General features: G+C 37.8%; 1 protein-coding gene across 4 annotated transcripts; it reads right to left on the bottom strand.

The window, feature by feature from the left end:
• Positions 1-2,473: 2,473 nt before the first annotated feature.
• On the bottom strand, positions 2,474-50,850 carry LOC145678489 (uncharacterized). 4 transcript variants are annotated; one of them, XR_014130400.1, is made up of 4 exons: positions 44,675-45,008; positions 25,527-26,869; positions 15,863-15,944; positions 4,833-4,964 (listed from the first exon to the last, which is right to left on the bottom strand). XR_014130400.1 is itself a non-coding variant. In XM_081748677.1 (3 exons), the coding sequence occupies exons 2-3, from the start codon at positions 26,645-26,647 to the stop codon at positions 4,118-4,120; spliced, it is 1,968 nt and encodes a 655-aa protein (XP_081604803.1). In that variant the 5' UTR covers positions 26,648-26,869; positions 50,790-50,850; the 3' UTR covers positions 2,474-4,117. The 4 variants fall into 4 exon arrangements, 3 of the variants coding, with proteins under 3 accessions (XP_081604803.1, XP_081604801.1, XP_081604802.1); XM_081748677.1 differs by lacking the exons at positions 15,863-15,944; positions 44,675-45,008 and adding an exon at positions 50,790-50,850 and having other exon boundaries at positions 2,474-4,964; XM_081748675.1 differs by lacking the exon at positions 15,863-15,944 and having other exon boundaries at positions 2,474-4,964; positions 44,675-44,994.
• Positions 50,851-72,089: the final 21,239 nt, after the last annotated feature.

Raw genomic sequence — 72,089 nt, forward strand, 5'->3', positions numbered from 1 at the left:
AGATTGGGCAGGTGCGGTCGGTAGGTCGGACTGTCGATTCAGGAACCAGAAAAGCCGTTTGTCGCATGCTTAGTTAAGTAGCCCTCACGATGAGTGAGAAGAGTGTGCTAGTGTCTGTTGCGCAACGCATAATTATCAAACTCCTCACCCAAAAGAACGTCAAACCGGCCGAAATTTACCGCAGACTGCAGGCCCAGTTCGATATGATACCCTTTCGTGGGCAAGAGTGAAGTTGCGGTGCAACGAATTCAAGCAAGGCTGTGAACGTGTTGCAAATGAAGTTCACACCCGTCATCTTCGCACCAATGTGGCTAATGACAACATGGCACGTGTTCGTGAGCTTATCGAACGGAATCGACGCGTCACTGTAGGTCACAAATTGCGGCAGAATTTAATGTGAGCTATGGAAGTGTCCAATCAAACATCACAAAGCAGTTGGGCTTTCGCAAAATCACAACTCGATGGGTTCCCAAGCTGAACGAGTTCCTATTACTCGAATGCTTCACACTCGTTTTGACGTAGAATGGGAAGCGTTTTTGCATCGCATCGTTTCATATCTCAAATTTCGTTAAAGTTGAAGGCACGAAACTTGGTATTTAGACTTTTTATTTAAAGTAATTAAGGATGTTTTACGGATATGAAAAGTGCAAGCTGTAGACCTAGCAAATGCGTGGGTCTGTGGGCGGAGTCTTCAGCTAGCAGGAGGCTAATATTATTTAAACATTTAAAGCTAGTTGCTGGATTTAATACATTAATGATAATGACAATAAGCTCCATCTCTGTACTAGAAAAAATTACCTATTTTGCAGCATCAACAACAGAATCGACGTATTACTCAATTGGCTTACTGATTCCCCTTTTCCTGTAAATGCACTTTGCAATTAATGAGCCTCCTAGCAAGAGTGATACAAATATCTACAGTAAATTATTTTTCAAAATACTCCATCTTACATTATTGATTACTGCCATTTGCATTTCTTTCAAGAATTCATCTGAGCATTTTGCTGACAGACATTAACACGATTCCTATAGAGAAGTAAAAATCATTCAAGATCTCGTGTGTTATTCAGAAAAAGTCAAAATCTGGAAAGTTATTTTGCCCATTAACATGTGTGAACGACAGAAACCTGTCATCTAACGTTGGAAATTTTCTAGAAATTACCTTCTCATCCACTCTAAAGCAAGGTTAACTGACTTTCTGTTCCCTACCTCGAATATGAATCAATTTCTAGACCACTTTGATGTTTACCAATATTTGTTCTATCCCGATACGGATACACATTTAAGGAACTTGTCCGGTACACAAGCGTCTAGTTAGACAACAACTTTTGATCTAATAAAGGATCTCGATGTTGATTTACTAACGGAGAATTCATTCCCTCATAAACATCTTTTCTCACTGGAACATTAGTACTAACTGGTTGAGTCGGAAGATACGGGAAATTTGATGGAACAGACGACCGTTTGAGGGTTAATCATATCATTTTCATAGCATCTGAGAACTTGCGTAGGTTGCTTATATTACTAGGTTAAAAAAAAAAAAAAAAAAAGGACTACTAATTCCCTGTTCAATGCATTGAAATCTATACTACAGATTATCTGTATTTTTACCATATCACTAGATACCATAGCAGCTAGGCGCGAAGGAAATTTCTACAACCTACTTGTATTTTTAGAACTACTTTCATCACTATGCTAAGGAGGACGCGAGTATACAAAACTATTTCCTTTGATCAACTGTAAGCATATACTTTTTCAGAATATTAATACGAATGGATTTATTACTCGCTTCCATTTAAAATTTTTTATAAATATAGGAATATAAACAAAACACAAGGTTTTAATAATTGTATATCTATACTACTAATACTGGTACCAATATTAAACATATACATATTGACACAAATTAAAGTAATATAATCGACAGTAACTCAATTCTTGGCTCAAAAATATGAACAATGTTTACGAAAACAATATTTTTCGAATTTTCTTTAGGGGGGAAATTTGAAATGGTCAAGATTAAATACTGAAGACCAATTCCTCCTTACTAACAGCGCGCAATGTTAGTAGACTTTATAACATGAAATATACATAACTCTCTTCTCATACATAACTCCATTACCATACTTTCATTTCTACTGCACAATTACAGGTTTTGCCCAGAAGGGGTATTCAGAATTTTATTACCGAGGGAAAAATGAAAACAAACTATTTTTTACTACTGGATCATCGCTTTAATATAATTTTAACTCCTTATATTTATTCACAATTTCCTGACTGTCTCGGACTTTCCACCTTTAAGTATCTTCATATTTAACGTATTATTTTTAATTCCAAATTTAAAAAAAAAAAAAAAATTAAAAAAGATTCGCTGTTTGCTACCATGCTACATCATTCCCAATACCTTTAAACAACTAGGATCGTTGCGGGATATTTTATTGAGACATCTAGCTGAAATTTCTGAAAGCTAGCCTTTTTTTTTAAGTACTAACAGCTTTATTCACGGGAGTTTTGCTACTGGAGGTATTCAGAAATTTATATTTGGGTTACTTGTTGAATCACTGTGTTGTACATATGTACAATTTTATGAATGTAATGGTTTTCCTGGCCTTGAAATCAAATGTTTATTATGTATACATGAAAATTCGTGTTTTAGATTTTGTGTAGCGAACTGCTATACAAATTTAAATACTAACTCTATGTCCTATGGAACCCAGAGGTTTAACACTGCGTCCACAAAAGCTCTGCATTGACTTCTATCAGTAGCCAATTGGAAACAGCTTCTAATTTGCATTCCTATTTCTGCGAGACCCTTCTTAATATTGTCTTCCCATCTGCGCCTAGGTCCTCCTAATACAAATTTAAATACACATACGAATTTCATAAGTTTTTATAACATTTTCGGCAGCGAATGAAAATATTTTGTACTTTACTCTTTACGGTGAACGCGACATACAATCAATAAACATTTTTTGTATAGTCTTCACCACTACTCTAGTCAATGTTTGTTAGTTCATTGAAAATAGGCTCATTGGGAATGAAAAGGTCAATTATGGTTTTACCTGTAATTTGTTTCCACATTGATCGACCAGCTTATAATTCTTGTTCGTTTCAGATCGAGACCCAAACTCAAGGGTTTTTGTATAGAAGAGGATGCGTTATATCCAAGTTTTCCACAATGAACTGAACTGTAGAATGAGGAATAAGTGACATTGCATGCAGTAATGATACAAAGTTGTTGTAGTATTTTCTTTGGCTATATCATGACAAAATCTTCCCGTGGGTTTAGAAAGCGTATGACTAATTTTTATTTGGTGTGCAAATCAACGACGTGGGTGGGGACAAAGTACCTGCTGAATAGATCCTAAGTAAGTATCTTTTCATAGTAACTGTCATTGAAAAGACGAAAGCACTCTCTTTTGCCACAATGGAAATCCCCCGTACCAGTAGATAATCATGGAGTAAAATCTCATGTGGTTTATTAAGTTAGATACTGTAGTGAATCTCTTGCTACCCGTGACACGTATATATTCCATGGAATAGTTAAGAAGCAAAGCTCAGCTTCTTGGTTCATGCGATCGAATTGTATTTCTATGTTGTAAAATCCTCTCTGCATAACTAGCAAAACACTAGCTACTGCTTCTGAGTACTGAGCACCAACACCTTGAAACATTTTAAAAGGCCCCTACGGCTTGTGCAGGAAATGTCTGATCCACAACATATACTCCTTTGACTTTCACCAACTAATACTACATGTGGCTGGAAAGACCGCCCAAGATGCTGGGAGTATTTCTTCTGCTCTCAGTGCACATCTGCACGTCATACCCTCATATCACTTGTTATGGAACCATTTCTTATTTCTGAGTGTGATGGTTTCCATTTGTGTACTCTCTCTTCTGTCTGCAGGGTAGAATTCCATTTATATGACAGAGCAAAACTGAGAGGTTAAGTGTAAAACTGATCATCGTCACAGGAACAGATGTAGGTCGGTACTGTAAATGATATTTACTTTGGTGTTGACTGCTTATGTCATAGTATATCCGGCGACTACGCCCGTGTATGTATCCTTAGATGCCGAACCAGCATGAGCCGTTCACAATAAGATTTCTCGCAATAATCACAGGGGAAAGGAACATTGGTTATGTATTCGCGAATGCCGAACAAAATAATTTCTTTGCGCAAATGATTTACCACATTGATCACAAGAATAACTTTCACTTTCGTTCGTGTGAATTCTCTCATGGCGTACCAGGTGACTTCTGTCTGAGAAAGATTTCGGGCAGTAACTACAATGAAATGGAGTTTCTCCTGTATGAATTCGGACATGCCTTTGGAGATGACTTTTTCCTGAAAAAACTTTCCCACAAAGTTCACAACTGTAATTTCCCGTGTGGATTTTCTCATGTTTTTTAAGAGTGTCTTCATTAGAATATGTTTTCCCACACTGTTCACAAGTGAATACGCAATCTATCATTGTGTGATCAAGAAGATGCCTCTTCAAACTGTATTTCTTGACAAATGTCTTATTACAAATTTTACATGCGAACAGGACTTCAGATTGCTCTGTCTCCGAGCGCATGTGACTTTTCCAGTGTTGACTAAAGTTTTTGCGCCACACAAATCTCTTGTCACACAGTGTGCAGCCAAATGGTTTGTCTTCCCCATGAAATTTCTTGTGATCACTGAGATAAAATTTATTTGAGAAAGTTTTCTCGCACAGGTCACACGGATATTGGCCAGTGCTTCCGTGCACAGCTTTATGGCCGTTCAACTGGAAAATTGTCTGGAAAGATTTACCACATTTTGAACACGTCAATGAATCACCTGTTTCGTGGTTCTTAATATGAGCTTTCAGGTAACAGTTCTTCGAAAATGTCCGATTGCATAGACAACAGGAATATCGTCTACGTTTTCCATTTCCAGATGAACTTCTACTATCACTACTTTGGTTCAACTCCTTCCAGCTGAAATGGAAAAAAAAAAAAAGAGTTTATTTTTTTTTAAGCCTTAGAAAATGGGTGACATTCAAATATCTAATATTATTTACTGATAACATTTCAAGCATCATTTAATGTGACAATCAAATGATACAACGAGGTGAGTGAGTGTCCAACCATGAACCACTGATTTTACTCCTACATTCACTCAAGGCTCTTTACCACACACCTTATCCCATTTTTCTGAATTTATCCCCTTATCCCAATACAAAACTAGATTATTTCCTTTACATGTATTATTAATCATCCGTATTCAAATTTTCTTTCATAAATTTGGTTACAATAATTTAACGTGAAGCTACCCTAAACATTAAGTGCTACATATATGTCTTTTTTCTACTACTAGCTGATATTACATATGATGTACATATTCGTGAATTCCGTTTTGCTTCATTTCATTCTAAAATTCCAATATCATTCTAACCCTTTGCCAACTAAGCATTATCAGAAATCGCTATATTTTATTTTTTAAAATTTTCTTTCTTTTTACCGTTCTAAATTTTCTTGAAAGATGTAAATAATAATAATAATAATAATAATAATAATAATAATAATAATAATAATAATAATAATAATAATCTCCAACTCCCTGTACAAAATTATCCAAAAATGTTTTCAGTTCATCATACTGAATCAACATCCAGCTCCTATTAACAACAGCATTATGGTCCCCAGTTTGTTGTAAATATATATCTATTTGTTGTAATAACATTATCAGCGTTTATGCTATTACTATACAACCAGACTTCTTGGGTTGTCTTGCTTCCTTGGTTGATGCTTCGCCTTACAAGTTAGTTTCCTTTTATTCTCACTCTTGTTATTAGAATCCGTAAATTTTTTCCCATCTCCTGCCATCAACTGAACTTTCAGTTTATCAGTAACACCTGAAAATATCATGTATTACAAAAGGATTTATCATCCGGTTATGTCGTCAACTTTCAAACATTTTTTGATTACAGCTTGCGTTACCTCTTATAATTTTTCATCTACTCATTGGACATATTTGTTATCTTCCCAGTTTGGAATCCCTTTTTTGTTTTAATACGTACATAAAGACGGGGCCATGGATAAACGTCCATTTTTCCTGAAAGAGGAAACACTTTCCTCAACCCCCTCTGGTTTAGCAACCGCAAACTTCACTGGAGGTCGTGAAAGAGTCAATGGTGCCAGATTTCTAACCAGAATGTAATTTTTTCTCTCTGTTTCAAGGTTTTCATTCCAGATCGTCATATGAGGACAGCAAAAGTAAAAACTAATTCTTTAGTTCAACCAAGATGCCAACTTGTATTATGTTGGTATTCGAAACTTTTCGATAAAGTGACATGTTTATTTGTTGCCCATAAAAGATCTTTACGGAAAAATAAGCTAACAAAGAATATCATTTTTTAAACTGTTAATATTTTCTTTCGGATGTCATATAAAAAAAAAATGAGAAAAAGTATGGAAAGGGATAACATTGCATCTAAAAGAGTAAATATTTATTCCGAATTCCTGCAAGAGACATTCTTTTGGTGCTATACTTTACAATTTAAGGCAGGTAGTATGGTTATTTTCCTTTTTTTCTTGAGGTTTACAGTTTTCCGGTTTTCGCGAGCCATAATAAGTGAATAATTTTTTTTTTTTTTGAAGTTTATATACAAAGAAAGAAAAGAAAAGAAAGACAAAATGGCATATATCTTTATCCACGAATGAGCAGCAACACACATAAAGAGGTTAACAATTAAACTTTTTTTTGCATTGGTTTGAAAATTAAAAGAAAAAAAACGTAAAGAAAGAAGTGAAAATGCTTAGAATGCTTTCCCAAAAAACTTCGTTCCTTATACAACGCTTCGATTTATTGTTTATGACCACCATTTTTGTCAACAGTTGTCAGTTGGTAAGTTTCAGCTCTCTACTTTTCTTCAATATTTTGTTTAATTCGAAGTGATTGTAGGTTGCTGATGTCTACGTATTTTCTTGCTGATTGAAAATTCTATTTTTTTTTTTCGGCCGTGTATAAGTATTTCGGCGGTATCAGATGACGTGGTCCTTCTCCCAGAGAAGTCCAAATAACAAAAAGAAGGATCGTGTACTCGGAAGAGAAGAAAGCTAGTTTCAGGGGAGGTGAAGGTGGTCGAAGGCGGCTCAATCCCTGGCTACCTGGTTAGTTTAGTGAAAGGAGACCACATGTCGGAATAATATAAAATAATTCTAAACAACATTTATTTAATATCATCAGTTTATTGGCTTCAATGATGAGAACCATAGACTCAGCCCACATAACTAACCTTATGATACGTTTTCATGTAAGACACTTGCACTTAATTGAACTACATTGAGTTCAATACAAATGTGTACTATTCACAGATAACATTCTCATAATTTTAAGTTTCGGTACTGACGGCTTTATCAACCGAGTGCTAATCAAATTAATTTTGCTGACATTTTGCAATAATGTATGTTCCTAATTGCCTGAGGATCTTTTTTTAATAAAATTAAAATTACAATATTATAGAAATTGACCTCAATTCCCCTTCTCAGGAAATGAACTTTTAAAAATCTGAAACTCGCGGTCTGTAATTTTTAATGAAATGTGTATGTACAGAATTTCAAACCTTAAGCGAATCCTCATATTTGGCATCTTCTGAACAAATAATGGGAAATTTGAGTATTAGTACAGACCTCTCTCTTCTTCTATAGGAGTGAAATTTTCGAATTCGTTGAAACATGTTTTCAGTTAATTTTAATGAAGAATTTATTCCCCTAGTTTTATTTTCCTAACTTCAAAGATTTGTGATATATTCTATTCTTAGTAAAAAAAAACTATTTGCACCCCTCATTCACTCACTTATAGAATATATCTTTTTAAAAAATCTTTTGTTAACCCTTGCTTTTTGACAAAGGAATATTCTGTACAAATCCGTGTTTCTATCTATAATAATTTGAGTTAGGTATTGATGAATAAGTCACTTTAATCTTTTTTCTTATAATTGTGTAGGTAAGTATGTATTTAAAAAAAAATATAAATAATTCGTGTTTAGTTTTCATATTTTCGTCCTATTTGAATTATGTTGTCATTTAACATTTTACTTAGATCATTTTTATTACACAATTCACATGTATAATATTTTTTACAATATGTTTCTACTACAATTTTCCCAATGGCTTTCTCTAGAAAAAAAAGAACATATGGTGTCCACACATTTTGAAGAAAAAATGTGACAACCTTGTCCCTCAGCACGTCCAGAAAAGACTTGGAAAAGACTTGTGGTCACTTGCGGTTATGCTTGGGGAAGGGGTTGTTTCTTACGAAGAGTATGGGTAAGGGACGTTTATCGGTGGCCACGACTGTATGTTTCGATTGCATCTTCCCTTCGTTCCATGGTAATTCTAGTGAGACCTAAATCCTCTAACGCATACTACACTTTCGTACAAGGCAATACTTTTCTTATCTTGCACTCTCACATTACTTGAAAAATCTATTGAATGGAAAACACATGCAGAATGTCTTTTTTTCTTTCTTTCTTTTAGCGAAGACATGCTATTTGGTTAGCCTTTTAATTTGCTGCGTGATATAATAGACAGTGTGAACAATGATTAGATCTCATATATGATTTTCTATTACATCTGTAGCACTCATACGCATCAACGCCATCATTTTATGAAAGATCTTCGAGATCGCTTCCTCCTGTACTAACTTCTCGATAAATACGTTTCTTTTCATGAATCCTTTTATAATCCAGTTCGTGCTTTCTACCTGCTGTGGCCTTTAAATCCTTTAGTAATCATGCCTGGCTGCTGTTTTGTCTTAGAAACTGCAGATCATTTTCGGCTGTAGATCCTCATTACCAAATTGATAGTGTTGAAATACCATAATATTATTCAAATAGTTTAGCACACTGTTCTACGATAAAACATCACTTTGATTCTTATTTCTCAACTTTATTATGGGCTCCCAATTTCCAATACGCAACTAGATTATTCCCTTCACAAATTATAATACACTATTATCTTCCATAATCACATATAGTTCTCTTCCGTAAGTTTTGTTACATTCAACAGAACATGAGGTAAACTTCATTTCAATCTCTTAAGAAATGCCTTCTTCACGTACGAATCGAATTCTGTTATCTTTATTCTGTGTTGGTTTCAATACTTTTAATATCTTTTATTTGTTTTCTAATCGGAGAAAAGTTGTACATCTTAGGAATCAAGTCCCTTTTTCTTTCTTATCATACCTAATCGTCCAGAATACTATCACAAAATTTGAGTACTATATATATATATACATGCTATAATTGTTCGACTTTTTCACTGATACAATTAAATATGTTACAAATAAATAATTACGAATGACTAATATTCTTGCATGGAACTTATAAGGTCACCATAAACAAATATTAAATATACTTCTTCTACTTTTCTACCTGGCATCACGTATGAAATATATATTAACCAATCTCCTTTTGCTTGAGTTAATTCTAGGTTTTTAATGTTTACTGTTGCTGAACATATGAAAAGAATAAAAAAAAAATGTTGTAACGTCCCACGTTTATGTCTTTTAGGCTAAAGCAGACAGTTGATTAATGAAACTGAATGACCTATCAATAGTACATTATGAATCGTAAAATTAGAAATGATATACAAACAATACGTTTTTTCCAAAATTTTTCAATTTAAAAAAAAAAAAAAAAGCTTCGACGGTTTAAAATTTCTAGAAATTTTATAACACTACAAAGATCTTTGAGCAATTAGAATAATATGTTTTCAACCAATTATTCTTTATTTATATATGTACAGACAAGAAAAATCTTCGTTTAAGAACTGCACTTCCATGGAGCATTGTAAGAGTAACACGAAATCTTTATTCTTCCATCACAAAACTCATTTCAGAAACCAAGTCTCATTTCACTGATCTTACGGAATTCATGCTGAAAAATTCTTGAATATAAATCTTATTTTTGGACCCTTCTTTGATTGGTGGAATGTCTCGTGAAATTCCAGTTTTAAATATACTTATTTCAAAATGGGTAAGCCACAATACAGCACACAACGGTTATTAAAATCAAACAATTTGAATGGAAGTTATCATGGAAAGCTGTCCTTATACCATGTATGAGAGCAATCTTTGAAGCTTATACATTTTAACCCGAAATGATCTTAAATTAAAATAAAACCATATATCAAGTTTAACCAAACCTGGGAACACCGGATGTATGAATTGTCTGGTCCACAGGCCAACTCCGTTACTCAATAGAAATAGGGGGGGGGGGGAATGAAAAAAAAGGAATTCGTTAGAAATTAGTGGTTTTTAATCTAAAATGGTGAATTGTCTTCCATCGCACCAAACGTTTGGCTTCCAGACTGGTAAAGCGTCATATGTTAAATGAAAACGCAACGTTTCCGGTTTAGGAGAGTGTTTGAATGCAACGCAGGAACACGCAAAAATGACACATTGTGTTAGGGAACCTAGAACATCTCGAATCCGTTTCCCAACAATGCTGTATTGTTTACATGTTGAAGGTTCAAGAGAACGATCTCGTGAATTGGCAAAGATGCTTGTTTTTTTTTTTTATTTGATGTGAAACACATTACCTGAGTGGAGTGCAAACAGTAGTGGTATAATTGCAAAAATTCCACTACCTTAGACTGAAAATCATATATTTCCAACAACTTTTCTCTCTTTCCATGTTTTCACATCTTTATTTTTAAAGGAGTTAGCCTATGGCCCCAGACTTTTGATACGCTCGTGTTTAGAAAAAAAAATGTAATGGAACACAAAGGCAGGCAAACAAATGCATGTTGGGTCGAATAGTAAATGGAAGAATAATAATATACTTTACACAAAAGGCATCTGCTAACCACTCTATTATTCACGAACTCACCCCTGGATCAAATACTGCGTTTTCCTAATAGTGTGCCAATTTACTTCCTCGTCATACTGCACCCATATTTATTTAACATGAAATTAATGTTAGTCAAGATTGGTTTCATACCGATGTTTCCCTTAATACAGCAATAGTAATAACAGTGTTGTATTGTTATTACGATCGACGGTAGTATAGCTAACTAAATCATGTCGCTATGTACTTTACGTGCTTTATTTTATGTTGATATCATGATAATGAATGTTTGAAAGTAAATTTCCAGGCTTTATACATTTTTACTGTTATTTATCAAAATAGTAAATGAGTCAAAAATATAACTATATATTTAAATTAAATGTGTAACTGGACATTGTAAAGAGAAATGGTGAATAGTATGTAAAATCTGAAAGTCAACTTTTCACTTTAGGTAAGGCTCATGTGCCCAAGCCTACCTCAGTAGCCAAGATTGTACTGTAAACGCTACAACATGGACAATTACATACTAGAATGATTGTAAGATCGTGAAACAAGTGAGACGTGCATTTCACGTTACATTGTGGCTGTTGGTTGTAAGAAAGTGAGGAAAACGACTGCTTACAAAGGGAAACATCCAGAAAAGGAAACCACCTGCAGGCCTATCAGCAGAATCGACATCAGACCAGATCCGAATCGACAACGACCAGATACATCAACAAGGATTGTGAACGCGTTCGCCAGTAACACACACAAATCGATCCACCATGGTGTAGGTGAGTTTGGCATTAGTCGGTCCAGTTCAGTTTTCTGTTTTGTAACGTGAGAGCCATTGTCACTTCAAACACATTCGTATCCACGAATGAACGAGAATAACTCAGGCGGTTGGAACCCTGCGCATTCTTCGCAACGCACACTTTGATTTCGCAACTTGTACTATTTTGATGAGGTTTTGCTCAATATGAACGGAAATATTAATCGACAGAACTGTCATTATTATGATACTGAGAACCCTCGGGTTATTGGAGAGACCGTTCAAAGTGTGTTTCTATCACCATTAGCTCAACAATTGGATGAGAATGATTGTTAGGAAGGAAATGCGAATCTTCGAGGAGACTCTTAGTGCTGATAGGTACTGTGAAATCTTTCATAAACTTGTGACAGTGATGTAAAGTGATTAACGCGAACATTATTTATTCCAATAGGATGATACATTTACTCACTGTCACTGTGGAGAAAGAAATTTTGAGTTGTAAACTGCCCAACATGTGATTAGGAACGAGAGGACCGACAGAGTGGCCTGACCCCTCATTGAACCTCAGTCTGTCAATATTTGCTACAAGATTGTTTGTTATAGCCTTTTAACATCATGCTCAGGATTAAGTGGTGCCAAAATTAAAGTAATATATTATTCACATTATCCATTTTCTTTCTCAAACTAGCTAGTTTTTCAGTGGTTGGCCAGTTAATCCTTTTACCATCCACACTCACATGATGAGACTAAGGGTCGTAAAGAGAATTTTTAAATTTCTCCAGTATTACACAATGATTTTCATGTACATTTTCAGTATTGCCAGTATTGATACTAATTTCTAGTATTTCAAGTATTGGTAGACGCCCTATCTAACCTTGTGTCCCGAAAAAATATATATATATATATATTTTTTTATATATATATATATCACTTCAACCCTCTCTGGGGTGTTCCTAAATAACTCCTCTATTGTTACTGTTATTTGCTTGAACATTCTTGAGGCAAATATTCTTGAAACATCAAAATTATGAATCTGATAAAACACTAATAACTTTTTTTGTAGTGTTAGATGGTCATGTAACAAACTATATATATATATATATATATATATCACAAATATATAACTCACTTTACAATGTAACAGCGAGTCCATGACATTACATAACATTATGTTATAACTTGTTTGTTTGTTTCTATGACAACCTTCAGTTCGTCGTTCTTAGTTACGTATCTACCTTCCAATTATATCTCTTAAAACATATATTAATCTTATATTATTTTCTTCTTTTTCTTCCTCTATAAAATGAACTGGCTTGTACCTATTTATAAACTAACTATTGCTCGAATACAAGTATACAAGTATACAACATACCGTTGTAGTCATACATCTTCACTCCTGAGCTTCTTTCCTTGACAAATGAATTGTACGCATTTAATTGTATAAATAATTATATGCAAATGTGTACCACTAATAACGGTAAGAAACTATGTACAAACATTCGAACACGTACGCTCTTCCAACTCTACTGCGCAAATCCAATTCAATTTACATAACATTTTCTTACTTATCCACATTTGCGTGTTCAAATAACTTCTCTATGAAACTTTGTGTTACTATCTTTAATTAAATGTTTGGAAATTAAAAACTATAATACTCTTTTGCAATATCACTTAGTGTTTATCATTTTGCTTTTTCAGTAGTCTGTGCTTCGGAGAGAAAACTGCACGTGCTCAGAGAAAAGCACCGTTTTGAGCAGAATGAAGAACCAGAACCAAATTCAATTTATGCACAGTGGAAAACTTTTTGAAATGTTTTATACTATTATTAATGAGAAATAAAAATTATTTGTATTTTAGAATTTCTGGTTAGTTATTTCAACAAGCAGATGTACGTAAGAGAGTGATGTTTTTATGCAAATAGGACTCAATTTGCACAGTAAAGTTCGAAGAACATGTGTTCGAACATTTATACATAGTTTCTTACCGTTGTTAGTGGTTCTTTTCTAGATAATTATTTACACTATTTAGACGCTTACAATTCACTTTTCAAGGACAGAATCCCAAAAGTGGTTGTGTGTGAGGTTCTACAAACTACACAAAAAAAGTAACTTGCGTTTTAATAGATTTTTAATTTTGCTGTTCTCATCTTATGTAGATAAATATTCAAGGAAAGGAACAGCAGCAAGAAAGTAGTTGCTTTCAGGAAGGTCGAAGTAATATAAAAGAAGACCTTCCTGGATACAGGGTTAGCTTATTTCACTTATGCCAAATCACTAAGCGACCAGATGTTATTTCTAAATTTAAAGTTCGGTTAAAGAGTAAAGTACAATCCAGTTACTCGGTAATGGTACACACTAGAGAAATGAAATTTTATGGGCAGAAGATTTGGTTCTTCACTACCTAACCTATACCTATATCTCACAACTGGTGAAAATGAACCAGTCACTAAGCAACTCATCCAAAAAGACAGAAGCATTACTACAAGATAGGTCATGGAGCATCCAGGTATGGTAATACAGGGTGTCCGAGAAGTCCTTCCCTGATTACAGAAATTGATAACTCAGGCTAGAAATAAGATAGAAATATGAAACTGGTGTTGAATTGTTTACAAACTATAAAAGTTTTGGTCACATCACTACACTTCCACATGAGCACCCTTGGTAGCACGTAGCACATCTAGGCGATATTCAATTTCCATCCACACATTAGCCAACATCACTGGAGGGATCGATGCAACGACTGTGGTTATTCGTTGCTGCAGAGTTTCAAGATCTGGTACACGTGTTCGGTAGATCTCATCCTTGACATAACCCCATAAAAAGAAGTCTAATGGGGTTATGTCAGGAGAGCGTGGAGGCCAAGCTGTTGGTCCATCACGACCAATCCATCGCCCAGGAAATGTCCTATCGAGATAGGCACGGACGTCCAAACCCCAATGAGGTGGTGCACCGTCTTGCTGAAAAACGACATCGGGGCGATACTGAAGCAGCTGAGGAACAGCATACAGCTGCAACATATCCAGGTACACTGCAGATGTGATGGTATCCTCAGCGAAGAAGAATGGCCCGATAATTCGATCGTGCAATAACGCGCACCAAACATTCACCTTTGGACTGCCTCTGGTGAACTCCCTGGCCTCCCTGGGGGGTTCTGAACCCCAAATGCGTACATTATGGCGATTCACTACTCCACTGACAAAGAATGTCGCTTCGTCGGAAAAGGCAATTCGTCTGAGATAACCATTATCGTCCTGAATACGTGATAGCATTTCGACCACAAAGTCATATCGACGTGTACCGTCATCGGGCAACAAGGCCTGAACGAGTTGCACTTTGTAAGCACGAAACAATAAACGTTTGTGTAAAATGTCATGGATAGAGCTTTTTGGCATCTGTAATTCACGTGAGGCCCTGCGCACCGATTCCTTAGGACTTCTCAGAAAAGACTACCGCACAGCCTCCACCGTGTCTGCTGAGGTTCTTGGTCGACCAGACCTCGGAAGGTCAGCAACCGACCCTGTGTTCTTGAACTTCTCATACCAGGCTTTAATGCTCTTGACATCAGGTGGAGTCCTCCCAAATGTTGTCTGGAACTGTCTCTGCACCGTGGTTGGTGATCGTGTCTCATGGTACCACAGGACACACTGTGCCTTCTCCTGGTTGGTTGGCATGGCTTCTTGGGCTTCTTACTTACGTACTACAAACCTAAAACAAAAAAAAATTGAGACTTGGTAAAACAGAACAAACCTAACACAGACAAAAACTTTTATAGTTTGTAAACAATTCAACACCAGTTTCATATTTCTATCTTATTTCTAGCCTGAGTTATCAATTTCTGTAATCAGGGAAGGACTTCTCGGCCACCCTGTATAATATGTGTTAACGCTAATTCAACGATTGAGATACAGAAAAATGTGTGCTTCTATGTCTCCAAACAAGGGATAAAATGCACATCAGAAAGAACATTGTACTGAGCTTCTGCCAAGTTTTTCTGAAGATTATCCAGAATGCTTTCATGAAGTCACTTATATGATGAAAATGACTAAAGACTCACCCGTGTGGGAAACAGTTTCGAGATAGCAACGAACTCTATTGCATGTGTGAGATCAACTTCAAGGGTTCCACGAGTGTGCATTCATGTCACAGGAAAGAAAGATGGCTGCAGTGCAGTAAAGCAAATGGGTCATATATAGTCACATTTTCCAAGGACCAGTGCTTCTATCTACACAATTTCAATTTTCTGATGCTTACCATTACCGAGCTATAGTAGATTGTGCGTTACTTTTGACTAACCTTTGTACTTGAAGGTCCTTCCTGTCCTTTTCCTCTGCATTTTTGTATAAGCTTTCAACTCCGAAAAGTAGATCATTTCGCACTAATAAAATGCAACCAAATATTTTTATATTATTATTCAAGATCTTCCATATAATGAATAAATTTCAGAATCCTAAAAATTGACATCATATTCTGAATCTACACATATGAGTGACGTGGAACTACTTTTCAGTTTGTTTAACGGTATCTATCAATACAGTAAAATCGATCTAATTTCGCCATCCTTGGTTCTGATGTTCTGCAAATATCTCAATATTGCTAAAGTAGCCTACCAAGGTACTCTCCGATAAACCACCACTTCGATAACCACTTTTCGATTTTATGGTAGATTCGAATTCCACAACTAAATTATTCCCTTCACATATAACACATTATTAATCTTTTGTAATCACACACAATTTTCCTTCCATAAACTTCGTTACAGAAAAATATAATAATAAGAGGTTACCATATACAACTACTAGATACACGTATTTCTTTTCTTCTATCTAGCATCACGTTCTGAACTCTCCGATCCGTCCGATCTTTTCCAGGACCCGAACTCTCTTAACAGTCTTGTTTCTCGAATTAAAATACACATGTTTCTTCTCCAACTTTTTGCACAAAACTGCTCAAATATGTTTCCAATTTATCATACTAAATATAACAGTTGCCCTCAAAAAATATTTCCATTTTGTTGCAAGTATCACTATTTATCTACTTCTCACAATAACATTATCAGCGTAAATTCTATTACCAACACTATCAAACTTTGCCCTTGTAATGTCTCTTTATTTAACGCGTCGCCTTATGAGTGATTTTGCTTTTGTCATCACTTTTCTTTTCTTTCTTTCTTTTTTTTTTTTTTCTTTCATCTCCTGAATCTCGGTTTATCAGGTGACACCTCAATACAGAGGCTGATCCATTTCCATCGGAACAATTTGAAATTGTTGCTTACCTAAGACATTCTACCTCTCCACCTTCGATCATGCTCGATGTGATGGCCACAGATGTTGGTCATTCACTGTAGTGCAGCTTCTACTACAGCACACATCGTTGCAGTTGCACTAGGGTATATTTTACCACAGAGGGTATGGTGTTCTCAGGCTTTCCAGAGACCATTTAGCGTGAGAAACCGATTTGAGGAAAGGCACTGATTGAGAAGTTCAAAAGCGCAATGATACATAGAACTCTGGACTCTTAGCGGGAATTTCCTTGAACTATTTAACATGGATACCATGCTTCAGTAGAAAGCCAATGACGTTTTGGTCGTGTAATTTGAACCTTTATTTTGATACATTTCCACACGGTGTCATCTGCATACAATATTAGTAACTTGTCTGTGAAATCTGGGGATAGGACATGTTCTTGGTAATAAGCCGCAATGATTTTCACATTTTTGTCTTTTCACCTTATGAATTTTGAGCTTCCCTCTATACTAACAATCACAAAGCCTTTTGGAACACTTTCTTTACATTGACGCACGCAAGTTATGTCGGTTTTATTCACGAATACCTCTGTAGGTGTTGACCTGAGTTTTTTCACCGTCACTTTCATGTAGATTCATGCTTCGTCCATTGTCCCATCAATTTCCAGTGGTCACAAATTAGGTGACACTAGTACAGCCTTCTGCTCTTGCTCGTTCACTTCGTGATAAGCTGTGGTGTTAACGCATTCACGCTGGCCTTACGGACATTTTCGGCCTCAATTTGTTATGTATTGCACGATTCACTGCCGATTTGGCTACATGTAATCGTCTGGCCATAATACACTGTGGTAATGGATTCTGACAGCCCGTCATATGCCGAAGCGTCAATGTGGTGAAATTCACCGAAGCTCTACTCAGATGCGATTTAGTTCGTAGTGTGGGTTGACGAGGGCGCTAATGTACATAGCGTTTAATGATAACAACAACAGTGGCTCGACCCATCACAAAGCCATTCCGACACTATCTAACTATGCACGAAATACTAAAATTTGCACCGGAAAGAGCCATGATGTACTCTTCCCAAAAGCGATTGTTTTCGGCGGCGTTCTGCTCATCATAACATCTTTAATCTGTTACTCAAAATCTGATAGACTGATATATGTATGCGTACAGTAGTGTTATCTACGGAAACCAGTTTTATAGGTGTACCTGTTTACAAGTTGTGTCAATGGAATCAGATTAATTAGCCTCTGGATGTCCTGTACTACAAGAGGACCTATTATCCGGTAGGCGTCACACATTTCATTGTAATCTGAGTTACCTCTTCTATTTTCTTCATCTACTTATTTTTTGTATTTGTCATCTTGCCAGGTTTGGAATTCATTCTTAATATACATCTGTTCCGACTGGACTTTCCTTTTACCTTCACGGCAATTCTGCTTATATGATGTAATTTACTACTTCTCTTTGTAACGCATACTTTCATCCTTGGGGGATAGTGTTCTTGTCTTGCACCCGTACATTAATTGAAAAAGATACTGAAGAGCAAATATATGCAAACTGTCCTTGCTTTCTGCACAGAAAATATGCTTTTTGGACGTTTCCCTATCTGCTGCGTAACTTAATACAATGTGGATACCGATCAGAACTTAACTGTACATATGATATCTTATTAATCTGAATCACTCATATGCATGAGTTCCCATTTCAAGCAAGACATTAGAGATGACTTGCTTCATATACTAACTTGTAAGAGTTATTCCATTATTCAATTCGTGCTTTCTACTTGTTATGGTCTTTGCATCCTTCGATAATCCTAACCAGTTGCTGACTATGTCTGGGAATTGTAGTTCATTTCAAGTTGTAGATCCTTGTTACCGAATTGAGTCTGCAAATATCATAATATTGCTTAAACAGCCTCCTGAGTTACTCTCTGATAATATATCGCTTCGCTAATTAATTCTCGACTATATTATTGACTCCAATTCCACCAGTAACGTTTTTCTCCTTACATATTATGTATTATTAATCTTCCGAAATCATATACAATTCTCTTCCATACTGTAAATGTAACATATAATCAGGATTTATACGTAATTGGAGAGCACAAATTCCCTGACTTTACTAGACTTTCCACGTCACATTTTACAAGGCCAGGACTTCCAGGTCTCCAAGTAACTATATTTTTCCCCGACCTGGGAATTCCTCACTTACTATGCACGTGCTTGTATATACTGTGTGTGTAGGTAGAGAAATTTTGGAAAATAAAATAATTATTTTATAAACCATCCCCTATCAAATAGCTGGGTAAGGCAAAAAGACAAATGGGATCAGAAAACTGAAAATCCGTACTTAAAATTCCCTGACATCTCCATGTTTTCCAGATCAGTGGGGAAACCTGACAATTCTCTTCCATAGAATTGGCTGTAGTAACCATAACATAACATACCTGGGGATAAGGCTTTGTCCGATCTCCCAAATGCGCGACTAATACGTACAATTAGGTCCAGGAGTGAAAGTAGTACCTTAGCATCTAAAACTGAGGTATGCAATGCTCGGATTGTAGTCCTGCTGGGATTCACGGGTTCTCAGAACTAGGTTGGACTATGCCAGGTTGTGATCACACTATGAATTCCGTACCTAGCGATGTCTCGGCACAAGCAGGGAGATGTGAGCTTGCACTAACGCTTCGGTGCCGACACTGGAGATGCTGATAAACTCCTAGTCGCTAGAGGAGTTCTCTTCACTAATAGATATTACTGGGAGATCAGCTTCGGTCATTCGTGCTAATGGGCATGTCCCATTACACTTCTTCCAAAGAACTTTCTGTGTTTACAAAGAGTTTTGAACCGTCAATCACCGCAAGATTCTGCAAACAAAAGTCAGCCTAAAGGTATGAAGTACTGCCCTTTCAACGAGCTCGTTCGCTCATCCCATCGTAAAAAGGAACATTTTCTCATTTGTCTCTGATGACAATCCTCTACACTCAAAGCATGTCAGTGAGGCTTCTCTTCCGTGTATTATCACTCTTCACCGATATTGTTTTGTCATGAGTTCTGTAGGTCATCTTCAACTTGGACACTATTCCTTGCGTTATACTGAATATCTTAGATCACTTGCGCCAATTAATCATGCACCCATAATTTGGCCATTTTCAGAGAAGTCTTCCACCTCGCATGTGCTCTCTTCAACATATGACCCGGTACTACTCTCCTGACGAACTACAGACCGTCTCCAACTCACCACTAGCAAGACTAGGAACTTCACATATACGCTCAGCGGTACCACCTCACACGTCCTACGTGTTTCAAGCTTCAGGTGTATCTATCATTTTGATAATTATTTGAATCAGGGTTGTTTTGTTTAGAACGAATTTTATATACATTTTAAACATTTTGTTTTAAACATGTGCATTTTTAAAGCTTGTTTTAAATATATGTTTATTTTTATTCCGTATTATTTTTGTAAAACGAATCTGCCAGAAAGAAAATAGTAAAAAAGTGCTCCCCATTGAGAAGGTTATTTCCTTCCTGTGTGAATGTTTTGATTTTTTGTGGCTAGAGCAGGTCAATGTGGTGATCTACAATTTATTTTGTCTCTTTTTTCCCCCTTGCTTTTAGCGTTTATTATATTGTTTAAATTGAACCCATTACTTTTTTCCATTTTTATTAATGACTTACCAACAGTCTTAAATCATTCCAATGTTTTACTTTATGCTGATGACGTTAAGCTTTTTAGAGTAGTAAATAATATTGAAGACAACGTTTGGCTACAAGATTACTTAAAAGAATCATTATGTGGAGCAAAGATAACAGTATGAGTATCAATTGCCTGAAAACTAAATGCATGACCTACAGTAACAAATCGCAATACTACGTAAGTCAATACGAAATACAAGGTACTATAATACAGAAAGTTGACACAATAAAGGATTTAGGTGTAACATTTGACAGGTCACTACGCTTTGGTGATCATATACAAAATGTATGTAATGATGCAAGAAAAATAATTGGTTACTTGTTTAATCAATGGCCTGCTTTCTGTCAATCGAATACAAATGTACTCTTACATAAATTACTGGTAAGGTCGAAACTAGAATATGCATTAGTGACTTAACAGCCTAACAAATACACTCGTAAACAAACTTGAGATGGTGCAAAAGTGTTTTATTAGAATACTTTGTTTTAAGTTAGGACTTGACTATTATTCTAGCACGTATGGATATTGGTTAACACATTTTAATTTGGAACGACTGGCTGACAGGAGGAAATCGACTGAATCTGTATTTGTAGAAAAGTTACTTGACAACCAATGTACCTCACACTACATTTAAAAAAAATTTAATTTAAAGTTCCAACATACGATACAAGGGTAAAAATTTTATTGCAATTGCATAATAGAAAACATATTTTAATCTGTAGGATTTTAAAAAGCTATAATGAATGCATATCTTAAAATATGACTTTATTTTAGAATTTTTAATATAACTTAGTAGTTTTTATTTTATTTTTTTTACTTTTAATTTTTGACACTTCTTTGTTTTAATAATTGACGTACACTACACTGTCAGTTTTTAATATTAATAATTTACGTTAAAGATGTAATCAAAATTTTATCACTTGCACTATATTATATTGCTAAAATAATGTAAAATAAGACAGAGTGCTGTATTTAGCTGTTCTCAGCACGTAAAAATAGTTTATTATTATTATTATTATTATTATTATTAAGTATTCTACCTTTCGGTAGTCCTGGGACTAATGAGAGTTCTTTTTTTCAATTTTAGATTTGGACCTGGAAGTGTTTCTTCCACGTTTCTCGATCTTCAGCTGCTTGACCTTCAGCTTCCTTACTTTTCAAAAATTTATTATTTTAAAATAATTTTATTAGTATCTATATTCCGAAACAGCAATCAAATTTTGCAACTAAAATTTCGCTCGCCTCCAGGAGATCAATTAAGTGAAAATTAGGCACACGTGTCAGGGTGGCCACTCATTTGGAATTTCAAAATTCCCTGACTTTTCCAGAAATTTTCCCGGTTTTCCAGAAAATTTCTAGAGAGATCTAAAATTGGTATATATAGGAACCTTGGGCAACTCAGGGACACGAACCTATAAATTCCAGTAAAATTATTGCTTTTAATTATTCTTTTGTGATTCCAGGCCCCCGGGCATTTGTCCCCTATTCCCCCTCCCCTGTCGCCGGCCCTGCAAACCCGTAAACCATTATTAAACACAAATCATGTGAGTTATACGGCAAAGAAGTCCATGTGTTAAGAAAAAGAATTACTCGAAAACATGGTATTTTGATCCAGGCTCATACCTAGGAAATGGCCAATGGAGGTGGAGCCCGCACCCTGCGACAATCCTCAACTTCCTTGACTGAAATTTTCATTTCTTTTTTAAACAAATATATGTTTAAAAAATAAGTAGTCAATAATTCTTAAATTTATTTTTTTGGAAAAACACCATTACAGAATTTACATAAAATCGGTTTAAAATTGCAAAATTCAAATCAAGAAACTGTTCTACTCATTATCTACTTATTATTCGTTAATTTGCAATCAAATATTTCTCCGGATTTAACAACAAATATACAATACCTTCACCAGGTGTGCTTATTAGCAACCTCTGTCATATTGCAGTACAAGGTTATGCTATCGTTTTTTGACATCACAAATGAATGGAGAGGACAATTATGGAGCTACCTGTATTAAGAAGTAGCGGACTTCGGTCTAGAAAGCCGGCATTAACAACTTTAGGTAGGCCCGGGTCCCAAAGGTTTTGTCGTGCCAGCAGTGGCGTGCGGTGGTTATGCAACCGGGGAACAAGTCGACATAGATGGGAAATATTGTGTAACAAAACAAGGGAACTGAAGTAAATGAGCACTATTAAAATGTGCTTTTAAGAAATCAGAAAAATTTGTTTGAAGCTGATTTTTTGTTTTTAGAACAATAGTACATGCAGTAGCGGAATTGGGTGTAAAAACTAGGGGGAGGGGAATGCCATTACTTCAAATTGGTGGTCAAAAGGTTAAATATCTGTAAAAAAGCATGGCCAATTAATCGTGTGGCGCAAAAAGTACTGCCGCCACTGAGTACAAATGCATGTGGAATCCACACAGTTTTTGATTCCACATAGAAATACACGCATTAACCAAAATTCCACCCATTTTGTGGAATTCGACACACATTTGGAACTCTGCCGGCAGAAATACTCAACTATCGTTCAACCTTTATATTAATCACGTGACCACCAAAACGGGATGCAGGGGCGCAGCCCCGAGTGAATTCTGGAAATCAAGCAGCCATCGAACTAAACAAGTGTGTTAATTACAAAATGGTCCCGATTTCGCTCCAGCTCAATTCATGGGCAGCACTAAATGACAAAAGAATATGAAGAAAGTATGCGCAGCCCAAACCAGCAGAGCTAGATAAACAAAACCTGGAAGGAAGGAGAAATCTGGGGGCGAAGCCCCAGCGACCAAAGCTATTTTGTATATAAATAAACCGGCTAAATGGCTAGGAATACAGCAGAACGTAAATTTTCTCCCGAGTAAAAATTCCGTTTTTCATCAAAATTCCCTGACTTTTCCCGGTTTTCCAGGTTTTCCAGGTGAGTGGCCACCCTGCGTGTATACAATTCCAATAACAATACAATTATTTGGGTCAAATGCAGCAAAGAACGCCATGTTTAATTCAATGGTCATTCGAAAGCCATTTTGCAAACCACTAGTGCTACACAAATGAAATTAGGTAAAAAAAAGTGCGTTATCAGTAATAGCTTACGAAAACAGAAGTCAGCATTTTGAATCCGATATGGACATTCAATAGTAATTTCCAAAACCGCTGGTGCTACAAAAACGAAATTTGATATTATTAAGGTGCATTATCACTAGAGGACTACGAAAATATTAAATAATCTTTTTTAGAAAATCAGTTTGAATCCAATATCGCCAACAAAAATTCATTTAATATATATATATATATATATATATATATATATATATATATATAAGCCATCTTTTAGTCAAATGATTTTATTTCTGTTATCAATATTGCACTAAACGGTATAAACAGGATGAATCTGTAATATCAATTGCAAGTAAAGAGCAAATAGTCTTAACAAGTTAGTTGTTACACGATTTTAAAATACATATTTAAAATACTGTTTTAAACTGTTCAAAATGTTCAAAACAAGTTTTTTCGTGTGTTTTAAAACATGTTTAAAACATTATGAACATCTTTTTCATGTTTTAATCACATTTTTGTTCTTTTTTTTTTTTTAAAAAAAACTGCTGTTTTTTAAAATCCTGATCTGTGTGCATAAAAGAAATAGTTATTCAGTTCTTGTGTACGTGGTATTTTTAATTCAAACCATTAATTTATTCCGTACCCAAAAGCCTCTTGATCTCCTAAATTGATAGTAAATAGGTGGAGACCTGATAGTAAAAAAGTGACTGGTCGGGGACTACTTATTTTAATTTGACAACCATCATAATTTAAATTTTCTGATGCTTTACAAATTCACAGCTTAGCTCGCATCTAGTATGATTATGATATCGACAGTGGTCTTCAATGTCGTGTTGCATGCTCTATCTGTATTCTGTGTGTTGTCACTTACACAGGAAGGGACGCAATAAATAGGTTCACCACCTCCAAGTCTTAATAGTAGGTAATTTTACGACATGTTTTCGTTATAAAACTAAGACCCCATAGACAGCTGTAGAGAATTTTGTCCTTTCTTCATTTCCATCCTACAAACATTGTATGTACTTCTTGTACAATGACTAGAGATATAATTACATTGGATCTGCAAAACATGTGATCCCACCAGAAATAGAATACAAATTACGCACACTACAACATATATGCTACCAACTCTACTATTAAAAAGCAAGTGATCCATGAGCTACTTAATAATACCAAAGATTAATAATGCAAGCATTTCTCGACTAATGCTAATGATTACGAAACATGCAATAAGCTGTGAAGTATTTAGTTAGCAATAAACTTGCGATTCATAGTAAATTTTTATATTAACCACGTTAATACACGCTTATATTTTGGTACACAAAGTACACACTGGGATCTGGCAATCCACGGAGCATTTGAATGATTTTACATACAATTTTCAAAATAATTGATGAAACTGTGAGACTGGAATACGTCTTAATATAGCAAATAATCAATAGGCAGCTTCTACCTAGAATAGTCATGTGAATTTCAAGCATTGAAAATGGCAAAGTATGCCTATCATTGGTGCTGAAATCCAAATAAAAACAAATGCATTGCAGAAGGCACATGTAAGTAGAAACGCCTCGCAACATTACATTATAGATTTGGAAGATTTACCACATACATGAATTATGTATAAGGTTTTCGGAAGCTGAGACTGGGAAGTGAATTTACACATATTTCGTCCATCAGTCTCGTAAAATTAATTCACATATAAAGGTAAAACATAGTAGGGGTTCTACAGATTCCAGTGTGTACCTGAAGGTTTAACCCTAAACAGAAATGATCCATGGAAATGTTTTTCGATTTGTTGCTATTTTTTTATCAAAATGATGAGAAATAAATACCATGAAATGAAGTGAGAAAACAATTAAAATAAAATAAGCATATTCAATCTACTGTTATTTAAATCGTGAATCTACGTATGAATGCAAGAGTTTACTTTCCACATATGTAGTTTTTAAACAAAGGCAACTAACCTTGAGGCCGAAACAACGATCTTAGGTTCTAAGCTACATTCTTCATTCTGAAGTTCTTTCTCATTCTGAAATTCTTCCTCATTTTGAAATTCTTCCTCATTCTGAAATTCTTCCGTTTCCAGTTTCACCTCAACTTTCAATTCCTCATCTTTCAGTGGTAAGCTATTAGTACTTACAAAACAAATTCTTTCTAATCGGTCTGTCTCCTTTAAATTGCTTTCAACCTTTGCAGTCATCGAATATGAAGTACTATTTGCATCTGACACAACTGATGTTTTGTTGCTCTGCCTTATTATTAAGTCACTGTCCGTTACGGAACTAACTACTGCTGAAACATTCAAGGAATTTTCACTATTTTGAGCTGTCTTATTTCCTCGATCTGTCACAATGTTCACTAACAAGGCAGGATCACATTCAACAATCATCTCACAGGATCCACTGTCTGTAGTTTTATCATTGATACTGTTTCTTGAATCATTGCTTTCACTCACATTTATCTGACTACTAGCGTGAGGAAATTTTCTTGATTTATTGTTCATGCTTGGAGAATGTGATGACTCTCTTTCTTCATCCTCTGCTTCATCCATGCTCTCAATCACGTTTATTTTATTATCGATATTGTTCTTTGAATCATTGCTCTCGATCACGTTTATTTTATTATCGATATTGTTCTTTGAATCATTGCTCTCAATCACGTTTATTTTATTATAGATATTGTTCTTTGAATCATTGCTCTCAATCACGTTTATTTTATTATCGATATTGTTCTTTGAATCATTGCTCTCAATCACGTTTATTTTATTATCGATATTGTTCTTTGAATCATTGCTCTCAATCACGTTTATTTTATTATCGATATTGTTCTTTGAATCATTGCTCTCAATCACGTTTGTTTTATTATCGATATTGTTCTTTGAATCATTGCTCTCAATCACGTTTATTTGACTGCTACTATCAGGAAATTCTCTTAATTTATTGTTCATGCTTGGAAGATGTATTGTCTCTTTTTCTTCATCCTCTGGAGAATCCATTCTTTCTACGTTTAAAGTAAGTGTGAAAAATTGCAGGTACCATGTACGAACATACTGTAATGTCCTTATCATCAAAGGAAATGTTATCATCAGAAAGTTAAGATATATTTTGATAAGACATAGCACAAGTCCTCAATTTCATGAGTTGGATCGGAATTTCTAAAAATATTCCATATAACAAGATCCATGAAAGATGTTCCGATATTCTTATTACTGCCATTGTAGTTATCTACTATAAAACACAGGACCTGGCCAGAACAAAGTTCTCTAGAAGCACTTGAATTACACTCTTGTTTCCACTGCCAGAACAACCTACAATAAGAGAAACAGTGAATAAATTTACAGTAAACGGCTACAAGAAAACAAAAATTATATATTGTTTATTTATTCCCACATTTCTATAATGCCTTATTACCTTAAGATATTAAAAAGAGAGAAAGGCAGAGTCAAAAGAATTCAAATTTGGTATTTAACAAAATGATAATTTCTTAACTTTCTTTTTTAAAAGCTTGTAGAATGCAAACTGTAATAATAATAATAATAATAATAATAATAATAATAATAATAATAATAATAATAATAATCATCATCTATGAATAAGATTTGTTTAAAGTTCCACGATTATTCTCCTACAGGGTGTCTTACTAAAATTCCAAAGTGAAATTTCGTGACAGGGAGATTTCTTTATCAAATCATAAAATTTCTTAACATTCTCATGAGCAAATCTGGGTGCGAATTAAGCCGAATTTTCATGCATGCGATAGAAGCATGCGTTGCTTGCGATTTGGTACTAAAGCCAACCATAGACATCTTTGGTGGTGAACTCTGACGTTTTATAGAACAAAATTTTTCAGTCTGTACTTATATTTGTACAGATAAAAAACCGTGACCCAAAATCCAACTTTCGTGACTTGATTTTCATGACTGTTTTCTAATTTTGTAACTTTTTCGTGAGTTCCGTGACCGATAGACACCCTGTCCTAGGCTAAAGGATGAACAGAAAAGCCCTGGGAAAGGAAGAACCCCCAGAAAAGTACAGAAAAAACCCCAGATTTCTGTCCATAACAAACTCGCGTGGTCTTGAATCGAATCAGACACTATCCACCACTTTTCCACCATGACCCCAAGTAGCAGCTATAGTAGTATCGTTTGAAAACCTAATTTAAATTAATAGTTAGAAGAGCATCATGAGATCTCTTAGGGAGGGAGGAATGAATTGATAATTGGTTCAATTAAAAACGGTCAGATAAAAGTAGCGGATAAAACAGGGGGAATAAAGTTTAGAAGAGAGATGGATTGGTGCAGGCAAGATTGGTTGCTATCAGAAACGGACCATCTTATATACCTACAAATATTTGTATTTTATAACAGACCTGTCAAACGGGGTGTGTTTTTTCTATTTAGGCCATTTTTCAATTATTTTGATCCCGTTTTACTGTTTACTCTTATGTACAAGAATATCTAGCAATCTACAGCGTATCTTGGTTGTACAAAATCAAAATGGCGTTTCTTTAGTCATTCATCAGTTTGACTGATTTAAATAATTTTCAGCATAAGTTTAAACCTTTGGCCCGGGAAGACCTTTATATAATGATTTTTGTGCAGTGGAAAAAGAGAATGCGCCGACAGAGGGAACTCAAAACTCACATTATTATCATCAAAAACGGATTGATTGATTTGAACCATTTTTGATAAAAATACATGCATTTGACGTGCTCAATTTTGCAGATCAGTTATTCAAAAGACTTTATCCCGCTTTCTTAATTGCCACTAGCCACCAGATGTTCATTTCCTGGTGCAATACAATGTATTTGCAATTTTTAACTCTTGATTATTTCATTACTAGTTTTCTGATTGTACTGATATGCATTTTAAAACATGTATACAAGGAAGATGACATAGCCAAGAGATTTTTTAAAACAATGTGTATCTTCCATCCTTACGGATAGAGGGGGAATTTATTTCTCAAAATATTTAGTAAAGGACAATCAAACTGTCTCCCTCTGATTTTGCACTCTGGGTCCTGGATTCCATTTCCATTGAAATCACAGATTACTGAATCGATCCAGTATCATAAATCAGTTGGGGAACTACCTGAATAAAAACGTGGCAGATTCTTGCTGAGAAATACAGAAATAATGATACCTGGGAGCCGATGCACCGCCTAGGTATCACCCACTTAAACGTATGCCATCTGGTCAATCACAGTCCTTCATAGGCTATAGTGCCAAGGAGATTAGGATAATAATATAGATTTTCTTCCTATTGACGTTTAGCTTACAGAATGTTTGTCATTCACCTTCAGGTTTTATTTGTAGTTAGAACAATACACTTTGCATTACATTATCGGGGTCAAACTTTACGATATTCATCATACACCAGCTAAACTTCTAAATACAATCCATTCCGACTGTAATTCAATTAATGTAGACATAATTTAAGACACTGACGCAAAAATTAGTCCTCTCAAACTTTTTTTTTTTTTTTTTTTTTTTTTTTTTTTTTACTAGAAAATTACTGTTTGTAATATGTATGTGTCAAATAATTTCAAAGCAAATAACCTTTTCAAATATATATATTTTCGTTGTTCAGAACAAAAGGTGCAATGAAGATATCGTAAAAGAGCATTCAGAAAGAATAATCAACTTCGAACCAGCGGCGAATCCAGAACTTTCATGATTCAGGTGGGAATAGGGAGATGTTTCCTATCTATCTATCTATATATTTTCCTTTGGTCATATATATGGTGTGTGTGCTGGTAAGTTCAATCTATGTTATCAATTTTCAAGTTAATGTATCCCCTATATTTGATATTTCTACGAGTACACTAACATCTACATAACAATAAATGTAATTGTTTGATCCTTTAAAAAAATAACGTTTATTAACAGAAGTGTCTACTTTCTTTATTCTCTGAAAGGAAACACAATTTGAATATACTTAGATGGATTGTAGCTTTTCAACTTCCAAAAATATCTTAAGAAATGGAGTTAAAATAAGTTTTTCGTTTATACGACTTCAGGAACAAAAGAGAATATGTGCATTTCACATGGATCTTTTTTTTTTTTTGTTCCCTCTCTTCCTCTCAAAAAAAAAAAAAAAACCGGGACAAGCATCAAATTGTTCAGTTGAAATATTTCTTTCGGATATACATTCTATGGATCCCTCGCAACTGATGAACTCTCTCCAAACCTTTCCGGACACAACGCAAATTAAACTATGGTTACATGTCACTCTCGTGCAGGATACATCTTTAGATAAGTGAAGCCCTCTCACACTTTGATTCTTCCCTTTCCTATATAAACATTTTTTTGAAGAAAGTCTGTTCAGCTGCATTCAGGGATTGTTTTTAGCTACGTTTCTCAGCCGAAACAGGAGCGGCGCCAAAATATTTCAGAGGAGGTATCTAGAGAAAACAGCATGTTTTTTCATAATCTGTATCATAACTTCGGTTCTAAAGCTTTTTATTTCTTAAATATATATGTATGGTCAGCCTGGGAAGATTTATGTTCATTTTGGTGCCTGGATGGCGGGACACAGCAAAAAAAAAAAAAAAAAAAAAAAAAAAAGTTTCGGACAATTCTTACATATATAAAATTTATATTGTTCTTCCTGAAAAGTATGGAAGATCGAAAATATTACCCGCTGTAACAGCTTGTTTGTAGTAACAATAGACAAAACAGACGACTGGCTTCATATAATAAAGAGAAAATACTTGTCATATCGTATCGTTGAAGCAACAACACAAAAAATGATATATTTTTCTATCAGGAAGGCACAATCCCATATGGATCAGCTGCTGCCCACGGAGGATTTACACGTCTTCACTTTTACATAAAAGGATGGAAGCTTCAGAGGGGGCGTTATTATCAGCTCTAACACTTCGAGATATTAGCTCGCAACAGAGTGACAACAGATTATTGCTCTAATATAGTAACAGCAAAAATACTTTCGTCGTCATATCTCATTGAAATAACACAAAAAGTTATATTAGAGCATTTTACATATTTTACAATTGTTACATATTTTTCTCTTCAGGGAGAACATGTGCCCCCATCTGGATCCGCTATTGCCTCAAACAAACTTGCGTAAAATCAAATTAGTATTTTTAATATTTATATAGGGATTAACAAGCAAAGAAAAATTCAATACAATTTTGCTCTGGTGATTACCAACGGGTAATCTCATTTGTATGAGAAGTCAGTAATTAGTAGTGCTTCGAAAAATAATCACGTTTTCAAGAAAATCTTTGATTTTATTCGCCATCTACAAAGAAAATAAAAATAGTTATTCCAGTTTGAGACCAAGTCAACTATCGTTTGTTTAGAAGTCAACTCTGACAGGTGGATTAGATTTGTCAGCTATGATAAAAGATTCCAGTTTGCGACCAATCAATGACTGATTCTTTCAAGGAATTTCCAAACTACTGATCACCGCCAACAACGCTTCAGCGAGAAGAAAACGGTGTTGTTACGAACTTTCAAAGCGGACCTTAACGGCTGAAAATGCGCAATTATGATCCAATGAATTCTCTTTTATGTTATTACCAATAACAGGCCCTGTTTATGTATGGTGAACGTTCACGGAAGTTTATACTCTGAAATATATCTCCCTTTAGTAAAACGGCTCTATGGTGATGTTAGACATAATATCCCGGTTCTGTGATTATATTTGCAGAACGCTTTACTTCCAGAGATCGTATAGACATTTTAGATGACAATTTTCCAATATGACAATCCGCCAATTTAACTACGGGACCTGCTGGGGTGTGGTTTCATGATCATCGAAATGAATTACACCTCCCCTAGCACGCCCAATTCTCAACATTTCGCACGCACAAGATTTCTGAACATTTCTGGTGGGTTCTGAGGCTGAGAATCCGGAGGAAACATCCTTTTCCATCTTCGCTGAAGGAACTAGGTACCGCACTGCATGATGAATATTACAATGAAAACCATTCATGACTTATACACCTCCATCTCATATTGCCATCGAATGGAGAATGGTTTTTACAAGCGAAAAACAGGTTTTGATCTTATCAGTGGTTATACGCATTTCTGTGTCATAATTTCCGAGACAAACGTACCTGAGTAGTTCGAAGGTAAACTTCCACTCTGTTGCCAAATGTACACCATATTTTAAACACCTTCCAAATGGAAAAATAATATTTTTTAATTAGCGCGCTCTAATACTGCCATAATGAGAAAAAGTAAAAGTGATCATCAAGTTTAACTAGACTGCACGCATTTTGAAATGTAAAAAATAAATAGTTTTTATAATACTTTTGACATGTTACTCTTGCATGAGAAGTACTATACACGGCCTTTACCCTAATAAGTAGTATTTTGTCGTTGTAAGAGCCTTTCTATTCTTTCTCAATAGACATACCTAGAAGTTTAATACAGTGGCGCCGCTAATATATCTTTGTTAAACTTGCCGTACTTGTTATTCGAAATGCAGAGGTTAAGGTTTCGCTCTGTGTAGTAAAACTTCTCTTATTTTATTGTGCAATACTGAAAACGGAAATCTGTAAATCAATGACGTCAAGTAAGAAATTTAAGTCATTTTTAATAGCTATTGCACTACATATTATGTAAGGAATTACTTAAGGGGGCAGACTACTAAATATTTTTGAAAAACTAATAAATTTTTCTTTTGCCCGTTTTTCGTAAATGGAAAGAGGTAATAAAAGGAGTCTTAATAGATAACTTACCTTAATAGATAGATTAACTTACCACAATAATAGATAATGTTATTCTACACCCGAAAATACGAATCGGAAGAATTTTCAGTGTTGCCATCCATAGAAATTACAGTGTGACCAGAATTTGAATTACTCAAAAATCTAGGTAAAGGCAGCGACTAGAAAAATGAACTTAACGGTAACTGATGACTTATTATGCTGTCTACGTTCCTTGTTTACTACTTTTTAAATAGTGCTTCTGTTCATTTTGTAATAACTTATTTATTTTGTAATAATTTATGTAAGTTTTATCAAATAAATAGAAATATTATTTAAAAAGTAGTAAACAAGAAACATAGACAGCATGATAAGTCATCAATTACCGTTGAGTTCATTTTTCTAGTCGCTGCCTTAACCTAGATTTTTGAGTAATTCAAATTCTGGTCAGACTGTAATTTCTATGGATTTTCTTCTGCTGTATTTTCATCTGCTGATTCCAAAAATAAAGTCAGAAATTTTCCATCACCCAATTTTTTTTTCAATAATATTTTCCCTGTTCATTACCATTTGTGGTATATAGCATACTGATTAGAAGGAGTATGTTACATTTATATTTCATTTCATTGTGTCAGTAATTGACTTATAACGTTTTGGTGATTGTTGCCTTGAATTCACGAGTTACAACAATGACATTCTCCTACAAAACTGTGATTGTAAGGTACAGTTCACAGCCGAACAGAAGCTTTCTTAAAATAAAGAAGCTAATTCTGTGCTCTCTTCCGTTGTCAATTGAATTGTTTAATACCGTCCATAGAAGTGCATCATAAGAAGTACTTTAAAAGTGTATAGTATATAAGAAACATGTCTCGAAAGTGTGTTAATGATAGAAACAACTTCTGTTACGTGTGTGGTGATCTGACTTTCAAAGCACAGAGGTGAAAATTTACTACTCTAATAAGAAAAGCTTATGACTGTTATTTTAACAACAAAATAGATCAGAACAAGACATGGGCTCCGGAAATCTGTTTTGCCAAATGTGTAACGCTATAACTAACTGGTTGAAAGGATCCCGTCATATGCCTTTTGCAATCCCTATGATATGACGCGAATTTAAGGATCATTTAACAGACTGCTACTTCTGCTTGACAAATATATCTGGAATAAGTTCGAAGTCCAGACACACTGTCAAATATCTATCTTTAGATTCAGGAATTCGACCGGTGCTTCATGGGCCAGGACCTCCCATACCAACTACCACCAGACTACATAACAACGACTGAAGAATTTCCTGATTTTGTTGTTCAGGATAAATTAGAGAATGATTCAGATTTTGCGGATGATGCCATAAATAAACCTCACTATATAACACAGGAGGATTAAATGATTTGGTTCGGGATCTTGGTTTAAGTAAAAGCATGACAGAATTACTCGCCTCAAGATTGAAAGAATGGGAGCTACTGCAGGGTGACACTAAAATAAGGGTTTCCCGCCAACGCCGAAAGGTATTTGGGCATTTTTTTTTTCCTAAAGAGAAGATACTAGTTTTCTATGATGTTGAGAATTTGTTCCCGTCACTGGGTATTGAGCAAAAATCTGAGGATTGGAGTTTGTAAAACAAGTATGAAAGGGGTGTTACTTCATAATGGAAACATATCCATCCATTCCTTTAGCTCATCAACCTTTGGCGTGGGAGACCCGGGTTCGATTCCCGGCGGGAGCTCATGTGGTTCGGATTCCACGTTAATCAGTAGGTCCACGTCTCATATAGCCTCGCTGCTGAACGGGACGTTAAACTCAAAATCAACTCAACTCAACTCCTTTAGCTCATCAAGTTGGTTTGAAGGAAAATTAAAAGAATATAAAGCTCTTACTATCCGCAATCAATTATGACAATTTTTCTTGGCAGATATGTGGGGATTTGATAGTTGTAGCTAGTCATGTTACTTGGGTTACAGCTTGGCTATACTAGATTTTGCTGCTTCTTATGCAAGTGGAATAGCAGAGATAAATGTAATCATTATATTAAAAAAGAACTAGCCAAAGAGAACGTCACTTAATCCAAGACAAAAAAATATTTTTCACTAATCATTTGTACATTCTGAAAAAATCTTGTTGCCTGCACTGCACATCAAACTAGGCCTGATTAAGAATTTTGTGAAAGCATTGGGTCGTGATGGCAGTGCATTTCTCTTCCTCAAAAATAAGTTCCCAAGGATCAGTGAAGCTAAACTAAAAGGAATATTTATTGGCCCTCAATCAGGGAACTGATGAAAGATACGCAATTTGAAAAAACACTTCAATACGCAAGAAGCATCTGCATAGCTTGTCACAAACTTCCTAGGAAACTTCAGATCTAATAACTACAGATAACTTGTCAGTGAAATGATTGAGAACTACACGATAATGGGATATAATATGTGTTTAAATACTTTCTGCACTCGCATGTCGATTTCTTCCCTGAAAATCAGGGGACGAACATGTTGGCAGACAACTATTGGACACTGAAAACAGATGTTTCTCAAACGAAGTAGAGTCGAAAATGCAATTCACACGCATTTTAGGTGAGTAAATGTAATTACAGCTAAGACACCACAATACTATAGTGTATAGACTCGAAAAATGTTTTTCTTATATGATTACTGGAAAACTCTGGGTGACGGAAAAAGTTTTGTAAAAATATTTGAAATCAGCACAAAAACGTAAGTCAGAAACACATATTGTTTCTCTTATAACATAGTTGTAACTTTTGAGCAATGGCACAATTTGTAAAAAACCCTAAAATTTGTTTGTATGCCCATTAATGTTTGACAGTGTAGAATTTTGCAAGGTTACTTAAGATCTACTGAAAGAGCGAAAATGAGCTTCCATTTGACAGCTGGATGAGCCCAATAACTTCAAAAATAAAGAAGTTATGGTAATTTAAATCCATGATGCTGAGTACCAAAAAGTGAAATTGAAGCAAAATTCACATATTTCAAAAATTTCTCCCTGGCCCATTTCTCATCCAAAAAATTGGAAAAAATTAATTTAGGATAATTTCATTGGTATTTATGAATGAAAAAATTTTGAAGAGAATTTGAGACATTGAAGCACAGTGCTCCAGGTGATTTGACATGGAATGGCCCAGTAATGATATTTAGAAACTTTCTTTTAATATTTTTAGAGTCACTGACAGATTTATTTCTTACTAACAACATTTCAGATATAGTTGCTAAGTTATTTCATACTGCAAGCAGGTAGTCAGACATGGGAAGGACGTTAGCTAAAGCTTATATAATGGAACTATCTCAGTATTCACCAAGTAGCGCTGTGCTAAAACTCTGGAAAAATGTTAAAATATTCGACCACGAGATCAGAACCTTAAATCGACTGATTGCAAAGAGAGAGTCTCGCTCAATAGGTATACAGAGTTTAGATTACATTCATTTTAAATGAAAAATGTCTTTCTTTTACCACGAATCTATCAGATTTTACTGTATAACTAACAGAAGTGTCTAACAAATTTAAGGAAATTTCAACGTGGGGCCACTGTGGTTTAGTGGTAAAGCGCTCACCTCTGGTGTATGGAGTCTCTGGTCCGATTCCAGCTCACACCAAGCGCACTTTATGGTGGACAAAAACTTTGAGTGTGGGTTTTCCCGGGTTTCCTTCCATCACTTCACTCACTATTACAATCACAGGCATAATCATAGGAAGTTAAACTAAACAATTTAACATGCAAAAGAACAACAAAGGGTGGGGAGGCAAGATATGAACTTTATGGGAAACACCCTAATTTTCTTTTACATCATATCTTCTGCAGGTGAAAATTTAATAAAATTCAAAGCAAAAAAATTTCAACAGGATCAGGAACTGAACGTGGGTCACCAGCTTATCGCGCCGGGGAGTTAAATCATTAGAATATCTAGATCAAATCCTGACTAATGAAACACTTTCACTTTCGAGGTTAGCGCTCAGCCGACCAATTCAACCGTCATAGATATTCAATAACCATTCAAGCAGACCAGCTACTCTGTTAGAGTCTATGTGCTCTGAATCTCTAAGCACTGTCCTCGAAAACGAGTGTGTTTGACCGATCCGGCAGCGGACGAGGTAGTTCAATAATTAACTTACCTGCACGGTGAGATGGAGAACGGATCCTATTCTCGGCCCTCTGAATATTTTTGATTGTTTGAATTTTATTAACATCCAAGAAACTTAGGCTCTACGCAACTGATATATCTGAAACTCAAGTAATAAGGCAGAAAAGCCGTCCAAGTTAAATTTAGACACATCACTCGAAATAATTGTTGAAAAATTATCATTCTTTCACTGATTTCTTTCTTATTGTCCTCCAAGAGATTTGTGTTAGGCGATATGACAACATCCGACTTAGTATTAATGAAGTTGAAAGGGGTCACCAGAAAGTATTGTTAAAAATTTACAACTCTTTCACAATTTACGTATAAATACAACATCTGGAGGTGGTGGAGAATATATCACAAGAAACATACTACAAGAAATACAAACCAAATACTAGGTGGCTACTAAAAAGCATGAATGCTATCTAAACAAATCAGGGAAGGTGAAGTGCTGGACCCGCCCTTCTTCGTGCCCGAAGCCAACAGGCGTACCTGCGAAAGCAAAGACAGTAAAAACAGGTGGGTTTTCCATTGATACAACTTTCTATAGCACTTGTAATGGTTTCACAGCAGTAACATTACACTTGTAAACATACAATACAGCTTTCGTACGCTGTGCAGAAATACTCTGACAGTTGGAAACAGTATTTAATACAGTCATCTAGGCTACAGTATGCACTCACTTATTTTAACTGTCTAATAAGCTTTAATTAGTTTACGCTAATAATGCTACACTTATAAACATAAAATATAGTTGTATTAGTTTCTACTTAATTCTGCCGCCTGCGGAAACATTTTTATGAACATGTCTTTCCATGCAGAGTATTGAATTTTATCTTTAAATTTTGCAAAATATGTTGTGCTTCAACTTGTCCAGCACTGAAATAGCATTACATTATGAAAATTTCGTAATCCCCATAAGAATATAATCCCTATATGAGAATAACCCACACACTCTTTGACATATAATCAGATACATACGTGACACTAACTTCAAATAACGGTACCTCTTGCGTCTAAGCCTCTATGCTACTCGTTGGTTTTCAATTACTCACGCTCCTACACTTAAGTAAAACTACGAAGCAAGTATCAGCAACTAGTAAGCACACCTGGTAAAATAAGAAGCTGCTAACTAAATGTTATTAAAGCATTAGAAGCCGATTTTAGAACACTTACTCATGTTGTACTACTCTTTTATCTCCCTCCTGGAATTTGTTCAATGTGGTGTTTCCTGTTATTTTGCCGTCCACTTCTAACTGCGCTTATGAATGATATATTGGAATTTGATGGTTTACATTACTTTTTTCTTTTTCTTTATTTCACAGATGGGGTTCGTTCAAATTCAGCAAAATGAAACAAAATGCTAAATATATGTTAGTTTTGGAGGGATTAACTGCCAGAGATGGAGGCACCGAAATACAAAATTTACGGAGAAATGAACAGAATCAGACGAAATGTCACAATGAGTAACAAAATGAATAATGAAGTCATTAGTTTGGGATGATTAATTAGAGAGTTAAAAAAGGTTAAATTCTGGACTATATGAGTTCGCGTATTGATGCAATAGAGTATGAAACTGTGTTATTAACTAACCTACGATGTGTATGTTACAGTAAGGAAAAAATGAAATGAAATTTTTGAGTTTTACGTCCCACGTCTTTGCCAGTTAAGCTAAAGAAGACGGTGATTATGAGAAATGAATGAAATGGTGAAATGAACAAAATGGGAGGAAAAGGGAGAACCCCGAGGAAACCCACGCACACGGTGTTTGTCCACTACAAAGTTCACTTGGCGGGGGCCGTGTTACAGTAAGGGGAAAAATACAGAAATGTAGAGAGAAAACTAACAAGAAGAGAGTTTTATCTGAACCAAATGTGGTGAAATGGGACAAAAGTTTGGGTGCCATCCCATTTTATGGGAGCATAAATTTGTAAAATCCACCAAGAAATATGTTACTCGATTTCATAATAGGGTTGTGTAAATAATGAAAATCGGAATCTTACCCTTTATAAGTAATACCTAATAAGTGGAATAATAAAAGGAAAGTGTGCCCTTAACCATGTCGTACTCCATAAAAAAAAAGAAATGGAGTGAAGTCCTATGTGAAGACAGAGTACAAAGTAATCATAAAAGTACCACAAAGCTGTGCAAGTTATAAGGCATGTGTTATATTTGATCAACAGTCAACGACTCAGCTCATAAAGGAAGTTTCAACCTGACTGGAGGAAGGCTCTTCGGGGTGAAATTTTCAAAGCACTACACGTATTATCGTGGACACTTGTACTAGAAGAGAGAATAGACGAGTAGTGAATTTCTTAACCGATATTGCTCATGCAACAGTAAAAGACTTTGTACAGTCCAAGAAAACAGGCACGACGAAGAGGCTCGCCTCATATTGTGGAAAAAGAAAAAGAGCTTGGGAACTGTGGCGTGCATTCCCAAATGGACACACTTACCTGATATAAGACGTCATACAGAAAAAGCTACTGATGTGTAAATACCTAGATTATATTTCAAAAATTTCAGACACCAGCATCAACAGTCCTAAAGACTTCTGGTCTCTTATCAGATCTAGGTCTGAAACTTCTAACATGCCTCTTGTGATGTACAATGACGACTCAAGTGCAGAAGATGATGAAACAACAGAAATGTTTAATGAATTCTTTTGTAACAAATTCTCTAACGGACACCATCTACTTTCCCCCTGTTCAGTCTGTTTGCCAATTCACATTATCTCATATATATCTACTACACCTTCAGAGGTTGAGTCACTCTTATTCCCTCTCCCACCTGAGAGAGCCTCAGGCGCTGACAATATAAGCTCTATCTTTCTGCCTTCCACAGCATCTATTATTTCTTCTCCGCTTTCGCTTTAACAGGTGTTTCATAGAGTACTTTTCCTCTTCTTGGAAAACAGCCCATGTCTCCCCCATCTATAAATCCGGACCAATTCAAACATATTCATCGTCTGCGAAAAAATTATCAAAGATAGACTTATCAAATTTACCTCTCCCTGTATTAACACAGCCCAACATGGTTTCTTGTCCAATAGCCCTTGTCTTACTAACCTAAGTAACTGTTTAATCAGGCCGTAAATAGTATCTCCAACAATGCACAACTTGACACCATCTATTTCGATTTATCTAAAGCATTCAATTCCATTAACCATCCTTATCTAATTTACAAAGTCTCCATATATTCGGTATTCATGGGCCACTCTTATCCCTACGAACTAGCTACTTACAAGATCTCACCCAGAGAGTAGTCTTGGCGGGATCAGTATCTAACCTGCTGCCTGTAACATCCGGAGTAACACAAGGTAGTGTACTTGGTCCACTCTTATTCATTTTGCATATGGATGACTTGACTAATGGCTTCAACTCAACCCCCAGCAGAATCTCGTTATTTGCAGACAACTGTGAAGTCTTCAGGGAAGTGAACAGTACAGAAGACTCCGACCTACTTCAAAACAACATAGATAATTTTTCCTCTTGGTATAAAACATGGCTTTTAAAAGTAGATCACGGTAAGAGTAGATTCATAACATTTTCCCTCACACACAACATAAATGGTTCGCCCAAGACGAGAATCAATAGGCAAAGATCTCGGAGTTACTTTTGACACAAATTAACTTTTACAGAACATATAAACGCTATCACTAAAAAAATCTATGCGTCTTCTAGGATTTCTGTACAGATCAACAGAGATACGGAACCTCTCTTTCCTTAGCAACGATCTACAAGGCAATTATTTCTCCTAACTTGGAATATTAACATATCTGAACAATGGCAGCTCCTACAAACCTACCCCGGCTAAACTCAGTTCTAAATTTCTTCCTGGCAATAGTATGTTTGAGAGTACTTAGCACACGTGCGATGACAATGCACGAACTGTTACGAACGCTAAATATTCAACTACCTGACACTCGTCATAATATCAATGATCTCAAATATCTCTACAAACTCACACATGGCCAGTTCAGATCTGAAACGTTACTCTCAGAATTGTATTTTCGAATTCCATTCAGACAAACACGTAACACATATCATTTTCATATAGTATGATCTAGACTGTCAACAGTTCAACGCTCTCTGTTCTACAGGCTTCCTAAATCATGCAATGAAATATCACATACATCTGTAGATTTATTTGATTTTGAAACTGCATATAACTTTGCACCACGACGTCATTTTAATGGATAAATTCTAGTCAGCTATTATCAACCTTTCTTATTATTACTTAGATGTTATTTATTATTATTATTATCATTATTATTATCAACTCAGATTTGTTGGATATTACAGTGTAAACTGGCTCTCAACTGTATCTGGAATTGTGTTTGTAAATAAATAAAATAATTATTGGTTTCTGTGTATACCAACCGACGCTGACACGCCTGTTCTCTACGGATGCACCACGTTGCGCTCCTGCCCTGACTCTGTTAGTGCTTGTTAGTGGCCACCTATTACAATTTGGTTTGTGTTTTAAAGTTAATTCGTGGTTTATGCACTGCACTCACTGTATTCACACTTAGTGCTTCTAAAGCCGATCTGTACCCATTAATGCAACTGTTCCCTTAAGAAACACTTTCTAAGGCAGTAAGATAGGATTACTTACTAACAAGGAACCCTAGGTATCTATCAGAGCCCGATTTTCACGAAACTTTGTATATAGAGAGAGTGCCTAGGGAAACTCGCACAGCCAAAATTGTAGCTGCAGAGTCCAAGATGTTGGGACACTAGGGCCCAAGAAAGATCAAAAGTGGAACGTCAGTACATTAAGGACATGGTGAGAAAATGCACGTTTTTCTTTAAAACAAATCATTGTAGCGACACGAAATGAGCATACGTGGATACGAGATGGTCAATATTATCTGTTAAAAGTTATAAAAGGAATATCCGCCATCTTGAAAGAGGCCATGTTGAAACTGGTGTGATTGGTGTAAATGAGAAGAGGGTCATCCAATGCATTAATTTTAACGTAAATAGTCACAAAAACCAGTTGGTGAAGTCTGTTGTGGGGTTACATTATTCCTGTGCTTCTGGTTTAGATACAAGATAAGCAAAGTGTATCTCATGATACTCGAGCAGATGCAGGGTGTGGAGCGCTATAGGTGGACTGATATGATGTCCTGATTTCTGTTCGAATTAAGTCAAGTCTAAAAATAAAAAGTTACAAGTTAATGTCAACCATGACATTATTATGAAGATTGAACCCGTCATATCACCACATCCACACCAATTACATGGTGACTGTGACATAAATGATGTACTGCTAAAATTATATTTCTATCGGTTTTCTAGTTTCACTGATCCCACTCATAGCGCTCCATAATCTGCATCTGCTTGAGTGTCATAAGATACACTTTGCTCATTTTGTACCTAAAGCACAGGAATAATGTAATACCACAACAGACTTCACCCACAGACCAGAAGCACAAGAATATTGTAATCCAACAACAGACTTCACCAGCAGATTTTTGTGGTTATTTACGTTAAAATTAATGCATCGGATGACCCTCTTCTCATTTACACCAATCACACCAGTTTCAACATGGCCTCTTTCAAGATGGCGGATATTCTTTTTATAACTTTTAACAGATCATATCGACGATCTCGTATCCATGTATGCTCATTTCGTGTTGCTACAATAGTTAGTTTTAAAGAAAAACTGCATTTTCTCACCATGTCCTTAATGTACTGAGGTCCCACTTTTGATCTTTCTCGGGCCCTAGTGTCCCAACGTCTTGGACTCTGCAGCTACAATTTTGGCTGTGCGAGTTTCCCGAGGTACTCTCTCTATATACAAAGTTTCGTGAAAATCGGGCTCTGATAGATACCTAGGGTTCCTTGTAAGAGAATTTATTTCTGCTATACAGGTATGCCCTTGTGTGACAACGTAGTACAGGGCAGAATGATTTCCGTATGCGTTTAGTAATTGTTGATGCCCCAGTGACATGTGTTTGATAAAGAACTGTGCCTCCAATTCTAGCTGTTGTTTATATCGGTGGTTAGAAATATGTGAAGGTAAGGATTCATCATTATTTGTAAATTGTGTAGTCTGCAACTCTTTAACAATTTATGATACTGATTTTACTCAATAATACAATACAAACAAATAACGTACCTAGCAAAAATCAAAGAAAGCATGAAAATAGGAAACACTTGTGACTGACAGTTAAGAATCTACAATGAAAATGAAAGAGGAGTAATTTTAGGTAAGATATATTACAGTAACAATAGATAAATAGTAATTCAACGTTAAAAACAGGTTCATGTGGTTAAAATCCGAGGCCGCCAGCTGTGGAAGATTAGCCGTTTTGATTTGTGTATGGTAGGTTTGTTCCTACTTTAATTGCATAAAATGTCAATTTGCTTAACGTTGGTTACTTTAAGGTATCATGTTATTTCTGGAGTTCTTCTATGAAAGTTACCTCATTTAATTCTAGCAGTGACCGATAATATCACAATTAAATCTATGTTAACCTTAATGTGGTATGGTATTTAGATGTAGCGGGTGTAGATAGTCCTTCCGCCTTTACATACAGTGCCGCTTACATAAAAAAACAACCAACAACAATCATTTTCTTCTGATTTTCACTTACTGTTTCTCAATAAAGCAAAATTATTTCTCCAATTTAGCCGGTAAATTTCCTAAAATTGGTCCAGCGATAAAGTACCTTAAAGTAATACAGCTGTACTTTAGATTTACAAGTGTATGGTTACTACTGAAAAATCATTACAAGCGCTTTACGACGGATAAAGTTTTTATGGTATTTTCAATGGGCGGATTATTTCTGCACAATGTACAGAACCTGTACTTTATGTTTACAAATACAGCGTCACGTTTCTAGTATGAAATCATGACAAGTGCTACTGAAACGAGTTTCAATGGCAAAACCAACTTATTTTCACTACCCTAGCTTACGCGCATATTCACCATCTCTAACGCGAATGCTTCCTTCGGACGTACTCCTCGAAGACCCACCAGCTTTACTCTGCCCACAGTCGGTTAGATAGCATTTGTGCTCTCTAGCCCCCACGTAGCACAGGTTGGTTTGATATTTTGCAGTGTAGTTTTTGTGCCATACATCCAGAAGCCATATTTATACGCAAATCATAAAGAATTGCAAATTTTCAACAAGTACTTTTGTTGAACCCCTTGAATTTTGTGGGTTCACTCGAGCGCACAGTTTTACCAAAAACAAAATATAATGTGAATCATTTTTCGTGAAGAAATGAGAGTGTTAAAATAAGTAATTTCTGCCATTGCACAGCATATTGAAATGGACTTTGAATGGTAATATATTGTAACTACTTACTGACGGGGAAGGCAGAAGAAACGAAATCTTAAAGTTTTACGTCCCACGATTATGGCGGTTAGGCTAAAGGAGACGGTGATGATGAGAGATGAGTGAAATGGTGGAATGAAAAGGTGGGAGGAAACGGGAGAATCCCGAGAAAATTCACGAGCACGGTGTTTGTCTACCACAGTCCACACGGCGCGAGCTGGGATAGAGCCAGGGACCCTAGGCAGCGCAGGTGAACGTTCTACAACAGCCACCGCGCCCCTGCAAGATGGAAGAATGTAAGTAAGACGGAAATAAACGCAGGAATTTCTGGTTCATACGTTAGTCATGTGATGGATGTAATGCTAACATAAGGTTTTACTACAAAGAATAAAGAGCGTCATATTATAAAGTTTCTGCAGCGTCATGGTATGATGAAGCGTGAAATCAATTGTGCGAAGTAAGAAGAAGTAAAAATTGAGGGATTTTTCACGCAGCGGGTTATTTATGCCCGGGGAAATCACTGAAGCCGGTTTGAAGATAAGAATTACTACGGATATCTTAAATATGTTTCCATTATCCCCGTTTATGCGTATAAACCCCGTCGCTGACGCGCCTGCTCCCTACAGACGCCCCCCTTCGCTGCCACTTGACCTTCTGGTACACTACTGCCCTGACTCGGTTAGATAGCATTCGTGCTTTTAGTAACTACCTAGCAAGAGTTGGTTCGTGGATTATGCACTAGGTCCTCATTTAGTCCATGTTCTGCAAAAACAAACCGCAAAATACAAGAAATGTGTCAAAATTTGATAGAACCGCCTTCTCGAGTATTGCCAATTTTATCTACGTTAAATGAGATATTTTCAAGTCACCTATCGGAAAACTTTTAGGGGACATTAAGAAGAAAATTAATGAAAGAATTATAATTATTCAACATTTCTTTCTATTGGTGTAGCAAAAGTAGGGCATATTAATCCAGAGTAAAAATACTACAGAGATTTATATATGCATACTAAGAGTGTTACCTAAATTTCAAGTTTACATCGAATACAACCTTAAACCATTGCACTTCATAACATTGTACCAATCTTCTTTTTCTTCTAAGCAATACAACAAACACTTTTCAGATATAATAACCACTGTCTTGAAACTGCCCTTCGGAAATTTACAAAGGAAATAATAAAAGTTGAAGAGAGAGATCAAAGCTGGAAGGAGAAAATCTCGGGGAAATTTAAGAGAAAAAAACTTCATACAACGGAGGAAAACTATGGAAGTCAGGAGAAGATACAATTAGTAGAAAGATAAATGAGGAAAAAGTTGAGTAAAGAAAGTGATGCCGTCAAAAAGAAAAAAAGAATCCAAGTTCGAAGTTCCAGGACCATAAGTTGCTTATAAAAAAAAAAAAAAAAAAAAAAAAAAAAAAAAAAAAAAAAAAAAAAACTGGGGAAGGTATAGACAGTAGCAAGGACATTCAAAGACCAAGTGATTACCTGTCGTGAGGTCATCTCCACAATCACACTAGGGAGAGGGACGTATATACCGCTTTATGTTGAGACATTTTGAAGTATGATTAGAATCATACTAACGGCTGACTATTGCAGGAAACATATGTTTTTCGAACTCCTTAGTATGAGACTAATCACGTGTCTGAACAACTCTGTATAATAATAATAATAATAAATTTTATTGTCGAATCAGCTACATAGCCATAGACAACGTCAAATTATAACTTACTACTATAATGTACAGCAATAGTGATTGTTCATTATCTACAATAAGTGCTAAAGTACTAAAGTTCACCACAATAACATATCTTAAATATTATTACCTTACAAAAATTAAATATTATCGTATTCAAAAAACTCATCTATTGAATAAAATGGTGTTTTTACTAACCAAGAATATAATCTATTTTTGAAGCTACCCATAGGTAGCTGTGTCAGTTCTATAGGTAATTTATTATATAACCTCACACTCATGGCTTCATAGCTATTTTGTGATTTTGTTAATCTCAAATATGGTACGTTGACACGTCTATTATTCCTAGTGTTGTATGAGTGTATGTCATGCCTATAGTGTATTTCCGACGTTTTGCCCTTTATGTACATCAACACATTGTATATATATAAATTGATTACCGTCATTATTTTTAATCTTATGAATAATGGTTTACAATGACACGTATTCTCTGCATTCATCATTATTCTCACAACTTTTTTCTGTAACAACAGAACGTCCTTCACATGGCTACCATTTCCCCATAACAGTATACCATATAGTAAGATACTTTGAAAAAACGCAAAATATGCGGATCTTACATAGTTTTGTGGTACCTGATTCCTCAAATTTTTTATCAAATATATAACTCTTGAAAGTCTTCCTGTAATATATTGAATATGAGAGTCCCATGATAATTTGTTATCAATAATAATGCCCAAAAATTTTACACTGTCCAAATTGTTCTCGGTTGCCATACCTCTTAAACTGAAGTTTAAATGTTTCGTTTTACTTTCATTAAGGAAAAAACCATTCGTCTTAAACCACGATCCAGCTTCAGATATTGTTCTTTCTGTGATTTCTTCTAATTTTTCCAAGTCGTGGCTAACACTGAGAAATGTTGTGTCATCTGCATATAAAATTGAGTGACTAGTTACACAATTTGGTAAATCATTAACCATTATAGTAAAAAGCAAAGGTCCAAGTACTGAGCCTTGCGGTACACCATATACAACCTGTGCAACTTGTGACTTTTCCCTTCCCACACATACCACTTGCCTACGATCCTTCAGGTAAGTCCTGAATAAATTTAGACCAGTATTTCCTACACCATAATACGCCAGTTTATTTAATAATAGATTATGGTCAACACAGTCGAAAGCCTTGCTCAGGTCACAGAATGTGGCCCTTGCAAAACCCCTGGACTCAAAAACTTGTAAAACCTTGCTTACTAATGAGTCTATAGCATCAACCGTAGATCTTCCTGCCCTAAATCCAAACTGTGAATCACTAATTATATTAAGTTGTTCCAAATGATCACATAACTGCAGTTTTATAATGTATTCGATAATTTTTGAAAAGATAGGAACCAGCGAAACAGGGCGATAGCTAGCTGTACAATGTTTGTCTCCCTTTTTATAAATTGGAACAACCCTAGACAGCTTTAGTACGTCAGGAAAAGTACCTTCATTTATACATCTATTTATGCAATATGTAAGTGGACTTACATTGCAATCAATTACTTTTTGAATTAGAGTTGTTGATAAATCATAAATATCAACACTATCCGAGGACTTCATTCTTTTAACAATATCTAAAACTACTGCGGTTGTTACCCCGGTAAAAACTAAATTATTCTGTACCCATTTATTAGAATGCGGTTCAGTTATGTCAGAGACCCCTATATTTGTATTTTTACGTATTTCCTCAATCGATTTAATAAAGAATGTGTTAAGTTCATCAGGGGAAATGGGTATACTATCCCTATTACCAACTTTAGCTACCTCGTTAATTAATTTCCAAGCCTCTTTACATTTATTGGGTGCTGCCTCAATTTTTGCTACATTATATAATTTTTTTGTTTGATTTAACGCTAATTTATAATCCTTTTTTCCTTTCAAATACTTTTCTTTGTTGTTTTCACTTTTATCCCATCTGTATAATGCCAATAATGACATAACTGTACATTTCATAGTTGCAAGTTGGGTAGTATACCAATTTGTATTACCATTTATTTTTTTTACATTATTTTTGTTAGTTTTAACTTTAACTTTCCTTTGAGGAATAGATGTATTAAACACATTCAGAAAAACCTGCATGAAACGCTCAAACGTATTATTAGCTGATTTCATAGATGTAGGTCCAGTTAACACATTCAACCAATTTATATTATTCAATGAATTTCTAAAATGTAAAATTCTTTCGTCGGATATTGGTCTTGTAATTATTATTTTACTCTCCTCAATTACACATTTCCTAGCAATAACGGAACCTACTTTAATCCAGACAGAGTCATGATCTGCTAATGGAAAAATTGTTACATCACTAGATATACGATCTTTTGTTATATTTGTAAATATATTGTCAAGACAGGCTAATCCTCTAGTTGGTTTGTCATTCGTATAGCAGAAGTTGTACTCTCTAAGTAAGTTACATAATTCGGATACACTGCGTTTGACCTGCCTTACATCAAAGTGGGAGTTTACATCACCCCCAACAACAATACTAAAATACTTCCACCTAGGTCTACTTAAAAATTTAAATATTTTCTCAAGATTTTCTAGGAAAATAACGGGGTTTCCGTCAGGTGACCTATAAATAGATACTATAACTAACTTAAGCTCTTCAATACAGATACCTGTAACCTCAAAATGTAGTTCATTACATAAATAGTTTAAGTCTAATATATTACATTTCATCATATAGGACATTTTTACATAAATTGCTACACCTCCGCGTTTATGTTTTTCTCTACTATAACTATTGGCTACATAATAATCATCCATCACAATATATGGTATTTCATTTTCATGACACCAATGTTCACTTACACCAAGAACGTCAAACATATTATCTTTAGCATAAACGTTTACAGCAAGCTGTTTGTTATTTAAACCTTGTACATTAAGAAAACCTATTTTTAGGTCAAAATTCATATTATCTTCACTCAAGTCAGTCATAGACGTAGTATTATTATTGTTAGTATATTGTTCCCTGGTATGATTTCTAATATTGTTGTTATTTAGCTTGTACGAAACCGGCCAAACTTCATCTTGAATCAGCTTGGCCTTTAATTCACGTTTCCCTGTTCATTACTCAGCGTGATAATTTTATGATTCATATTCCAGTACCTGTTTTCAATAACTTTACCTATAGACTCACACAACTTCCTTTTACCATAAACATTAAAATGCTGACCGTGTCTAGTGTGAAGCATTCTGTCAGCCTTATTGATATTTACCACCGTTACATTCTTAAAACGTTTACATATCTTACCGTACACAATGTTTGCTTTTTCTACTTCTTTATTAACAATTGACCAGTCTACAAGATCATGTCTATGTGGAATACCCATAACGATCACGTTCGTGTGTGTTAGACCTGCCAGAGTTTTCCGTAGTGTAGCAGCGGCGGCTTCTGTCTCGTTACTAGCAACATCATTCGCACCTCCCATGAGTACAACAAAGTCTTTATCCGTTAGCTTAGCACAATTGTTCCTTACCTCTGCCACAATTTTATCGAATTTCGCCCCTGGTTTCACCCATGCTTCTGTATCAAACTTATCATGGTTCATATCTCTTAATATTGTAGAAATTCCACGACCATAACTATCTGCATAGATCTTGATTTTATTATTTCTTACGTCTGTCCTATTATCCTTGCACTTTAACTTGATCACTGTTTCGCCTTGCACTACCGGCACTGAGTTTTCTTCGTCTACATCTTCTATTTCGGTTAGTACGGAATATCTATTCGATGTAAGAACACTAATGCAAGGCTCATTGTTTGTAATTTCTATATACCTAGATCTACGCGGTTTTGTTTTTTGCCACTCGGTCTCTACTACCATATTATCCACATCCACATTCGTTTTCCGGTTACTCACACCATGCCTAACTTGCCTCTCTTCCACAGAAGTATATTCTTGCTTGATTTTCACAATATCACCTTTCAAAATATTAATAACTTCTTTCAAAGACATAATTTCATCTAATAGCTCACTTACCAGATCCCTATTATCACATTCACAGTTCGATTTTCTTTTGTTTTCACACCTTTGAGTAGACGCCATTGTCGTTTGTAAGCATCCTTCACAATGCCAGTCATTTTTTGGAATATTATCCGCTCTAACTTCACAACATTTATCAAAATGATACCATCTATCACAGTTATCACATATAATTCCGTTTCTAACTATTTTGTAGCATTTCGCACAACTAGCATTCCTTATAACTCTGTCTTTTTGCGAACGCGATCTTGACACTACTGCACTATACGACGCCATCTTAGTACCTCTTCTTATAGGAATACCTCTTCTTACCTATTCTTATAGGAAAATATATTCAGCAGCGAGATCTCACAAGCCAAAACAATTCGCATATAATCCATTTTTTGTTCTCTGTATTGCATACATTCTTAATTATAATAGCTGCTACATATAAATTGATTCCATTATCTTACCTATCTTTTCTTTAAAGGACAAATATTGAACAGAACCTCCTTTCAGAATGATTTGCATATCCTTGAACTATAGTTAACTTGCTCTATTCTGTGAATAATTAATAAAGCATCTCCCATTAAATACTCACAATCAAAGTCCACACAAGGGTTAGGATCACATATGCTTCGTTATTTATTTTGAAATGGTTACATTAACTTCCTATTTGTGCATTTTATAGCATTATACTTCATTCTTACCTATATTTCTAAACAATAAATTATTCGGTTTCGTATTATATCATGCATCTTTCTTGCCCCAGCTCCTAACCCTTCGGGCACTTCAGTTAGACATGAGTATGGTGGTATAGATGATTTTTAGTCAGTCCTCACGTAGAAGAATGGCGTGATTAAGGATGTTCACTGAACTGTTGTGGGAGGTATAAATATAGTGATATATTGTTCACTAATAAATACTGAAGAAGGTGATAAACTGCGGTGCGTATATTGTTCACTAATATAAAAGAGGTCCATGTTCCGTTAAGAAGGTACAAAACTACACTGGACCCCCTTAAGCTAAGCTAAGCTAACCTAACCTAACCTAATATAACGTTATATTATGTAATCAAACGAAAATCAATAGAAAGAAGTGGTGTCAAAGACACTGGACCCCCTTAACGGAACATTGACCGAAGAAACAATCACTGGAGTGATATGGTGGTAACGATGTATCACTGTAAAAAGAGTTGGGCGATAAAATGAAAAAAAAAAAGCTACACTGGAAGATGAGATGAGGTAAGAGTCTCTCGTTTTCTCCACAGCAACATAGAGGTGTATTGCGGTATCCCTGCGGATAGGCCTATAATAGATACGGCGTTTGAGCTATACATAACATAAAAAGCAAACAGACGTTTCTCCTCGCTCAACCTTCAGGTGAAATAAACTTTTTTGTCTTAGGGCGTGAGAATATAGTCCAGAAATATTTACCTTCGCTGTGTGCATTTTTGCCGATCCCAAGAGGTTCATCCAATATATGGCTGAAGTAGCGCTCTTATTGGCCACGTACGGATGACGTTACAAAGATTCAAGTTCAATCTGCTACTCCGCTTGTTGCTTTCGTTTCTTTGTTTTGTGTGTGTTTAAAAATAGAGAGAGGAGATTATCAATATTATTACTTGTGAAATACATTGCATTATGTTTCTTGATTTATATTCACTTCTTACGATATAGCCACGAGATAGTTCCAGACAATGTAAAGTTAACCCTGCTTTTCTTTAGAATGAATATACAGGGTCAACTTTACATCGCCTTGAACCAGTGGTTCCCAAGGGCCAGCCTCCTGAAGGGGACTTGAAGAACAAGTGAGGGATAACAAGTTGACTTCTGAGATAAACTATAAAATTGTCAATAAACTTAACAGATGTTACGTGTTTGATATTCTGTCTTTCTTATACCCCCATTCGAGACTTTTAAATAATTAAACACTTAATAAATATAAACAGATGAAAACAAGGCGAGTGTTTAGAGGTTTGGGGCCTTATGCAGAGTCGTTTTGAAGTGTGATTAGTGACATGCTAAAGAGTTCGACTAACATATGTTTCCTGCAGTAGTCAGGCTTTTAGTATGAAACTAATCATATGTCAAAACGATTCTGCATAAGGCGGTTGGAGTCCCGAACAGCAGCAGCTAAGCTATATAAAACGTAAAGCTACAGTTTAACGTAAAATCCTAACTACATAAGTTCTTGCCGGAAAACAAACTCAGGTCCCTCGCGCCGAAAACGTTTAGTGTTGTTGTTTATAAGTCTGTAACACTACACTTACATGGTTCAGTATATAGACAAGCTAGTTCCTTAGGAATGTTCTTCGTTTCTAAATTACTGCATATAGCTTCCTAATGGGTAAATGGATAGCGTACGCACATTTGGCGCAGGAGGCCCGTGTTCGACTCCTGGCAGGAGCCTTATGAGCTGAAAGGAACGCTAAATTCAGTTTGAAAATCAAATCTAAATTACTACATCTTTCTTGTAAATTGCCAGCTTTTGGAATGTGATTTCAAAATCTGCAGTAAATGCAACATACAATTGTTTGTGGAGTTCTAAGGCTAGTGTTTTCAGATCTGTTATCCTTGCTCTTAATCTCACTCCACGTGTTATTCAGGTGTCTGTTTTCTTACGTTCCCTAAACTTGCCAGTGGATTATGAAGCAAACCGTTTCTTGAAAGCATTCGTAGCAGAATGAAAATCCGCTGATGGAATAGGCCCATTTAAACATTACGGGCAGTATTCAGAGAGAATTCGTTAATCGTAAGTTAGTCAAAGACTAGCTAGTAAGCATACTAACTTTTTACTAAAGAAGGTGCACTTTTTTGGTACTCAGAGTCTACTTTGAGTACAACTAAAATGATTATTTGGGTATGATTAACTTATAGAACCCCAATGCATCGGTAAGTAAAATAAATGTGGCAACTATGGAAAAGTAGATGAGCGCATGCGTAGTCTGTAGAAATGAAAACATGAATTAGGAAATACGAAATGTTCATACCCGGATGTTAGTGTAAACCAGCCAAGTCGTGCGCGTTTTCATTTCCTTTAAAATCATGTTTTCCGTACGGAAAAATAAACTTTTGGTAAAAAATAAACTTTTCCCTACTAACATAAACATTACGGGAACCATTTGTTAACTCTAGTTCAGTGCTATGGTAGTGCAGTGGAGTGCATAGCTAATATTCAGTAGGTCGTGTGTGCATGTCGTATGCTGCATGCAACAAGAGACAAAGCACTCCCCACACCCACGCCACGCACTGACGCTCAAATCGTAGTGATTAAAGAGCGCGGACGAAAACGAAAGCGCCTTCCCCTGCCTGGCTGAACCAGCTCTAGCTCTCTCATATACAAGCGGATTCCACTATAGTTGTGTATAGTGCGCTACGAGCACCCGGCAGGGTGCGTTAGAACAAAATGGATGCTTGAACATTAAAAGATAGTGATCCCCATATGCATAAAGACTGACTATCTTAACTCAGGAATACAAGGCGAAAAGAAACATTCTGCCAGTCCGAGCAGGTCTAGTACGCTCGTGACCAGTGTTAGAACAACAGGAACCAACAAATTACTACCGACGATACCAATAGAGTATTGTTCAAGTTCCTTTACTTATCACTTAGACCCGTCACTACGCGGTCTTATTTTGAACCAGTGCATATAATGTCCACGCCACCCACCAAGTGCAGGAAAGCCCCAGGGACGGCGCTAAGGGTGGGCGGGGGTGGGCAACCGCCCACCCGATGGATGGCCTCGCCCACCCATCCGCCCACCCCAACAGAACAGGGGTGTCATTAAAGGGGGACAGGAGGGGGCAATTGCCCCCGCAAGATTTTGAGGAATACATATACTTTATCGATTGTCTACTAATATACTAGTGCAAACTGTGAAAGTCTTATGTTGTTGGTGTTCTTGCCCCCTCAAGCGAAGTCTGAAATGACACCCCTGCAACAGAAGAAGAAGAATAAAGGTGACCAGTGCCGGATTTCGGTTTGATGGGGCCCTAAGCTATTGAAGATAATGGGGCCAATTTATTTCTAGCATTCTTTTTCAGCGACAAAATTTCGCCTTTTCTGTTTGAATATATGCTATATGGTAATTTATGGACCTAATACATATCTATTAAGTAAATACGTTTTCGTGTATATTTCGTTAACTTAACTTACTGTTTTGAATACATTACAGAAAAACTGTAAAATTTGTAAAATTAGCGGTAGTTTAATTTGGTACCAATAAAGTCCCTTCCCGATCTTTTTGCACCAACTATGATCCACGCTCCACGCCATGCTTCTACAATATGTGGAGACCGCATCATTTCTCATTTCAAGTTGTTTCTATTCAGTTTGGTAAAGTTTGAAACGTTTCCAGGGATCCGTGTAATGGGGCGTTTACACTTAGTCGATTTGCGTTCGATTCAGTTGAATTGACGTCACTTTCAACTTAATCGACCGTGTAAACGGGAATTCAACTTAATCGCTTGTTAATCGAAGGCGACTAATCGACTGGCAACTGAATTAAAAGACGTTCTATTTTCTGTGGTTGAAATAATTGAACACATCCATCAATCTGATTCGCCCTAGTTGCTTCGATTTAGTGGCAAATGCAGCGAGTCGATTTAGTCGTGCGACTAAATCGACTAAGTGTAAACGCCCCATAAGTAAATACAGTCTAAATATCATCCAGGGTTGGTAATTACTGCCTGAAGCTCAACTAATCGTGTGAGTTTTTTCCAGGTCAGGTTACTGGAGTAACTCAAAATGGAATGCAACCCTCGAAGATTACACAAGGTGTAATACGACACAAATTCGCTATAACCAGACGCGAACTTAGAAGGTTTAAACTGAAGAAGGGGCAACTAAAACCCAGATTATGATAGATATATCGTGAGTTTACTCTAAACTTTCAAAAATATGTAAGTAATGGCTTCAATTATTTTTGTCACTCAAAAAACTGGGATCGTAGACCTCTCCGCACCTGGACCCGCCCCTGCCTTTAGTGATCCATTATCGCACTCTATAGATCACTATATGAGCTCCTCCGTGGCTAAGCGGTTAGCGTACGCACCTTTGGCGTGGGAGACCCGGGTTCGATTCCCGGTGGGAGCTCATGTGGTTTGGATTCCACGTTAATCAGTAGGTCCCGTCTCATGTAGCCTCGCTGCTGAAAGGGACGTTAAACTCAAAATCAACTCAACTTTATAGATCACTATGAAAATCAGTGCCAAGTTCTGAAAGTTATGAAAATACTTCTGCAAACTACTTTTCATACTTACGTACAGCGAAATAAAATAGCTATAATTTCGCGATGTAAAGATTATTGCCGCTTAGGGCTGTAATTCCTTTATATTTTATCGCGAGCTTGTCGTTTTATGCCTTCTTCTTAAGCATCCACTGTTACCAGACTCAATTTCTTATCGAATTCCAAATAGTACAAGAAAGGGTAGCACTAGAGTTCTATCCGCATACAAGAAACTGTATCACTTATGCTGTGAAGTCTTATTAAAGTAGCTAAGTGTAATGGCTGGAAAACAGGGTCCCGATTACAAATGGGGCTCTGAAACAAAATCCCCATTACAAGCGGAGCTGGGAAACAAGGGTTCCATTATAAGCGGGACTGGGCAACAGAAATCCCATTGCAGGCGCGTTGGAAAACAGGGCCCTATTACTTGCTTCATGAGAGCTTAATACATAACAGTACAGAACACCGTTGTTGTATGTGCGTTTTATCTTATTTGCTTTTTCTTATTATTTGGAAATGACATTACAGCCACTTTTTCTTTAAAATTTTTGGGGCCCCCAAGAGAGCTATAGCTTGTTTAGCTTATACGCAAATCCGGCACTGAAGGTGACATCCTGTACTTCACAAGCAATAGGTATTACTTTCGATTGTAATGTAATAGGTTCTAAGACTCTGTTTAACTCTGCAATGGACAATGATTTTAAGACAGATACTTGTAGTAATATAATGGATGCCAAAAGTCGTGATTAATGAATTGAAGTTTAACACACACGCACAATCGTGCTATTGAAACGCCAGTGTTTGTATGTGCTGCACTGAAAAAAAAAAAAAAAGTGCTTTCTAAAAAGCCAACTAAATAATGGACAGAGCTGGCCAGTATTATCTATTGTCTCATTTTGAGAAAGAGAGGGAGGACAGTACTGCTTTGTGTCAAGGGCGCCGATCCTGGGGGCCCAAGGGGGCCCGGGCTCCCCCAAAGTCCATGTGCGCCCCCGCATTTTATTTATGAATATACAATATTTGGCATAATTTGAATTCAATTTGTCTTAAAATCCTCATGCATGCCTTCTGCATCTGAATGCCCCCCCCCCCCAAATTTACAGAGAAATCGGCGCCCTTGCTTTGTGTTGGCGCGATAGCTTCTTATAAGAGGGTTCCAACTTGCAATTGTTTACAGCAATGTACCACATGTCTTACCCGTGTGGCATTAAACAGATTTGTAAAAACCCTTATTATAGCATTGTTGAGTTGATCTCTGTTGCGTTCAGAAGTCTTGGCGGTCGGTGCTTGTTCAGCTAATATGTCGAAAAAATTTAGCGATTTCTTCTCAGGCTCGGTGTCTTTCTCGTGTTCAAAGAAGCGCGATTTTCAATCCGTTGATGTTAGTGATAATCCTTCTTCTTCAATGGGGAAAAAGACAAAAAATACAAATACATGTGACAACCAGGATTCGCAATTTGAAGTGTTCGATTTCGAGGAAAGTGAAAATGAACTAGATGTTGGAGAGAGCGAAGACGACAGCATTGCTTCTGAAGTTACTCATTTATACTTTTTGCCTCTTGCTTTCTTGTAATAAATACTTCAAAGATAAAAATGTTTGCAGCAGCCTATTTTATCCTTGTTTTACTTTACCTACTTATTGTGTATTTTATGTTATTAACGAAAAGTAGAGTATTATCTGTTAGTCTGCGTTGTTTGAACCTTCTTTTATTTTTATGCATTCATGTGCATTCTTGGAGGGAGAGGAGTTAAAGCAGTCTTGAACTTCTTCGACTACACAGAACACACCGTTATTATTATTTAAAAAGCTGAAAGTAGAGGTAGTGTGTGTGCCACGCGGACTTCGGTAGGTCGAGCATATTGCCACGAACTCCCGCAGCCCATCCTAAGTCCTGCATTTCTTCAGTCTTACCAGGTGAATGCTGGAATGGCACCTTCTATAAGGCCAACACAGATGTTCCACATCCTTGTTTCTCCCCTATTTCGGTCTGAGCCTTAGCTAACTAAAGAGTATAAAAATTGAAATTTAATTATTGTCAAAAAATGTCTACATTGCCCAGTTCTCATTTTCGTTGTCCGCCCACCCAGCAACTAGGTCCGCCTCTTTCCGCCCACCCCATCAAGCGTTCCTGGCGCCGTCCCTGGAAAGCCCCCCCCCGGGCCAGACAAAGGAAATTAAAAAGAAGTTCAAGGGACTGCGATACACAGCACTCGGCACCGGCCCCCACCAGCGAGTACCCCTCCCCGCTAGCAAGCTAGACAAGTGCAGCCAAGAAGTGCTAGAAGACAGCCTCCAGAACACGGAGCTGTATGCTCCAGTTGATCCCACCGCACAAAAAGTTCCCATAGCATCCCCCCTGAAGAGTCCTCTTCTGCTCGCGACCCCAGTTCCAGCTCCCCAGTGGACCTCTCGACACTGAACATCGACGACGTGGTGGTGGTGGTGGACATGGACGACGCCACAGGCCAGGGCTCAGATCCCCCCCTGGATTTCAATATCAAAGAAAGACGGCGCGACCTCCAACAGATGGCCCCATCTCCTCCCTAATGAAGTTTCGAAACATGTTTTCTCCCCTGAGTGTCAATGCCCAGGGTGATGAAAATGCAGCCTCCACGTCGACAGCGCCCCCACCGGTAGCAGCAGCCAAGAAGATCCCCCCGATCTACATCTATAACATCACCAACAGGTTTGCCTTCGTGAAATCCATAGTCAAGACCCTATCTGCCCCTCCAAAACTGGAGCAGCGTCGCGACTATGTCAAGTTTCAATGCCCTACACCGCGCGACTTTGAGAAGTTGGACGCCTTTTGCTCCAGCCAAGGCTACTCCTATTCCACGGAACTTCCAAAAGCATCCCGCCCAATGAAAGTGGTCATACGCAAGCTTCCCATAGACGCTGAACCTAAGGACATTTACGAAGATCTAGTGGACCAAGAATTCCCGGTTATCTCGGTGACCCAGCTTCAAGGCAGACCTGACAGCACCGGGCAGCGTCCTCGCTTCCCGCTCTTTCTGGTACACCTCACTAAGTCGAAGGAAGCGGAAAAAATCTATGACCTCCGCTATATCCTGTGCTATAGGGTGGAAGTTGAGCCCTACAAAGGCGCTGACATCTTACAGTGCTTCCGCTGCCAGCGTCTCGGTCACTCCCAACTGACGTGCCGAGCGGACGCCCGGTGCGTAAAATGCAGCGGCCAGCACCATACGTCTGAATGCCCCAAGAAGACCCGTGAATCGCCAGCGTCGTGTGTCAATTGCGGCGGCAATCACCCCGCCAACTACCAAGGATGTGAATATGTCAAAACGGCTAAGAGCAGAAGAGCAGCCAACCAACAAGAGTCCAACACCTCCACAGAACAACCTGCTGCAGCACCCAACAAGAAAGATCAAACTGATTCCAGCCCTTCAACGGCCCCCAAAGTCAAGTCCACCCCCACCAACAAGACCACCTCCCAACCATCCAAAACAGCCCCGCAGCAACCACATAAGAACAATGACAGTAAAACTAGTGATAGTGCCACCAGTGACAGTGCTAAGCTTACGAAAACACTCCGCCAGTGCGACCCACAGATGCCACCGCCAAGCACTCCCGCACTCGCCAACAGACCACGCCTCCACCTGCAGAAACCAATCCAGCCAACGAACCCTCGCTAGCAGCCTCTATCAAAGAACTTCTAGATCTCTTCAAGGAACTGAATCTCACATCCATTATCGAGAAGCTGAAGAAAGGTTTAAGAAAGATAGTTGCAGCCACAGATCCAATCACCAAAATGACTACTGTTCTGGAAGTAGCCGCAGACCTTTTGGATGATGGGACGCAATAAATTTGCTATTACCCGCAATCTGATAGTGGCGTGCTGGAACGCTGCCGGCATAGCCGACCAACGTGAGGAACTACAGGATTTCCTCACCAGAGAAAGAATAGACGTGGCCCTCATCAGCGAAACTCACCTGAAGCCCGACAAGCAATTTACTGTCAGGAACTACACAACATATCGCTCAGACCGACAAGGACCCATGGGTGGTATGGCCATTCTCATAAAGTCGCACACTGCCCACGACCCTCTTTCCACGCCGGCACTACCGTCACTTGAAACAATAGGAGTCACGGTCCACTCCCCGGACGGCCCATTGCAGCTGATCTCCGCCTACAAACCTCATAATGGGCCTCTTCACCCGCCAGACCTCACTCTTCTCAGGAGGCTGGGACACCGAGTGCTGGTTGGTGGAGACTTAAACAGCAAACACCCACACTGGAACTCAAGAACCTCTAACCGAAATGGCCGCATTCTCTATCAGGCTCTCCGTGGCGTCGACTTTCTGCCTTCCGCGCCCACGGAACCCACGCACTTTCCCCGGAATGGCGGTCAGCCCGATATCTTGGACATCGCCTTGACGGACGGCCACATTGCCATTACGGAACTCAGCTCAGACCATATCCCCATCAAGCTAACAGTGGCCCTCCGCACACATGTTCCTGCAAGGCAACTACCCACACTGCAACAGACCAACTGGCAGCAATATACGGACCTTCTGGCAGCGTTGGTGGACCCTCGTCTCCCTTTACGCACCCCCGAAGACATCAACGCAGCAGTAGCATCCTTAACTTCCAACATCCTCACTGCGATGGATGTGACCACCACCACCAGCAACAATCCATCTCACCAGCAGCAACCCGACCCGGCAGAGGCCCGCACATCGGCACTCATCCACCTCAAACGAACAGCACGAAAACTTTGGCAGCGAACACGATACCCAGAATACAAGCGTGTATGGAACTCCCTTTCCATACGAATAAAGAAGAGGTTGCTACGCAGGCGTCTGCAGAAGTGGAATAACACCCTACAGGAGATGGACACACCTTCACGCGACTTCTGGCGACTAGTCAGAACACTTGCCCGACCAACTGGCCCACCACGTGCGCAACCCCTCAGAGGTCCACAAGGATTGGTGTACAAACCGGAAGAGCAAGCCCTCCTCTTTGCGGACTACCTGGAAGGTGCTTTTCAACCGAATGATATACAACCTGACGCCGAGACGCTGGTGGTAGTTCAGCACTCCATCCACACTGCCAATCACCTTCAACTGTTGAACCACCCCCACTGGTATGCCCAAGAGAAGTGGAAGAAATTGTAAAGCATCTCCCGACCCACCGTGCCGCTGGACCGGATCGCATCCCACCCCAAGCGCTCAAACACGCACCAAGGAAAGTCATAGTGCTCCTTTGCCGTTTCATCAACGCCATCTTCAACACAGGCCACTTCCCTCCAGCCTGGAAGGACGCAAGAGTCATACTCATCCCTAAGACGCTGGGGAACAGGTCAGAACTCAAAAACCACCGCCCGATCAGTTTGTTATCTCACATCAGCAAACTTGTGGAACGAGTCATCCAACGGCGCCTGCAACAGCATATCACAGCCCAGGACATCCTCCCGCCGCATCAATTTGGTTTTCGACCAGGACACGGCACGACAGTCCAACTGGTGCGAGTGGCAGATGACATCACTTTCAGATTTAACGAACGTGGGCACACTTTAGGACTTTTCTTGGATATAGAAAAGGCCTTTGACAAAGTGTGGCACAAAGGTCTCATTCATAAACTCATGCAAGCGAGTTTCCCAACCTACCTCGTGAAACTGTTACACAACTACCTGCAAAACAGGAGTTTTCATGTACACCATGCATACCATACCACCACGTCAAGAAGTATTCGAGCAGGAGTTCCGCAGGGTTCCTGCCTCTCCCCCCTTCTCTACAACGTATATACCAGCGACATCCCTCAGACCGCCAACACCACCACTGCCACATATGCCGATGACACCGCACTGTTTGCCAGCCATCTGAATCACCGGTATGCAGAAGTCTATTTGCAGCGACACATTCACATGTTGGAAAACTGGACACGGAATTGGCGCATCAAGATAAATCCCAACAAGACCACCCTGGTGGACTTTACAAAAAACAGGAAGCAGAGACCCATCCACCTCTCACTACAAGGAACCAACCTCCCACTCAGTCCCCATGCAAAATACCTCGGTGTCATCCTCAACAAGAAACTTTCCTTTATCCCCCACCTCTCCACGACAGCGAAGAAGGCGACACAACGCTTCCGAGCCCTCCTTCCGCTCTTCCTGAGCCCCCAAATCACTCACGAAACCAAGCTTCACGTCTACAAGATGTGCATCAGATCGGTACTGCTGTACGCCCACCAAGCCTGGGGCCACGTACCACACACACATCTCCGCCAGCTGCAAGTGGTTCAAAACAAAACTGCGAGAGCAATCACAGGACACTCGTGCGACACCAGGGTGGCTCAACTTCATGAAGATCTCAACTTGGCGACGCTGAATGAGGTCAGACAACACCAATCAGCTTCCTTCTGGCGCCAGGTCAGAAGTTCTGCATACACACACATTGAGAACATCGCCACCAAAAAACCAAGAAGACATTTGTACAGGATGCCTCGCCCCTGAACACCCCAGATGACCAGCACGGAGCCAGCGACAGTTGCGGCCCCGAAGAACAGTTACGCCACTCAAAGCAAGCCACGCCGCAACAAACATGGAAGGCAAGGGCTCAAGCCCGTCACTTCACTACTCAACAACAGCCACGACAAGGACTGGACTGGACTGGACGAAATGTTATGTCACACGCTAACCCATGGGTAAAAGATTAACCTCTACTGTAGATTATCTAGTCATATGTGATTAACTTCGTCAAATACTACGTCCTAATCAGAGACTCTGAATACAATTTTGAAAACCATCCGTTAGTCAAACTCGTAGTATGTCGTTAAGCAGATGTCAAAACGACTCTGCATAAGACCCTACGAGTTTCGTATAGACATATTTTAAAAAATGAAGTCCTGCAGTTCATACGTGCATTGGACGTGGAGAAATATTTTGTAACAGATGTTATTGTTGTGTCTTTATTGATAATGGTTCTTGGATGCAATTATATCATCAAGTGCGTAAAATGCTGGCCAATCTGTGCTGGGTTGTCTGCACAAGCTAGTTTTGCATCAAATCCGCACAAGGACAGGGCGAAGCAGGAAGCACAAGCACGACGTTATAAAGTGTAAGTGATAATATTTAAAGCAGTGGTTCCCAACCGTTTACCTGGCGCCTCCTTCTTAAAACCTGTATACTTTTCGCTAACCACCCTCCCACTCATTATTTTTTGTCTGATTTCAAATTCAGCATTGTTATATCAAGTCTTCAATAATAATAATAATAATAACGATAATACAATAATAACCAAATTTTCATCTTTAGTTCCCTCGTGGCTATATGATTAGCGTAGACGTCTTCGGCGTGGGAGAACTGAGTTTGATTTTCCACGAGGACTTATGTAGTTAGGATTTTACGTTAAACTGTAGCTTCACGTCTCATAAAGCTTTGCAGCTGAACGGGACTCCAAACCTCTAACCACTCGCCTCATTTTCATCTGTTTATATTTATTAAGTGTTTAATTATTTAAAAATCTCGGATGGGAGTATAAGTAAGCCAAATATCAAACACGTAATACCTGCTAAGTTTATTGACAAATTTATAGTTTATGTCTGTAGTCAGCTTGTGATCCCTCGCTTGTTCTTCAAGTCCCCTTTAGGAGGCTGGCCCTTGGGAACCACTGGTTTAAAGTTCAAAGGGATGTAAAGTTGACCCTGGTATCTTCATTCTAAAGAAAAGCAGGGTTAACTTTACATTGTCTGGAACTATCTCGTGCCTATATTGTTAACGTACGTGTCTTTGACCCAGGAGATCTGGATTTGATTCCCGGCGTAATCCCATGTGGTTCGGATTCCACGTGAAGCAGTAGGTCCATGTCTCATTATAACCTTGGTGTTGCAAGGGATGCTAAACTCGAACGAAATTTAATGCAATTTACTTTGTATGTTCCAGTTGGTATCCTTATGTGATTCATAAAGAATGCTAACTAATAATGGTCATATAGCTCAAGTTGGTGGGCATTTCTCTTGCAATTGAGCCGAGTATGTCTTCTCAATAACGACACAACAACGTTATTTGCTGCAAAATGCTTCTAAACCACACCTAGTTGTGGATGCAAATGAAGATGAACTGGAGCGTGTAAAGTAAAGTTAATCTGAGAAACATTTTTGTACATGGTAAAAGTAACAAGACCAAGGTGTTTTCAATTCTACATCATCAATTGAGTGAAACCCAAATTACAGGGTCTGTCCGGGAAGTAATAGGACTGATTTTATTCCGCCATGACTGTACTTCGGAGCGTGCGCGCACCGACTGGATCTGGTAGAGGGCGTTCCTAGCTAACGAACGAGCGGCTGGTCAGTTGTCTCCGAGCACACGGAGAGTCAGGACAGGCTTTTTCGCGCGACGTGTTTCTGTGAGTGGTGCAAGCCGAAAATGCAGCGTTCGTTAGAGCAGAGGTACGCGATTAAATTCTGAGTTAAACTCGGTAAATCTGCGACGGAGACGTTTGATATGATCAAGCAGGCTTACCCAGATGATGCTTTAGCAAGAAGTGGTGTGTTTCGGTGGCAGAAGGCCTTTTCGGAGGACCGGGAAGAGGTCGCCGATGAAGACCGTGCTGGAAGACCTTCGACTTCGACAAACACCGACAATGTGACTCGTGTGCGCGAAGTTTTGCACTTAGACCGTCGACTAAGTATTCGTTTAATTGCCCAGATGTTAAATTTACCAAAAACTGTGATTCATGAAATTGTGACGGAGCATTTGAACATGCGCAAGGTGTGTGCGAAGATTGTCCCAAAAGTGCTCACCGAAGACCAGAAATTGCGGCGAGTGGAATTGTGCCAAGAAAATTTGAACATGTGTGAAAGTGACCCCCAATTTTTGAATAACGTAATCACAGGTGACGAATCATGGATCTTTGAGTATGATCCCGAGACAAAGAGGCAATCTTCCGAGTGGCACACGCCGGCGTTTCCTCGCCCAAAAAAGGGAAGAATGAGCAAATCCAAAGTGAAAACGATGCTCATTGTCTTTTTTGACATCAAAGGCATCGTCTACCATGAATTTGTTCCTCCTGGACAAACTGTCAACGCCAAGTTTTACGTGGAAGTGCTGAAGAGACTCAATCGGGTCCGACCAGACATCGGAGCCGACTGGAAGCTGCCCAGGACAACGATCCGGCTCACACCGCCTTTCTTGTGAGCAGCTATCTGACCAAGGCCGGCATCCCAACGCTTCCGCAGCCGCCCTACAGCCCAGATGTGGCCCCCCGGACTTCTTTTTGTTTCCTCGCCTGAAACGCCCGATGAAAAGCAAGAATTTTGAGACGACAGAGGGTATCCAAGCAGCTTGCACCGCGGCCCTCAAGGCTATTCCAGAGAATGACTTCCGTGACGCCTTCAATGCTTGGAAATCGCGCTGGCAGCGCTGCATCGACGCAGAAGGAGCCTATTTTGAAAGTTTTTAAAGAATTGTAACGATTGGCTCAATATTTTTTTAAAAATCGACTCAGTCCTATTACTTTCCGGACAAACCATGTATGTAGGTAAATTCGAAATCAAAAGAAGGTGTTGTACAACAAAGTGCAAGATCTCTGAAAAAAGCCAGTGTATTTATTGTGAGCACCATCAGAAATATTGTCTCTGTGATCTAATAAAAATGTTCAAATTGTATGTAATAATAATATTCATGTGAAGTGCGTTTTTTAAAACTCATATTTGGACGAAGACTGCGTCTAGACAAAGTCTGCAGACTTTTACGTCTAAGTCTACTCGTTATTCAATTGCTTCCATCACTTTCTTCAGCTGTTCAATGCCTTATTTTTTTCTGTATTGCTGTAGGTTGTGTTCTCCGACGAGTCTACCATTGCAGTGCTTGACGACCGTGTGCAGACTGTAAGAAGGCGATCAGATGAGCAATTCACACCAGAATGTTTAAAGAAGACTCCAAAATCCCCTCAGAACGTCATGGTCTGGGGAGCCATTTCTATGCATGGAACAAGTCGTTTGAAGATTGTTGATGGCACCATGGACCAGTATAAATACATAAAAGTACTACAAAGACGTTTGCCACCTCAAACAAGGGACTGGTTTGCGGATAGACCTTGGATTTTTCAATAGAACTCTGCCCCGTGTCACACGGCAAGGTCAGTGAAGACCAGGCTTGAAGAAAATGGTGTAGAAGTGCTCTCATGGCCTGGAAATTCCCCGAATATGAATCCGATCGAGAGTTTATGGTCTGTATTGAAAGATGAAAGATGAAGTTCCCATAACGGCCAAAACAGAACTCATACAACGTCTTATCAAAGTATGATTTCATTTAGGTAGAATCAAGGAATTGTGCAGAAAGTTGATCACTGGAATGCCCAGACGTGTTAAAGCACTTGTTAATGCAAAGGGTGAACAAACTAAATATTAAAATAGTTGTTTACTATTGACGTACTCACTATTTGTGAATAAAATTGATTTGCATTATTATTTGTTTGTTTAAATGTAGTTTTTGTAGAATTTCTTTTTTTCAAAAATTCATAATAATTGTGACAGTACTGTATATGCTGCAGACATGTTACAACAATTAAGATTCTAGCATCAGACCAAGAAATATTTTTAAATTATATTTTCCGGTTTTTGCCAATATTTCCGAACAAACTATTTTTTTTAATGGATTCAAAATTTCCGGAAATTTTACATAGCACAAGGGAGATATCTATAAAATATAGGTTTGATTTAATATATTAACTAAAATTATTCTGGCCCCGTTATTTTAACACTTCTCTGTCAACAAGGGATAACTTCATAAGACTGATCAAGATAATTTTAATAGGTCTGTACTAATTAAGCTAACTAGGATTATACGAGGGCGAGTCAAAAAATATCTACTTTCGTCATAACTTTTCTTACATTGCGCGCTTTGTCTTCTGGCCTCGGATATTTTATTGTTATACTGTTCTGGTAATGCTGTGAAAGTGTGATCTTAATTTCTCCATTTTTCTTCTTTCTGTTGCAGATATATCATGGCTGTTCCATTAGAAGTTTGCACCAAAAAGGAACAACGAGCAGTGATCCGATTCCTGTGGTCAGAAGGTGCCAAAGGGTCAGAAACTCATCGCAGACTATCATCGCAATATGGGAGAAATGCACTATGACGTAAAACTGTTTTTGTGGCTCGAGAAATTTAAAAGTGGTGAACAAGTGTAACGCATGAAGAGGGAGCAGGACGGCCATCAACCTCTACTACAGATGACAACATTCAGCACGCTCGAGAGATGGCTCTGGCGAATCATTATCGATGAGGTAGCAGCTGCTTTGAACATCAGTCATGGCACTACCCATCAAATCATCCGCGACGAGCTCGGTTTTCATAAAGTCTGTGCACGGTGGGTATCATGAAAGCTAACTGCAGAACACAAGCTCACTCGTGTTAGGATTTGTCAACGCTTACACACTCGCTTCAACAACGAAGATGAATTTCTAAGCAGAATAGTCAGCGGTGATGAAACATGGGTTCACCACTATGAGCCACAATCAAAGCGCTAGAGTGTGCAGTGGAAACACCCTGGATCTCCGACGAAGAAAATATTCAAGACTGAGCCATCCGGAGGAAAGGTTATGTTAACTGTGTTTTCGGACTCACAGGAACTCATAATCTTAGAGTTCGTGGAAAAGGGAAAGACGATCAACAGTGTGAGTTATAGTGAAATGTTGGAAAAGAACCTAAAACTGGCAGTTCGCAACAAACGCCGAGGTTTGTTGTCGAAGAAAGCTTTGTTGTTGCATGACAATTCACGGAAACACACGACTCATCATAGTATTGAAACAATCAACAAGCTGAAATTTGAGTTATTGGAACACCCTTCCTACAGCCCAGACCTAGCTCCATCTGACTTTTACTTGTTTGGACCACTCAAGGATGCTTTGCATGGTCGCCGATTTGCCTCAGATTTAGACGTGCCAAATGAGGTGCAAAAGTAGCTTCACGACCGACCGAAAACATTTCATTTGGAAGGAATACGTAAGCTCGTTGACCGTTGGACCAAGTGCATTGATAAGGAGGGAGATTACGTAGAAAAATGATGTGCATAGTATAATCCTAGCTTCATGTAAATAAACTGTAGAATGAGAAGTGTAGATAATTTTTGACTTGCCCTTTTATTTTAGTTTTCTTTTTTTTTTTTTTTTCTAGCCATAACTCCATTTTATCACGGTGCTAACTTTAAAGTGTTTGAATGAGTTGTGTACAAAATTTCCCTATTCTAATACAAGAAACATAGTTGCTCAATTATCTTAAATAAAATAGTTTTCATTTTGAAAGCATAATATAATAAAATATTCGAAAATTTCAATTTTTCACAAATTTTCCGTTTTCTTCCAAGCTCGGGGAAAAAAGTAAAAATTGTTTGTTTTTTTAAACCCAAAATTTCAGTTTTTTTCAGCCTTCACAACAGTAGTCTGAACACAGGGCATCGAACACTCCTAACTATGGGTCTCCCCAGCCGACGACCCATCCATGTGCGAATGTTAACACCACGACATCGGCATCATGTGACAACCGCCACTGGATCTTGGCGCAGTGGCAGAGCGTTGCATTATCTGATGAATCCCGATACTTTCTTCATCATGACGATGGGAGGGTGCAAATCCGTTCTGTTTCAAGGGAACAGCTCTTTTACACCTGTACTGCGGGACGGAGACAAGCTGGCGGCGGCTTAATTATTATCTGGAAAACATTTACGTGAGCATGCATGTCTAGTCGAGCTCGAGCAAGGCACCATGACGGCCGAGGTGTATCGCACACTGCTTGAGGCTATATACACCCCTTCATAACGACCATGTTTCCCAAGGGTAGTGTCATTTTTCGACAAGATAGTGCACCATGTCACAAGGCCAGGAGTGTGATGGAGTGGTTCGTGGAACACAGGGGCGAATTCCAAGTGATGTGTTGTCCCTCCAACTCGCTGTATCTGAACCCCATCGAACACATCTGGAATGTGATTGAACATGACGTCAGGGCGCATCGCCCTCCTCCCCGGAACTTATGGGAATTAGGTGACCTGTGTGACATGCCTAGACGCGTCACTGTTGTTATACATGCCAAAGGTGGACATACTGACAATTAGGTAGGTAGTCATAATGGTTTGTCTGATGTGGGCGCATATTATAGTTCGTATATTTTGTCTCGATTCGAATTTCAAGACGTCTTGTCTATTTTCGAGTCGAGACAGGTTTAAATCTCGACTCGACACGTGCGCATCCCTACTGCTGAGATATAAAATTATAGTTCCTGCAGCTCTTAGCTTATTTCCACATAAATCTGTTACGTTGGAAATAACTCAGAACTCACGAGGAGGTGGCTGCAGTTCGAGGTCCGCCCTCCCTCCCTGTCCTGGACTTATCTTTAACTTTGTGTTTGCAGACTACTGGTTCTCAAATATTGTCTAACATTTACGTTCAGCTGCTCACTTTTAATTTGTACTCCGATTTTTTGTGAACTGTCGTATCTAGTGTTGTGTCGATCATGAACGATTCGATTATTATGAACTAATGGTGTGAATCAAATGAATTATGATTCCACAAATGAATCGATTCTTCTAATGAATCATTTGTACTTTTCACTGAAATGCTTGCCGTGATCGAAATGAATTGTAAATCACAAACTGCCAGGTCGTGTGAGAGAGTTGGTAGGGTTGTTTCTGCAAATGGGCTTGCAGTTCATGGGTAGTGAAAAAAGAAAGAAAACCATACGCGCAATCTTTTCTTCCTGCTTTCATAGATGCGTGCGTGTTTTTTTTTTTTTTTTTTTCATTTCTTCCTGTGAAGAAAGGAAACCGCATTTTCAAAATAAACTTTCCTGTTGCTTGCTTCTCGTCGTGAAGTACTAACAGTGTTGCTCAATCAGTGTTGCCAACAAGTTGATACAAAAAGTCGCTAAATACGAGACGAAATTACTCCAATTTTGGGTGAAAAGTCGCTAAAAAAAATTTTCGTGGAATTTTGCCTCTTATATATATGTAAAGGGCATATATGTTAAGCTCTGTAAACTAAAGGACATTAAAAGCTGGAGTTGGTCCGCGTTAGAAGGTAAGAGATAACAGCAATCAAAGCAGGAATATAGAGATAAATGTTACGTAGCCTACTTTCCCAGCTCGTCAACATCTGAACTGATTCAAGTAAGCAAAGGAAAATAAACATATATCTGAACTGATTCGAGTTAATAGTACTTATTTTATGATACGTTCTTCGCAGTACAAAAGTCGCTAGATTTGTAAGTAAGTCGCTAAATCGTCATTCCAAAATCACCAAAAAAGTCGCTAATCGGAAAAATTATTTTTTGTCGCTATCCTGGAAGGCGAATCCCCTAGATTTAGCGACCTTTCCCCCAAATTGGCAACACTGTGCTCAATTAGACGTAATACGGTTTCGTAGTTAATATCAACATACTCTTGATGAGCATTTATCCACTTTATCAAGATTCGTACATTGGATTAAACTATTATCATCACTTTCAACTGCAATAGTCAAAAAGGTCAATTTTTATGTTCTACAATCAAATCAAAGTACTATATTATATTCAATTTAAATACACAGAAAAAGTGCACTGTAAAATATTTGTACTGTACATAATGGGCTTTACAAACGTATATATAGAAAGATGAACGTAGATTCTTTCTAGGAAGATGGTGTATTGCATGTTTCAGTATTTGATTTTGATTTGATTGTGAGTTTAACGTCCCGTTCAGCAGCGAGGCTATATGAGACGTGGACCTACTGATTAACGTGGAATCCGAATCACATGAGCTCCCGCCGGGAATCGAACTCGGGTCTCCCGCGCCAAAGGCGCGTACGCTAACCGCTTATCCATGGAGGAGCTCCGCATGTTTCAGTAGTAACACTTGTACACATGGAACAAAGGTTAGTGTCAAGGGCGCCGATCCTGCGGGGCCCGGGCCCTCCCAAATGCTCGTGTGAATACCTATATATTTTTATGAATATACACTATTTGGCATAATTTGAATTCGTCTTAAAATCCTTTAGACCCTTGCGCAGAAAAGAAGTGAAGTAGCCCAAGCAATTCATATGATCGAGTAACTCATCTGCGCAAAATAGAAGCGCGGAAACCAGGGGCGAATTAAAGAAGGGGGCAATCGCCCCCCCCAAGAGCCCTCTAAAATATTAAAATTACACACACTGCCGCTCGTAGCTTACCGCCACATGAACGAAAGTTTGGGATCATTCTTGCATTATTTCAAAAGAGGGTTAATTCTTTAAATTCTATTTAAAAATAATCTCCGTTTAGCATGCCGCGTTTACGCTAACGATAATCCGAGTCATAATATCAGATAAATCTCAGGAAGAAGGACGATGTTACTTGAGGCCAGAACATCTGGAAAACTATCCATGACTGGTTCTTTCCCATAAGGAGAGGGATCTTTTTTGTAAATATTGCTCACTTTTTGCAACGGGTTTGGGAGGGGGGGGGGTTGGAAGAAACGTACCTCTCCAAACTCTTGAGATTAAAACTTTGAATAAATTCGCTACTTTCTACGGTATTTTAGAAACTCACAACAAGGCACAATATCACATTAACGCTCTCGAGGTCGGAAAAGCGTTTCTGAAAAACTACTGGGAACCAGTGAAATCAGTCGAGAATCAAATCAACTCGTCAAGAAGACAAGTCATCTAAAATCGCGACAAACTGAAATTAATGTTGGGAAATGTGATATTCCTTGGAAGGCAAGGCATTGCTTTTCAAGGCCACACGGACAAGGGCGCCGATTTCTCCGTAAATCTGGGGGGCCATTCAGATGCAGAATGTATATATATGAGGATTTTAAGACAAATTGCATTCAAATTATGTCAAATATTGTATATTCATAAATACAATAGGGAGGCCCATATGAGATTTGGGGGGCCCGGCCCCCCAGGATCGGCACCCTTGCACAGGGACGGTGCGTGTGCGGATAATTGGACCTCAGATGGTGACAGTGCAGAAACTAAGTTCAACGAAGGCAATTTTCGAGAATTGCTCAAATTTAGAATGGCTTGTAGTAACGATCTCTTAAAGAATCACTGGAAGAAATTACCGAAAAGGACCATTTTTGTCAATAAAACCACACAAAATGCCCTCACTGAGGGTTGGGGATGAGAAATCACGCCTGCAAAATTGTCAACCGAATGCGAGAGGATCAGTTTTATTCTATTATGTTTGATGAGACTACGGTCGTTTCGCACACATCTCAGCTGTCTTTGATTCTAAGGTACGAACACATGAGTGCAATAAGAGAAGACTGCTTCGGTTTCATTGATCCTCGATCAGCAGAGCTGAAAGGTGAGGTCATTGGTTCGAGCTTGGAATCCGAAGACGCAGAACCGCCCGAACTCTCACTGACTGGGGGGAAAATTGGAGAAATTGTTCTATCTTTGCTACGAGACTTCTCACTCGACCCGAAAAACTGCGTTGATATTGGTACAGATGGTTACGCCGTCACGACCTCTCAAAGTCGCCGGGCAGTGCAGGAGATCCAGAAGGAGGCTTCAAATGCGCTGCACTGTTCATATTGCAGTCACATCCTCAACTTGTCCATCTCCAGGTCGTCGTCAGTATAGTGCATGTGGAACTGTCTGGGAACAACGAAAGAGATCATTGCGTTTTTCACCGCATCGTCAAAACGTAATACTGTCCTTAAGCTTATGGTTAGTGGCCAATTGGAGACATTGTGTGAAACGAGATGGGTTGAACGGAACGACGCGGTGTTACAATTTCACGTGAAATTTCAATAAATAAGTGAGGTTCTACAGTGTGTTCCAAGTGGTCCGAGTTAGATACAACAGCCAAAGCATGGGCACTTTCTTCTGCCATGCACGACAGCGAGTTTATCGTAACTATTACGTGTCTTCAGGGTGTTCTCACGATAACCCTCCCCTCAATCGACTTTTACAGAAGACAAATGTAGACATGAACGCAACGTCACATGCCATTCAGGACACTATCGCAGCATTAAACAAGAAGGGTTCAAACAACAAAGAATTCAAGGCAACTTTCGAAGCAACATCCAGAATGGTTGCCAGTGTCGACGTGCAGATTCAAACTTCTCATCTCACCCAAAGACAACACATAGCACGAACTTCAGGGCAGATGGCACAACATCTTATTACTGGAGAAATGTCTACATTCCGTTGATAGAGTCGGTTGTAGAAGACCTCAAAACTCGTCTCGCGCAGGAAGCTTTAAATGTATACGGACTCAACATTCTATTGCCAACACGCGCAACTGACTAAACTCTGAGCAACAACTTCCGCGTTCTAGCAGAAAGATTTTATAAAACTATCGGAACTCAAGAAAAAATGCTGTTTTCCCTCTTTAGTTCTGAATTTGCAATCTGCACTTCCAAATGAAAGAGAATTAAAGAAAAAGGTGGAATTCTATCACGGACTGCGTTGGAGGCCTTAACCACCAGCGACGAAGATCTTCACGAGGCTATTCGAAAACTGCTGCGTATACTTGTAACCCTGTGGTACGGATTCCACGTTAATCAGTAGGTCTCATATAGCCTCGCTG

The sequence above is a fragment of the Thermobia domestica genome, chromosome 2, assembly GCF_964235325.1.
Source record: "Thermobia domestica chromosome 2, izTheDome1.hap1.1, whole genome shotgun sequence".
In the NCBI taxonomy this organism is placed as follows: domain Eukaryota; kingdom Metazoa; phylum Arthropoda; class Insecta; order Zygentoma; family Lepismatidae; genus Thermobia; species Thermobia domestica.

Coding starts and splice junctions, on each gene's coding strand:
- LOC145678489 (XM_081748677.1), bottom strand. CDS start 26,647: ATGATAACATTTCCTTTGATGATAAGGACATTACAGTATGTTCGTACA. Junction 4,965..25,526: donor ATCGTTGTTTCGGCCTCAAG/GTTAGTTGCCTT, acceptor TTTCCATTTCAG/CTGGAAGGAGTTGAACCAAA.